The 72,089-nt window shown below is 43.2% G+C and overlaps 1 long non-coding RNA gene and 1 pseudogene across 1 annotated transcript; one reads left to right on the top strand and one right to left on the bottom strand.

Moving 5' to 3' along the window:
- Positions 1-46,381: 46,381 nt before the first annotated feature.
- LOC129159770 (protein cornichon homolog 1 pseudogene) lies at positions 46,382-47,228 on the bottom strand (annotated as a pseudogene).
- An 8,138-nt stretch (positions 47,229-55,366) lies between these two features.
- Positions 55,367-55,921, top strand: LOC129162926 (uncharacterized). Its single transcript, XR_011521273.1, has 2 exons — positions 55,367-55,633; positions 55,694-55,921. It is a non-coding gene; the product is annotated as an uncharacterized lncRNA (long non-coding RNA).
- The last annotated feature ends 16,168 nt before the right edge of the window (positions 55,922-72,089 follow it).

The following is a 72,089-nucleotide window of genomic DNA, read 5'->3' as shown; positions in this document are numbered from 1 at the left end:
GGTTGTGAGTGGGGCCCCTTGAGGATCTTGGCGGCGGCCATGGGTCACTGCCTGGCGGCTGCAATGCCCCTGGGCGGGTCTGGGTGGGGGCCTGGGGGCTCGGGGTTTGGGGGTGGCCGGCCCCGTGTGGGGATCTGGGCGGGGCCTTGGGGGTCGGGTCCTGACATGTATGCTGCCGGGAAGAAGGCAGGGACACCCAGCAGTGCCTGGCTCGGGTTCGGGGGCCTCAGGTAGACCTTGGCTCCTCTGCCGTTCCATCACAGGGGAAGGGGAGGTCCAGGAGGGGGAGGGCCCAGCCTTACCTGGATGTCCCATGTCTTATATATTCTGGAAGTTGTGCAAATGCAGGGGTGGGCATAGATATTCTGCTGGGGTGGGGCTGGGTTGGTGCCCTCGGACTCCGTGAGGCTCTGTAATGCTGCTGCTTGGGCCCTGGCAGGATGGGCTGGGGTCTCCATGCCCTGGGTGGCAGTTTGACAACAGAGGTGCCTATTGGGGCCAGTAGGGGAGCTGGCTCCCTGGAGGGCTAAGCCCAACCAGCCATTCCTCCCCATCCCCGCATATTTCTCTCCTCCTGCTCCCTCACATCATCACACAAACATACACATCGGACCTTGGGGGGTAGGCAAGTCAGGGAGTGCGGGTATGGACCCCTTTTCCGCATTCCTGTGGAAACCTGCCCCCCAATTTTATTTGCACCTTATACACTTCCACCGACAACATTCCACACAAACACACACTTAGGGCCTTGGGAGTGAGCACATTCAACGGCATTTGGCAGGGGGATATTTCAGCCTCCTCCCGAGTGCCGGTGCCCACTTCCAATTTTAAACCGCACTTAGACACTGATGGCTGAGGGTGTAAGTGGGGTGGTGCAGTGGCATCAGCTGGCATATGCTGGATGATGCCCGCACTGCCCACTCACCACAGCCATGGAATACACCTCATGATCACACAACACTATATTGGAGCAGGCGGAGGGAGACTAGGGGTCTTAGCCACCTCTGTTGTTGCTAGGCTTCCTGGGTCTGGAGGCTAGGAGGGAGATCTGGCCGTCTGGTTGGGGTCTGGGGTGGTGGGTTGCTGTGCTCAGCGTTGGGCGGGGGAGCCTGCTCATCAGCACCCCAGCAGAAAGGGTCAAACTCTGGTTACCGGTGATGGTTGTACCCAATGTGCAGCAGTACCGGGACCAGAGTGAATAGGGTGTGTATGGGGAGCATGAGTGGGTGTCCGGCGTGCATTTTTGTAAGTCTTGGGTTGTATTTGCATGTGTGAGAATGAGGGAGGGAGCGTGTGACTGTGTTTGTGTATGACTGTATATGTCAGGTGGGGCCTTTGGGTCCTCCCCTCTCCTGGAACTTCTCCTGATGATATAGATCTCTGTCCCCCCTCCCCCTGCCACACCTGGTGTGGGAGCTTGTGCGTTGGTCTGCCTGAGTGTTCGTGGCAACCGGGTCTGGGGGTTTAAGATTTTGGCATCTGCCTGTTAGATCCCAGTGGCTGCCTGGTGGGGTCTGGGTCCCTGGGCTCTGCTGGGTCCCCGGCGGGGGTGGTCGCCCCTGGGTCCCGGGTCGCTGGGTCCCGGGCTCGGCCGGCTAGGGGGTGGGAGGCTGCGGGCGGGCCTGTGGGCTTGCCGCTGATATCTCCAGGGACTCTGCCGGCTGCTGGTTGTGGCCCCCGGGGCGATCCTCTGTGCCTCTCGAGGGGGGCGGGGGCCTTCCTGGTTGCAGTCTCCTTGGGGTTCCTGTGTTCTGGGGCAGCGCCTTGATCTCTGGGACTTGGAGCTCCCCCTGTCTCCTGCGTATCTTTGGGGGGCGGATCTGTGGTCCCTCACACTCTCTGTTGGGCGCTCCTATAGAAAAACCTTAAATAAACAAGCGCGTGTACACACACAGGTGCTCACATGGTGCTCTCAAAAGTATGGGCTTGGGCACGTTAAACACAGGTCTTAAGACTATGGTGGGCACTTAATGCGTTGTGATTTATTATCGTGATTCTTCAGTTAAGCAATATTGATTATATATATATTTTCTTTTCATCAAGTTGACGCAGTGATAGGTAGATCTTGTTGTATTGTTGTTGTGTCCCTTTTTTTGTGTCCCTTTGTTTTTTTTTTGTCTTTTTTTTCTGCAGGTCTAGAAGCAGACTCTTGTTCATTTTGTTTATTTTTGTGGAACCCCCCCCCCCCCCTTTCTTTTCCTTTCTCTTTCACCTCTGTCTCCGTGTCTGGTCGGAATTACAAAGCATTCAACAACAATAACAATAAAGTTTTAAGCATCAGGCGTGACATTAAAAGCAAACGCTTTGATGCTCCACCTGAGAATAAATCTGTAAGGCTTGTCACCAGCATTCAGACATCAATTCTGCTTGCTTCACAGCCAGACAGGACACGTAAAAAAAAAAAAAAGAACTTGGACGGAGAAACCGCGCCACAACGCGGCCTGGTGGGAATGTGGAAGTGGCGCTCAAGTCGCCAAACAGAGGAAAAGAAGCTAGAAGAACACACCGATGTTTACCAGATAAACCACACTTTAAGAGAAGTGATTCCCTCTCAATTACTTGGAGGCGCCCTGGTTAGAATCATCGTTTGGCTCCGGGCCAGTGCGCCACTCAGATAAACAAACAGGGAGGTATGCCCTCGGTGCATCTTGGGCGATCGTGAACGAACGGAATGACAAAAGAGTCTGGCAATCATAGGAGATGGTAGCAGGGACACTACTGAAGAGGATCGCAGGCAAGAGCAAGGTGGAAAAGTGACCGGTGAATGCAGCTAAGCCAAGCACATGCGCCATCTTGTTACCGACCATTAGCGTCAAGTTTGGAGAAGACTTTAGCATCTGCTAACTGTCTTAGGGTGTGTTCAACCGAAGGCAATGGATGTTTCTCCCTCATGACGGATTTGTTGAGTTCAGTAAGGTCTGTGCAGATTCTCACCCTGCCCATTGTTTTCGGCACCATCACCATGGGAGCACACCACTCTCTGGGTTCCTCTACCTTCATGATTATGCCCTGCTGTTCTATGCGATCCAGTTCCTCCTTTACTTTTGGCAGAAGAGGAAGAGAAATCCGCCTGGGTGTTGAGGGAGAAAAGGGCTTTGCATCTGGCTTTAACACAATACTCTATTCTCCCTCCATTTTCCCAAGGACTGAAAAAAGTCTGGGAAACTCTTTTTTCACATTTTCTTTAGAGTCAAGCTGGAGATTATTCAATCTAGCTACCAGTTGTAGTGCAATGGCTGCAGGTCCACTTAGCAGTGGCGTGCGAAGTCCATCAACCACTTAGACCTCCTCTTTTGTGGTTCTATTGTTTTTACTGAGATTAGCTGTAAACTTGCCTGTCACCTTTAATGGGGTCCCCCTTGGACCAGAGAGAATCTTGGACGCGCTCATCAGTTTGTTGAACTGGCTTTGAACATACATTTTAGCTGCAATTGCTGTAACATCTGCTCCTATATCGATTTTGAACACTGTACTGCAATTGTCCATCAGTAGTTCAGTCGTCCATTGGCTACCCGCTGTGTCCTCTGACACAAAACCAAGGAATGCAATGTCTTCCTCCCTGTCTACAGTCATTATGGCAACACTGGATTTGCTCATTTTTTTCGTTCGGCAGACTCTGGCATAATGTCCTTTTTTTCTGCAATAATTGAAGTCTGCCTCTTTTGCTGGACATTGTTGTGGTGGATGTCCCTTAGTGTTGTTTAGTTTTGGTCCCGCTGTGCTCCCGTACATGCACTCTGTCGAGCTGAGCATTCACAATTTCAGTTTTAAAGTAAAGTTTTAAGCATTTCCTGCTGCTTTTTCACCTGTTCGCTTTGTCGAGCTCTGGTAATAGCTTTCTCCAATGTTAACTCCGAGTCCATCTGTAGTTGTTCAGATAGCCGTTTATCTCTCAAGCCTACAACCAGTCTGTGTCTCACCATCTCATCATGGAGAGCACCATATCCACAGTGCTCTGCCAGGCAGTGGAGTGCCGTGTGAAAACTATCTGCTGACTCGTCAGGTTCCTGATGTCTCAGATTAAACTTAGCTCTCTCAAAAATCACATTTCGGTGAGCCACAAAGTGGTCATCCAGTTTTTTCTTGACAGTTTCGTACTCACACGCTTCCTCTGGGCGAAGATGGAGGGAAACCAAGATGTCCTCCACCTCCTCTCTTCCAGAAACCTGGAACTGGGACGTGCTGCAGCCGTCAGTTAGCTTCCCACGCTAACTCGTTGTCCTCTTGCTGGAGAGCAAAAATATCACGCCCCGACCATGTGACACCGTGTTGCCATGTCTCATGAGCGTACACACACATAACCGCCACCACTTTTGACACCATGTTCAGTTGGCTGATGAGAATATATAACTTTGAGGCAGCTTGACTCCAGGATGAAAGACACCACACTTCTATCTCTGAACGTCCCATACTTTATTTAATGTCCCCCAGTACATTCCATTCACACCAAGGTTCCTACCTACTGTAGGTGTTTCCCCAACACTACAGTTAGCACATTAGCAGTAATAGGACCAGTTAAAGTTGTTACGTAGAAATTAACTTCATTTCCTTCACAGTTCGGCTACCAATCTTCCCCAAAGTTCATGTACATTCCTCCAACTTTCTGACTCACAGAAACTAGAAGTTAATAGCAGGTTCCGCACACAAGTCCCTCTTGTCCGTTCTCTAATTGGAGCAATTTTTTCTCCATTTATATTAGAAAATTTTTGGCGGCCTTATCATAAGAAAGCTACCTTGGTTCTAAATGAAAACAACAACTTTGAAAATGGTGATAAGGAAAACATAAGGAGCCCAATGTTGTGTTTGTGTCAGACAGCACTGGTATCAAAACCTCTTACAAAATACTTGTCCAGTGTGAATCGTCTTTTGCAGATACAGTAAATATATTTTGCAAAGATCCTTTTATTCAGTCATATTATCCATCGCATAGTTTTGTAATCTAACAGGTAAACAAGTTAACTGGAAAAACATACCGGGGATATTTGGAAATGTTTCCAGACTTTTATTGCAGATACCAGAGAAGACAAACATTTCCATGCTTGGTCGTCAGGACAGGCATTCAGTGCTGCAGTCTACTTCTTCTGTTCTATCTCTTTGTGTGTGTGTGTGTGTGTGTGTGTGTGTGTGTGTGTGTGTGTGTGTGTGTGTGTGTGTGTGTGTGTGTGTGTGTGTGAGAGAGAGAGAGAGAGAGAGAGAGAGAGAGAGAGAGAGAGAGAGAGAGATTATTGTGCATAGACAGAGACTGATGAGTCGTTCCAGGGATAAACCAGCTTTGAACCTTGATGGTAAAGGAAGTTTTCAGTGCCTTTTATCTACAGTTAATTGTGTGTATTCATCTCCCCGTGTTCTAGTTAGGGTTTCTGTCACCCCTCTGGATGCACTTCTCCATGTTTATTGTGCTCAGCTGTCGCCATCGGGTGTTGTGTATTTCTGTTCTCAGCAGATTGACACATGCCAGTGAAGGGTATACTTACTGTCGGTCAAATATGTGAGAAACCAAAATAGTGTTGGATGTTTCTAATGCTGAACCTTGACGTTTAATAAGTACTCTGTCAAAGGCTATTACAACACTCACATGTCCTTGTGTGGCTGAAAAGATGTTTGCACTTAGGTAACGCAAAGAATCAGCCAACCAATGAATCAAACAACTACAAGGCAGCTTTATTACATATATTATTTATTTATATACCATATTTCACATTTCATACACAGAGGCAATCCAATGTGCTTTCCAATTAGCAAGAAATTAGAACATTAAAATCAGCTTGACAGTGCAATTAAAATACAATTTATAAATGAAATATAAACAGACAACATTAAAGTTAACCCACCAGCAAACCAAACTTTTCATTTTAACTGATAAGATAAAAACGTTTTATTATTGTAATTTTTTTTTCATATTCAGAATATGAATTCAGGACAGAAAATATTTCTGGATATATTTTAGAAAATTACTGTTTATGTTTTAACCCCCCCCCCCCAAAAAAAACTTTTTTTTCACAGATACTTAAAATTTTATTTTAAAAAGCTGTTGTCTCCTTTCAAAACAATCATTCTAAAATCAAGAGAAATAAAGAAATCAGAAGAAAAAAAACAGTCTTGTTGTAGTTAATTTTTTTTTGCCTTTTGGGACATTTATAGACTGGAATTAAAATCTACAGACATAACTTTTCCAATAAATGCATGCAGTCATACTTTAACATGAGAAGACATAACAACTACTTGGAGCTCAAGTCCCATTAAGATGTTTCCGTGTTTGTGTTAATGAGCGTGTGTGTGCTTGAGGCCTGGTTCTACATCTTTGTTCCAAATTCCGGTCACACAAATACATCCTCTGGTAAAGTGGCTAAGAAACTTTTGCCGAAGTGGTCAGGTCCCTACCAGATAACTGAAAAACTCTCTCCAGTCGTGTATCAGATCAAGATCCCCGAAGGAAACAAGGACCCCATCTATAAGTGGGTCCACAGGAACCAAATCAAACCGCACAAGGGTTCCACTAATCTGGATGATATTGCAGCCCAAGACTCTGATAACCCAACTTGCATCGAACCAAAAAGGGGGTGAATTTTCCGTCGCCTGTCCCATAGTTCTCTGTTTCAGGTTACACAAGTTTGTTTGTATTTGTGTGTGCATGGTTGTATTTCCTGTCTATACATAACATGCAGACTTGGAATGACTTGGGATGGTCAAGCTTTGGGTTCCTGGAGTCCTGCAATGGTTAAGTAACAGTAAAAGGGAGTATTCCACAAACTGTTGTGTTTATCCAAATTCCTTTTTTGTTTTATCTACCAATCTATAATTCCTTATGGGGTACATTCACATATAGGTTTGATTACTAACAACACTGATTTACATTTTTAGTGTTTCTTCTTTTTATGAAAAGTAATTATATTATTATTTCTGTTAGAAAGATATTCACAGATATACATTTCTACATTATTTCATTGCAGCTGATTTCTTTTTTTCATTCCTATTATAATCAATTCATTTTGATTGTTACCAGTTATGGGCTACAGATAATTTTGCCCTTCTGTTTTGATAACATTTTTGCTCAAAAGAGTTGATTTTCCCTCATATATTGTAGGGTTATATTCATTTTGTTCTTTTTGCAACACTTTTTCCAGTAGTTTACTGCATTTCATTTCCTACACCTAAACTCCGTTCACGTAATTTGCTTCACATAGCACATATAGTGCTAGGTTTATTTTTCTTTGTTATTTTGCATCAGATATCTATTCGTTTGTGTCTACATTGAAGTGCCCTGTGTCTGCTCTTCTCCTCTCCTGAGCTTCGTCATTGGTCTTCGCTTCCTGGGAGGACCTCTCTACACCATTGCCTGTGGTTCCTGCCGTGGTTGCGGGCGCTTTCCGGTTGGCCTGGGGCCTGGTCCGGTCCCTACTCTTCTTCTTCCTACCTGTGGACTACGCTGTGTGGGAACACAGAGCCCATTTATCCTTTATGAAATAATCACTTCAAGGAATTACAAATAATCAGTTGCTGTTGAAGTTCTTCCCGTCATGGGGATCCACAGATTGTTGACTTAATCACTTCTTAAAGACATGATCCGTGACTGTTCACCGGCGTGGGGAATGCTTCCTCACTCCTTCTGCCTTCAACTGGGACATGACATCTGCCATTCCTCGACGGAGTCCATTGGGCCTCGGGGATGTTACTATGCCAGGTGGTTTCTTTCTGACCTCTGTGACCTTGTAAAAGGGGGGAGATGTAACGTCACAAATGGCCTGATTTTGAGATCCCACAGGTCAAATGCACAGCCAGGTCAACTTACCCTGGCTATGACACATCCTAAAGTATATTTTCCCCTGACTGGAGTCTGGGAGTCTGCACACAGTCCCTTTAATCAGAGCCTACTTCCTCACACCAGCTGGACTGCAGAGATAATAAAACATAAACAATAACATTTTGTCCTCCAAGGTCCATCACAAAGGAACTCTTTTGAAATAAACTCCCTTATTCCCAGAAAGAAGAAGAAAGAAGATTTATAATTAAAAATAACCATTGAATGAATTTTGTTATTGCTGATTATAAATAATGAAATGTTCATTGATCTGTGCTTAATGAGATATATGCTTAGCAATTTTATTGAATGAGGTCAAAAACATTTGCACTCACACAAGGACAGAGTAAGTTAAGTTAACGCATGACACATAAGTTAACCTTTTGCCTAGATTCAGAGTCTCCATCGAAGAGGGTGTGTCTCTGAGATGCTTGGTAACATCCTCAAACGTGCCAACTTTTGGTTGGCTATTCAAGATAACATCAATCCATTAAAACTAGTTACTCTGGTTTTTCCCTCAGTTCAACGAGTTCAAGTTGAGTTCGAACAGCTCAACAGTTCGAGTGTTTTTAAAGGGAAAGCTTTAGACCGGCCATCTTTTGCATAACCTCTTTAAACAGAAGGATTTTGACACATTGTCAAAACCTTTAACCTTTTTCGCACCTGCGAAGCTGAACCAGCCAGATAGTTTCCTGCAGAACAAAGCTGACGCAAACTCCTTAGGAGTTATTTTTAAGACGCTCGGTTTCATCCATCTGTCGTGACCCGAGAGACATCTCCGGACTGAAAGAATCGGCACCTCGGTCCTCTACAGCCCTCCGGTGCCAGCGGTCATCCGACCTCTCACTTTCAAATCCACCAAGAGGGTCTCTTAATCCGGGTAAAGTAGACACACAGATAGCGTCTGCGTGTGGTTTTGATAATAACAGCTTTATAGCTTATCTGCAAACCAAATTCTTTTATATCCAGAACCCAGTTCTCAGAGAAATAGAAATTCTGACTCCATTACATTATTGTAATGATTTAATTTACATCTATTTAATGAACCATAAGATGTGAGATTCCATAGGAAATATGAAATCAATCTTATGGATCTTTGGATAACTTAAACCAGAAGATTGGAACTTTTTATTGCAGGGATTATGTAACTACTTCATATTAACTGAGAGACAAGAGAAGAGAGTCACCTTTAAACATTTTAAGAAGATCTATTTCTAAACAGCTTTAAACCAGACTAACTCTAAACTCAAGTGATGAATGGATCTTAGAGTGAATGAGACGTGAGATGGATGGTGTATGTGTGAGTGATGTTGTCATCAGAACTCTCGTATCCGGAGAAGCAAGTCTGAGTGGGAAGTGATGTTTTGCTCTTAAGCTATGATCAGAGTTTCATAAACACATGAGACACCATTTTGTCGCTCCACACATACCCTTAGGATGAGACCTCCGTACAGATCCAGAATGCCAGGTCCTCTGACCCCCCTTTCGGTACCGGAGCCGATGAAACAGCATCAGCAGTACGACAGACTAGTCTTTGGATTGTCTCCAGGTAAAAAGCGACAGTTGGTTGACAGCGTCAGATGGACCCTGAGGGTCAGTGAGTTCAGCTTTTATTCTGAAAGGAATCGTTGCTTGGTTGGTAAAATGCAACAGAATTTATCCAGCTTGTCGGTTCTTTGCTTAAAAAGGAAGTCCGGGTGGCCGGTCCGATACTTCTCTTAGAATGCGGTGAACTGGAGTTAAAGATGACGTGGGCATAGTTTTATAAGCTGGATGTTTTGATTTACGGTTGAATCAAAACTGGACAGCTTTACTGAGCACCACCAAAACCACGCCTCCGTCAGATCTGAAAGATGCTGATTGGATCAGTGAAAGCAAATATGTCGTGTGGCTTAACCTTACGTGTGATCAGTCTTTAGTGGAAATATTTAAAGGTATGTTACTTATTATATTCTATAGGATTATAATATCAAGTAATTAATATTTTCATTTCACAAATTGGTTCACATTTTATTATTGGCTAATACTTTTTTTGATTAGCTTTATTAAAAAGAGTTCTTCTGATTTATTAAAAGAGTCCTTTGTCTTCATTCTTCTCTTGAGCTGGAAAGAAAACAGTTTAGAAGCAAATGCATGACCTTGAGGCAGTCTCATGCAGATTAGTTCTGTGTCAGAGACATCTGAGGAGAGAGGGTAAATAACCTTCGGAGGAACAGCTCCTCCATCACATTACATTATATTCACACATAAGTTCCAGACACCATCCTTAGTTCGCATCCACTCACAGTAAATAATAGTTTAAACAATTTGTCAAGTCTTGATTGTTTGTAAAATACATTTTTATTTTGTTTATAAACCTGACTGTTTCTTGAATCCAATGAAGTGTGTACGATCCCTTAATGAATAAAAGAATCCTCGAATCTTCTGACTAAAACAATAAGACCAAGCAGGTGATATTCTAGTTAAATAGAGTATCACCACTTATTGGTCACTAGTAGTGGTAATAATATAAACAACTTTTCAAGCAATTTACTCAACCCAATTTACCCTCTATTATCATTACATCAGTGACGTGCATCTTCACGTGAGGACAGCTCATAATTTGCCAATTTATATCAAAGTCAAAACACTACAGCCACAGAAGGTGTTTTTGGTCCTCTGTGAACATGTGGCAGTTGAAGTCGTCCTGCTCCTCTCCTCTCATATAATAAACACAAGAGTTTGTGGGAAGCTGCTGACAGCTGAGGATGTGCTGCATTTGGTGAGGAGCTGGATTTAAAGTTCAGAAGAGTGCAAATATATTTATTTCAAAACTAGAAAACCAGTCAGGATGGGGAGATCAACTTCTATTTTTAAAATTCCAACCTTTGCTTTTGCTAATGTTGGGAAGAGATTTGTCCTTTAGTCACGTAAATTATGCTTTTTCTTTGAAACAGACAAGACATAATTAACAAAAACGTTTTTTAAACAATAAAACATGTTTCATTGGTGCGTCTTGTTTAAAATTTATCAAATATTAACAGGCAGTTGAACTTATTTCAGCTTTCTCTGTCATTGTTGTGAAGACCATTGTGAATCACCATCAATGGACACAACGTCTGAATAACCAAAGTAAAGTCCACATAAAGATGAGCAGACATTCACAGAAAAGCAGAAAGACAAAGCTGAGGTGGAAATGAGCAAAACAAAGTTGGAGAGTGAAAACAAATAATCAAATAGGTTTGACTGTGATTTATTGTACAAGGTCATTTCAGATATTGTTCACGAGTGAGGGAAAGATGGAGCTCGAGATCGATAGGCGTATTGGTGCTGCATCTCGGGTGAGGACATCATGACAATAACACACGTCAGAGAACATCAAGAGATGATAAATCAAATGAATGATGCACACAGGAAAAGTCAACGCCTCTTTGCAGGGATGTTGTTGGACAAAAAGCTTGTCAACTTTCAGACTGACTGTGGTGCTACTTGTAATGTTATCCCCATGCAAAGGTTGAGCCCAAACACAGAACTGGATAACACGGAGAAGATACTTGTCATGTATAACAAAAGCAAAATACGCCCACTAGGGAAATGCTAAACCAAACTGCGGAACCCGAGAACTAATAAACTGTACAGGCTTGAGTTTCAGGTGGTGGATCAGGAAGACGCGGTCCCCATCTTGGGCAGAAGGGCAAGCGAAACCATGAAACTAATCATGGTGCAGTATGAAAATATATTGGCAATGGACAGTATAGTGACTACACATAACGCAGACAAAGTCCCAGAAAAAGAGCAACTAACAAACATGGACAAAATAAAGAAGGAGTTCCATGATGTTTTCAAAGGCGTTGGCTGCCTGGAAGGAGAGTACCGCATAGAAATAGATGAAACTGTAACACCTGTAAAACTGCCCAAACGTAGGGTTCCAGTTGCTATAATGGCCCCACTCAAAAAGGAGTTGAAAAGTCTGGAAGACGGAGAAATCATAGCACCCGTGGAGTGCAGTACAGACTGGTGTCAGTGACAAAACCCAATGGAAAGACAAGGATCTGCATAGACCCCAAACCACTGAACAGAGCCCTCAAATGGAGCCATTTTCCTCTCCCAACCATTGAAGATATTCTGCCAACACTCTCCAAAGCAAAGGTCTTAACTGTGTGTGATGTGAAGCAGGGATTTTGGCATGTTAAACTGGATGAGGAGTCTAGTTATCTCACCACATTTGCTACCCCTTTTGGATGTTATCGGTGGCTCAGGATGCCATTGGGTATTAGTCCAGCTCCAGAAGTATTCCAAAGAAAACAGATGAAAGCACTAGAGGGCTTAGAAGGGGCGTACATTATTGCGGATGACATACTGATTACAGGTGAGGGAGACACACAACAGGAAGCAGAGTTGAACCACGATGAAAACCTTAGATGTTTTCTACTCAGGTGCAGACAAAGAGACATAAAACTCAATGCTGAAAAGGTTAAGCTGAGAAAAGATTCAGTACCTTATATTGGTCACTTACAGACAGCAGACGGCCTACGCATTGACCCAGAGAAGGTGTGCGCAGTGTGTGAGTTGCCAAGACCTACAGATGTAAAAAGGGTGCAGAGACTGGTGGGCATGTTAAACTACCTTTCAAAGTTTTGTGATCACCTCTCAGATGACTGACGTTTTGAGACAGCTCACACATAAGGACAACGTATGGAAATGGACAGAGATTAACTTCGTCCCTGACCTGGAGATGGCATTCTACCCTTTTCTGATTTCTGATTTAAGACCATGGTCTCGGATTTAGAGGAGCTGATTCTCATCCCAGCTGCTTCACACTCAGGAGCGATTAGATTAATTTTTTTTACCATAAGCATTAATTATGTTTTCATACCAAATTATTCTCGTGATTCCTTGGGTCAAATGTCCCTTTATGTACTTTTTTTGCTTTTAAAATGAGTGTTCTTAAAACAAGTCAAAGAAATCTCCTTAATTGTTGTGGAATTCCTCCTCTGACTGTACAGATGTTAGAGACTTCATAATTTTCTGTTTACATCAAAATGTTTAAATCAGTGTGTGAATCTGAGCTGTCTGTGTATGCTGCCCTACTTCTTAGCAGATCAATGTTGGAAATATAACTTGAGGGCTTTCCGATTTCACTTTAGTGATTCAATTCAGAGTCAATATGCATCTTTCCACATACATACAAATGCAGTTTTTGTTCATATTGTAGATGATGCCTCATATACATACTCAAAAAATGAAAGGGCTCACAAAAATAAGACCCTAGATCTGACTGAATGAAATATTCTTATTAAATACTTTGTTCTTTAATTGAATGTGCTGATAACTAAATAATACAAAATTACACTCAGATTGAATTGGAAAAAGCACAGTACAGACTGATCCAACTTTGATGTAACGTCTTAAAACAAGTGAGGCTAAGAAGTGTGTGTGGCCTCCATATGCAACACATGGCCATGCTCCTGATGAGATGATGGATGGTCTCCTGAGGGATCTCCTTCCAGACCTGGAATAAAGCATCCACCAACTCCTCTACAGTCGGTGGATGGAGTGAGACATGATGTCCCAGATGGGCTCAGTTGGATTCAAGTCTGGGGAACAGGCGGGCCAGTCCACATCATCAATGGCTTTGGCTTGCAGGAACTGCTGACGCACTCCAGCCACATGAGGTCTAGCATTGTCTTGCATTAGGAAGAACGCAGGGCCAACTGTACCAGCATACTGTATGGTCTCACAAGGGGTCTGAGGATCTCATCTTGGTACATAATGGCAGTCTGGCTACCTCTGGTGAGCACATGGAGGGCTATGTGGCCCTCCAAAGAACCTCCATTACACACCATTACTGACCCACTTCCAAAGTGGTCATGCTGGAGGATGTTGCAGGTAGCAGAACATTCTCCATGGTGTCTCCAGACTCTGTCACATCTGTCATTTGTGTTCAGTGTGAACGTGCTTTCATCTGTGAAGAGCACAGGGTGCCAGTGGTGAATTTCCCAATCTTGGTGTTCTCTGGCAAATGCCAAACATCCTGCACAGTGTTGGGTTGCAAGCACAACTCCCACCTGTAGACGTCAGGCCATCATACCACCCTCATGGAGTCTGTTTCTGATCGTTTTAGCAGACACATTCAAGATTAAGATTAAAGTCCCATAGTTGTCACCCACCACTGGTGTGTGTAGAGGGGTAATATTCTATGTATTTGGGTGCTTTTAAAGCTTAATGTACTACCCTACACTTTGACCAATGTGATGAGAATTTCCATATAAATATGGAAATCCAGTCTGATTGGTCTTTAATGTTTAACCAGAAGACTTGGCATTATTTGTTTATTCAGGGATTGTAGAACACTTCGTATGGATTCAAGAAGAGAGTCAGGTTTATATAAAGTAAGAATTTATTTTCCAAACAATTAAAAACATGACAAGTTAACTAATATTACTGTGATGGATGGATCCAGGTGGATGGAATGTGATGTATGGTGACTATATGTGAATGTGAGGTTATCGGAAACTTCGTATCTAAAAGGACTGAGTTCTGGGTGTGAAAATGAAAGAATTTGGTTTGCATTAACTAGGAAGTTGATTCTTATCAAACCCACATCAGACGCGATTCATGCTGTGTCTACCTCACCATTTCGGAGACCCCCTTCGTGGATCCAGAGGTCAGGAAGGTCGGAGGACCTCGAGGCACCGAGGTTTGTAGAATAACCGCAGCACCGACTCTCCAGTCCGGAGATGTTTCCGGGTCACAACAGATGGATGGAATCATTTGCGTCTAGAAGGACTCTTAGGGAGTCGGAACAGTATCAGCTTGTTCTGCAGGAACTATTTGCTGTGTTAGCGGTAGGCAGCATTTAGCAGGGTTTTGACAGCTTGCCAAACATGCTCTGGGCTAAAGAGGTTTCGCTTCGGATGGCAGTTCCGTAGCTTTCTCTAGAACTAACTCACCATGAAGTGAGCTCTGTTTTAATATTCTCATATTATGAATTCTTGTCCAATCGGAACGTGCCACGTTAAGGGATATTACCAAGAACCTCAGAACATCACATATTCTTTCAGATACAGGATGCTCTCATTTGGGGTAAGGAAATATCTATGTGTCATGAGTTTAACTTTAATTTATCTCTAATGAACCTTGTGTCTGAGTGTAGATGATGATTGCCTTGTCATATCAAACATTACTGATCAGTGGCGGCTGGCCAGTAGAGGGCGATAGGGTGCCGCCCTCCCAGTTTTCCCCAGTGTTTTTAATTTTTATTTAAAAAAATAAATAAATAAAATTAACAAAAATCACATATTCTAAGTTAATTGTGTGTTTTGTAACGAAAACAAATCATATATATGTATATATATATATATATTGGTCTCTGCTGAGCGGTGGAGGCGACAGAAAGGCTGTGGGCTGTGTTTCAATCGCCCAAACAGTACGGCACCAGCCGGCCAATTGCTGACAAGAAAATCAAACGGTAGGAATGGGAATGTATCCAATCAGCGTCAACGTTGTTTCAGAAGCATGATGGGACATAGAGCTACCGCCAAAGGTTTCGTTGGTGTTCGGTAGAACTCGGCAGAGTCTCGACTACTCCAGCACGTTTTTGGTCGTGACGCAGATGTAATAGACCAGTGAGCCTACAACCAGCATGGATACCGGATCTCAGCAGCCACTGAATTCAGTTCGGTCTCTTCTCCAGTATCCGTTCGAGAGGAGAACTATGGTGGAAAAACTTAATGTCAAAGAGCTTGGACCAGCTCAGCCAGACGTAAAGATAAGCCAGCAGGACAAGGAGAAGGGTAAACTGTACACACGAGGCTTCTCCCGAAATTGGTACACCAGGAAGGCTTGGCTAGCTGGATGCAATCACACTAATGCGTTATTTTGCTTTCCGTGTTGTTATTCAAAACGGCTGGGACAGATAAGGCATGGATGAGTCAGGAGTTACAGACATGAAACATTTTTCTGAGAAGGTGAAGAAACACGAGTCATCCCGGGCACACATGGACAACAACACGGTGAAGCTAGCCATGCTAGGCAGAGCTAACGTTGCCATGCAGCTCGACGAGGGAAACGGAAGAAACGGAGGACGTTTGGCCAGGGAGAACAACAGCAGCTGGGTGCAGAGGTAAGCTGTACATTACATTTCTGTGAACAAGACAATCAGAATCAGAAATCCTTGGTTGTCCCACAAACCGGGACATTTGTTTAATAACATGTTTAATGTGCAAAACTAATTTCAACACACATACTTATTATACATATTTAATCACGTAAATGTGTATTTCATGTAAATTTGTACATACATCAGTCTGATTCCATTTTACTTGTTACACTTCTGCTGCAGCAAACAAATTTCCCAGCTTTTGGGACAATAAAACATTTCTGATTCTCTATTAGATGTTTTTACCTCAAATGTAAAAACATCTGATTGAGAATCAGAAATGTTTTATTGTCCCAAAAACTGGGAAATATGACATTTGTAAAAGGGTACTGATGACATTATTTCCTATGAAAGTGTTTCCTATGTACTTATCTTTTGTTTTTTTTATTTGTCTACTTTAAAGAGGATTAAGACTTTCCTGAGGAACACCATGCTACAGGATGGGCTGAATGCTCTTGCCATGCTCTCCATGGGAAAAAAGCTTGTCACAAACATTCCTGACTTCAATAAAAAGGTCATCGAGAGCTTTGCCACTCAGAAGGACAGAAGGGCAAAATTTCTGTACAAATGAGGTATCACACACACACAAATGCATCCACTTGATCTTTGTATAAAGTTGACCGTAGCACAACACTCCATAAATATTTAACAGTGTAAATTTCTGGCATTTTGTCTAAGTAGTGTTTACTACCATTACTGTAACAGTGACCTGCTCGTAATTTTTGGTGTTCACTCAAATGTTGAAATTAAACAAAATGTTTTTGTTACTTGCCTCTTGCATTGCCTATTTACCATTTATGGTCATGTTATTTTATGTGCAATTTAATGCAGTATTTTTCAACCTTGGTCTGCAAGGCAGCGTGCCAATAGTCAGACACACCTGGATTAATCAGTTTGTCCAATGATGTAAGACAGGAAATAAAAGAGCTGTGCTTAATTCAGGAAATAGTGAAGTTGTGCACAAAGCTCAGAAAGCACAAGTTTGTTTAAAAATAAAAAATAGCACAGCCCCACCAAAAATATTTTTCACCAGCCGCCACTGTTACTGATTATCATATATACGTCCCAATCCTCACCTATGGTCTCCTCCTTGAACCGTCACCTTATCGTGGTGGAGGAGTTTGAGTGCCCTAATGATCCTAGGAGCTATGTTGCCTGGGGCACTTAGTGCCCCTGGTAGGGTCTCCCATGACAAATTGGTCTAAGGTGAAGGGTGAGACAAAGAACGGTTCGAAGGATCTTTCATGGCGGTGAAAACGAAGAGTCGGAGTACCCGGCCCGGAGGGTTACCGGGGTCCCACCCTGGAGCCAGGCCTGGGGTTGGGGCCCGTGAGCGAGCGCCTGGTGGCCGGGCTTTCGCCCATGGGGCCCGGCCGGGCCCAGCCCGAACCGGATACATGGGCTCGTCCAACTGTGGACCCACCACCCGCAGGAGGAACATGAAGGGTCCGGTGCAATGTGAATCGGGTGGCAGACCAAGGCGGGAGCCTTGGCGGTCCAATCCCCGGACAAGGAAACTAGTTTTTGGGACATGGAACGTCACCTCGCTGGCGGGGAAGGAGCCGGAGCTTGTGGCAGAGGTTGAGCGGTACCGGCTAGATATAGTCGGACTCACCTCGACACATTGCATTGGCTCTGGAACCCGAGACCTGGAGAGGGGTTGGACACTCTACTTTGCTGGAGTTGCTCCGGGTGAGAGGCGGAGGGCTGGGGTTGGCTTTTTGTTAGCCCCGAGACTCTCTGCCTGTGTGTTGGGGTTTACCCCGGGGGACAAGAGGGTAGCTTCCTTGCGCCTTCGGGTCGGGGAACGGGTCCTGACTGTTGTTTGTGCGTATGGGCCAAATATCAGTTCAGAGTACCCACCCTTTTTGGAGTCCCTGGGACGAGTACTAGATAGTGCTCCATCAGGGGACTCCATTGTCCTGCTGGGGGACTTCAATGCTCACGTGGGCAATGACAGCTTGACCTGGAGGGGTGTGATTGGGAGGAACGGCCCACCTGATCAGAACTCGAGCGGTGTTTTGTTATTGGACTTCTGTGCAAGCCGCAGTTTGGCCATAACGAACACCATGTTCGAACATAAGGATGCCCACCGGTACACTTGGTACCAGGGCAGCCTAGGTCACAGGTCGATGATAGATTTTGTAGTCGTATCATCTGACCTGCGACCGTATGTTTTGGACACCCGAGTGAAGAGAGGGGCGGAGCTGTCAACTGATCACCACCTGGTGGTGAGTTGGATCAGATGGCAAGGGAACATGCCGCGTAGACCTGGCAGACCCAAACGCATAGTGAGGGTCTGCTGGGAACGCCTGGCAAAAGAACCTGTCAAGACGGTCTTCAACTCCCACCTCCGGCAGAGCTTTGACCACGTCCCGAGAGCAGTGGGGGACATTGAGTCCGAGTGGGCCTTGTTCCACTCTGCGATTGTCGAGGCGGCTGTTGCTAGCTGTGGTCGTAAGGTGGCCGGTGCCAGTCGTGGTGGCAACCCCCGTACCCGCTGGTGGACACCAGAGGTTCGGGGAGCCGTCAGGCTGAAGAAGGAGGCCTACAGGGCGTGGCTGGTCTGTGGGTCTCCGGAGGCAGCAGACAGGTACCGGATAGCCAAGCGGGGTGCAGCAGTGGCAGTTGCCGAGGCAAAATCTCGGGCGTGGGAGGAGTTTGGTGAGGCCATGGAGAAAGACTATCGATCGGCTCCAAAGAGGTTCTGGCAAACTGTCCGGCGCCTCAGGAGAGGAAGGCAGCAACTCGCTCACACTGTTTACAGTGGGGATGGGGAGCTGCTCACGTCAACTGAGGCTATAGTCGGACGGTGGAAGGAATACTTTGAGGAGCTCCTCAATCCCACCAATGCGCATTCCGAGGAGGAACCAGAGCTGGGAGGCCTGGGGATGGACTGTCCGATCTCGGGGGCGGAAGTTGCTGAGGTAGTTAAACAACTACACAGCGGCGGAGCCCCGGGGGCGGATGAGGTTCGTCCTGGGTATCTCAAGGCTATGGATGTTGTAGGGCTGTCATGGTTGACACGTCTCTACAACATTGCGTGGTCATCGGGGGCAGTTCCTAGGGAGTGGCAGACCGGGGTGGTGGTCCCCATCTTTAAGAAGGGTGACCTGAGGGTGTGTTCCAACTATAGGGGGATCACACTCCTCAGCCTCCCTGGAAAGGTCTACTCCAAGGTACTGGAGAGGAGGGTCCGATCGATAGTTGAATCTCAGATAGAGGAGGAGCAATGTGGTTTTCGTCCTGGCCGTGGAACTGTGGACCAGCTCTATACCCTTGCAAGGGTGATGGAGGGGGCATGGGAGTTTGCCCAACCAATCCACATGTGCTTTGTGGATTTGGAGAAGGCTTATGACCGTGTCCCCAGGGGCACCCTGTGGGGGACGCTCCAGGAGTATGGGGTGGGTGGCTTTCTGTTAAGGGCCATTCAGTCCCTTTACCAGAGGAGCGTGAGTTTGGTCCGCATAGCCGGTAGTAAGTCGGACCTGTTCCCAGTGAGGGTTGGACTCCGGCAGGGCTGCCCTTTGTCACCGGTTCTGTTCATCACATTTATGGACAGAATTTCTAGACGCAGCCGTGGTGTGGAGTGTGTCGAGTTTGGTGGCAGGAGAATCTCGTCTCTGCTTTTTGCGGATGATGTGGTCCTCCTAGCTTCATCCAGCTCTGACCTTCAGCTCTTGCTGGGTAGGTTCGCGGCCGAATGTGAAGCGGCTGGGATGAGGATCAGCACCTCCAAATCTGAGACCATGGTTCTCGACCGGAAAAGGGTGGCTTGCCACCTCCGGGTCGGGGGAGAGGTCCTACCTCAAGTGGAGGAGTTTAAGTATCTCGGGGTCTTGTTCACGAGTGAGGGTAGGAGGGATCGGGAGATCGACAGGCGGATTGGTTCGGCGTCTGCAGTGATGCGGACGCTGAGCCGATCTGTCGTGGGGAAGAGGGAGCTGAGCCAGAAAGCCAGGCTCTCGATTTACCGGTCGATCTACGTCCCAATCCTCACCTATGGTCATGAGCTTTGGGTAATGACCGAAAGAACGAGATCGCGGATACAAGCGGCCGAAATGAGTTTCCTCCGTAGGGTGGCCGGGCTCAGCCTTAGAGATAGGGTGAGGAGCTCGGACATTCGGGAGGGACTCGGAGTAGAACCGCTGCTCCTCCGGATCGAAAGGAGCCAGTTGAGGTGGTTTGGGCATCTGGTCAGGATGCCTCCTGGACGCCTCCCTGGGGAGGTGTTTCGGGCATGTCCTGCCGGCAGAAGGCCCCCGGGTCGACCCAGGACACGTTGGAGAAGTTACATCTCCAATCTGGTCCGGGAACGCCTTGGGGTCCTGCCGGAGGAGCTGGTGGACAAGGCCGGGGAGAGGACGGCCTGGAGCTCCCTAGTTGGGATGCTGCCCCCGCGACCCGGACCCGGATAAGCGGAGGAAGACGAGACGAGACGATATATATAAATCATTCAATGTAATAATTTGTTTCAAACGTCAGTAATTCAAACACAGATCAATCAACCTCACTGATTTAAGCACAGATTAATAAAGACATTATTATTATTCCATTTCACAAATGATTAACTCATATGAGCTGAAAATAGTCACTTTATTCAGAGGCATGAGGAATCCTGTAGAAGTGATAAGGGAAGCTTAGGCCTTGAAACAGGAAGTTTGTTGACAATATGTTATCATGTTTTCCGAGCTACAGAGAGGCCCGGACTTCAGTTGATGGAATGGCAGGATCCGGCAGATTAAAGGCAACACATGTAGACTCCTGTCTCCATATGACCAGATACTGAAGGGGTCAAACTGTACATGAAAAACTGACCATTTGAAAATTGTCCTCCGCATTTGACCCATCCCCATGGGGAGTGGTGAGCTGCACACACGGCCGCGCTCGAGAACTATTTGATGGTTTAAGCCCCCCAATCCAACCCCTTAAAGCTGAGTGTCAAGCAGGCATAGCCTGGCCTGGCTGACTCCTCTGTTTAATTCTACACAGAGAAAGTGTCTGGGAACTCTCCTATTTAACTAACCCCACCCCTTTTGAATTCTAACCAAGCCAACTCAGTGTTGAGTAGCGTACGTCATACACCACATTGCCGAGTTTGCCATAAACATGGCGACTGAAGCAGTTTGCTGCAGCTCTTTCCTCTGTTCTAAATTACTTGGGCATGTCTTTAAAACAAGTAGAAGCGCTAAAAGCCTTTCTTTTAAAGAAAGATGTTTGTGCTGTTGCCAAACTCCATTTTTTACTACAGCTAAAAAACTACAGCGTCGCGGACGTCACACACAGCGACGCCCAGTTTCTCATAAACAATGAAGACAGCGACGGAGTTCGCTGTGGCTCTTTCCTCTGTTCTAAATGCCTTGAATGTCTTTAAAATCACAACAAGTAGCAGGGCTAAAAGCCTTTCTTCTAAAAAAAATATATTTTTGTTTGCGCCGTTGCCAGACGCCATTTTTTACTAGGCGTCGCGCAGCATTTCCGTCTTTTTTCTGATTGGCTATTTTTGAGCTGCCCTCAAGTGTCTCTCTGTCTGTGAGTTACCAGACTCTTTCTCTGTGCAGATTTATATAGAGGACAAGTCTGGCAGGCCAGGCTAAAGCAGGGAGGCATTGGGTCCCATTTTTATAAAGTCTTTGGTATGACTCGACTGGGATTTGAGCTTTGATCTCCCAGTCCCAGGGTGGACAATCTACCACTAGGCCACATGCACATAGTGCATCTGTGCTCTGGATATTACACTGACAGACACAGCAAACCTTTATACACAGCTAACATTGATGTGCCATCCTGGATGAGCTGCACCACCTGAGCCACTCGTGTGGGTTGTAGACTCTGTCTCATGCTACCACTAGAGTAAAAGCACCAACAACATTCCAAAGTGACCAAAGCATCAACATGAGGGCACAGGAACTGAGGAGTGGTCTGTTTTCACAACTTGCAGAATCACTTCTTTACTGGGGATGTCTTGCTAATTTCCTGTAATGTCCACCTGTTGTCTATTCTGTTTACACGACAGCAGGTGAAACTGATTGTCAATCAGTGCTGCTTCCAAGTGGACAGTTTGATTTCACAGAAGTGTGATTGGCTTAGAGTTACATTGTGCTGTTTAAGTGTTCCCTTTATTTTGAGCACATATAAACATTAGCATTAAAAGTTTTCTAATAGAAAGTTTGAAATGTTTCCTCACACTCTCAAAGTTCTCTGGTGTTAGATTTTACGTCTCATGTCAAATTGATTTGGAAACATGAGACATCAGTCTGTCAGCATAATTATACCTGTAATTTGATTTTAATGCAGCTTGTGACATGAACAGCAATATGAATAAATTAACACAGAGATGAGTGTGATGTGTGAATCTTGTCATTTGCAATTTAGTCTGTCTGCTGTTTTTAGTTTTCCTTCATCTGTTAATGCAAAGTCACACGTGAGAAGCTAGTGATCCATTTGTTTTACTTCAAAACCGGTTCATTTAAATCCAAGACTCAAGTTGTGACTTGAATTTCCAGTTTTACACAAAAACTGCAAAATAATAAACTTATTTCATTAGATGCAATTTAAAATAACAAAGTTATGTAATTTCATTGAAAACGCCAACATTTTTGAGACAATTAAAACCACCCAGCAAATTCTAATGAAACCTATTCAAACCTGTTCCATTTCAAACCTAGATGCAATTTTCATAAATATTCCAAAAATGATGAAAATACCCTGAAGGATCTTGTTTTAGAACAGACAAAGTAAAAGGCGGATGTAGCTCTGAACAGGCTGTGACTGAGGTACGGAAATGAACTCAGATAAAAGGAGAAAAAAGTGCGAAACTTGTGTCTTGTTTAGTTTGTTGGCAGCAAGTCTACAGAACTGATGATGGCTGACACATTGGAGGTCAAAGGTGACAGTGACTGACAGCTAAGGACTGGAGTCTGGGCAGCCTCCAGCCTCACAGCCTTAACAGACAGGCTCAGAGAAAGACCAGTGGGCTTGGCTAGGCACAGAACCATTCATGTTCACTGAAAAAAATGCTAAACTTTATATTCTCAGACCACATGGAAAAATGATAAGACTAAAAGAAAACCAGAGTAATAAACAGGGCTAATCAGGGCAACGACCAAATGAAGATAGCATAATCAGGATTTTACTCATTCCACCAATAGAGCCTCAAACGGATCCTGCAGTCATGTGTGGCATAATGCCTAATGTTTTTAAGATCAGACTAAAACAGCTGCATCTTCATTATTTCCTAACATAAAAGGATTGAAACTCTGCTGTGAAAAGGGACAAGGCAGTAAGGATTATTTTTCTAGGGGCTTGTGATGATTTTTTATTTTTTACAAATATTACACTGATAAAAAGTAACCTGAGTACTTCACTGTGTATTTTATTAATTTTAATATATTTTTACGCTCACAGCACTAGCAATGACTCAGTTGTTAAAGCAAGTTTTTTATAATTTAGGCTAAAGATCAGACCCTTCATTGACTGTTGTGACCTAGACACATGCTTTCATCAGTGTGAAGCTAGAATGCTGTAATGCGTTATGTGTTGGTCTATCACTAGCTACGTTTAAAATGTGCCAAATGTCGGGTGATCGGAAATCCCAAATCTGTTTGCATGGACACTAACTGAAATGACCTGATCATGTTGTGAGTATGCATGCACCAAGCATTCAGGCAGAGTTGTCTTTCCCAGGAAAAAAAATTGTGAACAAACACAAACATGTCCGCATGTCTTTCCCCTCACATTTTATTTTCTAGCTTTGTTTGTTGACCTACATTCCCCCCCCCCCCCCCCCCCCCCCCCCACACACATAAGTTGTACATGTGCAGTGGTTATAATTTTACTCCAACAATCCGAATGGGTGTGTACATGGACATCAATTGGAATGCTAATCGGACAAAACTACCTCTCTCAATCGGAAATAAATTTCATTCCGATCGGGCCGAATCGGATCCGAATATTCTGATTGACATGTTTACATGAATAAAACAATACAATTGAAAATCTTAATGTTCAATCTTCAAGGAGTAGCGTCCAGCAATGTTCAGTTTAGGTACAGCTGACCTTCCACCATCTATTCAACATCTGGTCAGAAAGGAGACACAGTGTTTCTTTTGTTCCTTTAAACAACGTCTACCTTCTCACCAGCTGGCAGACTTCACTTGTCTGATCCAAAACAGTAACTAACTTTTGCCCCCAAGGTCTTATCTGCGCCTCCAGAAGAAAGAAGACCAGCTCAAATAAGTTGCTAAACTCAAGAATATTATAATAAATCATTAACAACTCATTTTATGATTTCAATCTATTAAATAATTAAATAAACATTTGCTTATTACTACTTGTGGTAAAAATATAATGAAATGAAATGCTTCATTAATCTAAATCACTGAGTGGATGTTATGTTTATCTAATAGACTGTGTTCACCATGTTTTGATGACAAGGTCTTCACACCTGCTCAAAAACCATAACAAGTACAGCTAAGTTAAATTCATTTCACATACCTTCCACCCAGATCAGAGTCTCCATATGAAGAAGGCGTGTTTCTGTTGCCTTGGTAACTTCTATGTTCCTGTCAGCTTCTAATTGGCTGGCCAAACCATAACAAAGAACTTATAAAACTAAAGCTTGGTTTATGCTTGACGCATTCACTTTCCGCTTGGTGATGCGGCTCGCGGATGGAACGCGCTTCACAACTCGCAGCGTTTATGGTTTGTGCGGTTCGTCTCTGCGGTGAGTCAATATTCTCCCAAACTGTAGGGGGCAGCACAGAGCTCTACGGCATGCATCCAACACTACACAATAGTAGAAGTAAAAATGACTGTTTGCAACATGGCATTTCAGCATTTTTAACAGCGTCCTCGTCTTTTCCGACAGTGCGAGCTATTTCTCTCCAAGAATTATTAACAACATGTTGATCACGATGATCTCTGAGAGCTGAATCATACAAATGTCTGTATTTACGAACCTCTGCCATACTAGTTCTTGCCAGTCCGCCATATTTTTCCGTGTCCGATAGTCCGCGTGGTTAGAAATTTTCCTAGGTGCACGTTGCGGAAATTTTGGGCCGTGCGGAGACGTGAAGGGGCGTGGTTGTTAAAATGATGCAATTTCACCGCGCGGAGCCGTGCAGACCTCGCAGACGCGTCAAGCATAAATCAACCTTAAAGCAGACTGAGAGATCTTCAGTGCGGAACAGTCCTGGAGAATACTGGAAAGTTCTGGAGATAGCTCAGGTTGGCCACCTGTTGCAAATACTCCATAAACATCTCAGATTTTTACACGTCGAGAAAGAACCTTTTTGCATCCGCATAGTTGATGAGAAAAACTTCCTGCAGAACAAAGCTGAACTGTTCACTCCTTAAGAGTTATTCCTGATGCAAGCTGATTCCATCCTGTACTGCCTGATCGACATCTTTTGGACCGGGGAAAGTCGCTACCTTGTGTTCTGGACCTGGGTGCTCGAGGTCATCAGACCTCCTTTGACCTCCGGATCCTGACAAGGGTCATCAAAAGGGCAAGTAGAACACAGAGAGATTGCATCTGGATGTATTTTAATGATATTGACTTCATAAGCTTAATGCACTCCAAATTAATTTCACCAGAACTCAGCTTAATTTATAAGGAAGCTCTGATCCATATCAAATCTACACCTTCAGCATCTCAGTTCCACTCATTCACCTTAAATGTTTAATTCAATAGTCATGTTTTAAATGCATTGTAAAATAAATTCTTACTTTTACAAAACTTGGCTCTTTCTTGAAGTAACACGAAGCTTGGTTGATCACTGAAAAAAGCAAAGAACCTAGATCTTCTGAATTAAATCCTAGAATCTTCTGAATAATTACAATAAAGACCTCACAGGTTAATATTTTATATTTATATGGAATATTACATCTTCGTGGTCATAACAGATTAAAATCCTCAATTTGTAAACGTTACATTTTAATGACATGCTCCCTGCTGGCCTCAAAGCCTACGTCTGCTCCCTCTGATGTTTTCTTTCACATTGAACAGGTCGTGGGCCGAGCCGATGCTCTTACCACTGACGTTGACTGAGACAAATTACGGAAACTTCTGTTAAAATACAAAGACTTTCTTTCGGTCGACTCCTTGGACTGTGGACTGACCACTATACATGAGGCCAGAATTCCGACGTCGCCACATGCGACTCCGTCCTTTGTGCGGCAGTACAAGATTCCCCATGGTCCGGTCCAGGACATCATTGATAGCCTCTTGGACAAGGGCATCATTCGACCATGCAACAGCATCTACTCGGCTCCAGTGGCTGGTGAAGAAACCTAATGGTAAGTGGTGGCAGTGGTTAGCACTGTTGCCTCGCAGCACGAAGGTCGCAGGTTCGAAACTCGGCTGCGGCCTATCTGCGTGGACTTGCGTGTTCTCCCCATGCATGCGTGGGTTTCCTCCGGGTACTCCGGTTTCCCCCACAGATCACAACATGTCCTATAGATTATAAATTGTAAGTCGCTTTGGATAAAAGCGTCTGCTAGATAAATAAACACAAATATAAACATAAGTGGCCACTGACTGTCGACTACAGACAGCTCAACAAACAGGTTCCTTTGTCTAGGTGGCCAATGGCGTGCCTGGAACAAGAACTTCCCAAGGTGAGGGACACTAAATATTTCTCCACTCTTGACATTGCGTCTGGCTTCTGGACGATCCCTGTCAACAAGTCCGACCAATATAAATTAGCCTTCACCTTCGCCAACCGCCAGTACACTTTCACTCGGTGTCCTTTTGGCCACTCCAACTCACCGGCTGAGCTCAACATCTTCTTGGACAAGGCCTGCCCTAATGCTCGAGAGCAAGGCACCATCATCTATGTCGATGACATTCTCGTACGTCGGCATACCTTGGATGACCACCTGTCTGAGCTGGACCATGTAATGGGTCAGCTCACAGCAGCTGGCGCGAAGATTTCTCTCGCCAAAAGTCAGTGGTGCAGGCCAAAAGTTCAGTTTGTTGGCCTCCTTGTGGGACCACAGGGAGTGCAGCCACAATTTGGCAGAATTCAAGGCGTGGCCACCATCAAATCTCCTATGACTATCTCTGAACTTCGGAGTCTTCTGGGATGTAATATATGGAATATTACATCTTCGTGGTCATAACAGATTAAAATCAGCAATTTGTAAATGCTTCAAAGGTAAGCACGGTGTTGTCCCCTCTTGGGGCAGCAGTAGCTCAGGAGGTAGAGGAGCAGGTTGTCCAGTAGTTGGAAGGTTGCCGATCCCAGCTCCAACCAGAGAATGCTGCTGTTGTGTCCTTGGGCAAGACACTTAAGACGCCTCGCCTGCTGGTGGTGGTCAGAGGGACCAATGGCACAAGTGTTTGACAGGCCTCGCCTGTGTCAGTGCGCCCCACGGCAGCTGTGGCTACTATGAAGCTCATCATCCCCAGTGTGTGAAGCACCGTGGGGGGTTGTAGAACCCTAAGAAGGCCCTACACAAATACTGGCCCTTTACCATCATGTTTTCTGTTGACTCTCTATAGATTTCAGTCATTGAAGCTTTTAGAACCTCTCCATTGATGAAGACGAAGATAAACCTTTAATAGGGTAACACATGCCCCCCATCCCGTCACTACAAGAATCAATATTCTGGCTTCAGATAGCAACATTTTCATAAGTGATTAGAATGCATTTTCCTGCATTTTTCCTCCACAGCTCTTTACAAGGGGTGCTAAAATAAGTAAAATATTCAAACCTGACCTGTAGGTGAACTGTCTGATGTCAGAAAACTGTTAACACAAGATTATTTGGAGCTTGTAATGACTGACAAATGGAAGATGTTAAAGGATGTATGAAACTATATCAAGTTCTGAAAAACATCCACATTAACGGCACATCAAATAGATACATGGAACCGATATGGTCTGTTGAGCATAAAATATTAGATCCCTCTCAGGACACATGAAGGACACACTAATCTAGAAAATAACCCATCTGCCTCATGTTTTAATGATGTGGGCAGGAAAACCACTCTGAGCTGAAACTGAAGCAGCACCAATACAGAAAACGTGAGATGAGAGTGAGTAGCCTGCAGTCAAAAGGAACGAGTCAAGGTGATTATTAAACCAATATTCTGTGACAGAAAACCATTCCTCAAGCAAAGTGGGTGCAATTCATACGTGATGCCCACAAGTATCATGAAACGTATGCCTACTGGAGGTAAGGCTGTGGCTGCCTTTCCGACATGCTCTGGAATTGTGGCACTATGAACTGTATATGTCTGTTTTAACCTGCCAAGATTAATGTAGCAGGAATTAAGGAATGTAGCAAACCTGTAGCAAACCTTAAACATATGTGTGTGTGTGTATATATATATATATATATATATATATATATATATATATATATATATATATATATATGTATATATATATATATATATATATATATACATATATATATATTTATATATATGTATATGTATGTATATATATTCTTAAAATAAAATTAAAAAAATATATATATATATATGTATATAGTACTAAACACTGGTCACGTGCAGTCAGACTACAGGGTTGAAGGACATGCATTTACTGGTTTGTTTCTCTAAATGATTTGCACTAAGCTGCAGTGGCATGATATCATAAATCAATGTCAGGTAGGAACATATTTTATTACAACAAATGTGTAAACATCTGTTTTTGTGCATCAATTTAGCTAAAGAAGCCTACAATCCTAACTTATTGCATGATCCAAAACTTAATCATGTGTACATGTTAAAGCACAAATGTAGCTTAGATGTTAACGTGAATTATTAATTAACGTTTCATTAATAGGTAACTTAACCGAGAAAAATTTCTCATTTTCAATGATAACCTGGCCAAGTGGCCATTGCAGCTAGTTGATATCGCTGCCCACTTTTATTTTAGATCTGTTTCTTAGTTGGATTTATTCATATTTTAATGTTTTTGATCACAATTTTTTATTGTTGTTAGCTCTTCTTTTAGTTTTTAAATGTTTTTATCTCTGTATTTTATTATAGAGCTGTTTTATTGTGCTGCTTCTTTGCACCATGTTCAGCACCTTGGGCCCCCTTGATTGGGGGTGGGAAGGGGCTTTATAAATAATACGATTGATTGATTGATTGATATAATTACATATATATATATATATATATATATATATATATATATATATATATATATATATATATATATATATATATATATATATACATTTTATATATATATATATATATATATATATATATATATATATAATGTATATATTAAAGACATGCAACAAAAAATATACTGCAGCATTTTTGCCACATGAAACACTAATTCCAATCCAAACAATAGCAAGCAATGTAACACAGGTGGGTTAAAGCAGATGCAGCGATCCTGTACCGCTGATTGTGTTAATAAAAAAGAGTGGATTGAAAGAGTCAAAGCTTTAATCATCTGCAACGGAGGACCAAAACGAGGAAACAAGCTAAGGATGTTGAAGCTTCAGTCACAATGCTGACAGCAGCATAATAAAGAGCATGCAGGTTTAGAAGGAGCTTTTATAATGTTGTGTAGAATGTTTCTGAAATGCTGCACTGCTGTGGGGAGTGAGTCTATGATTAAAAAACAAGGTGAAAAATAAATGCTCACAGTGTCTATCCAAAGACACAAAGGTTTCTATGTGAACATAGGAACCAAAGAAAGAACAAAGTTTGCAGTGATTCTGTATTGAGAGGACCAGAAAACAAACTCAGTTTTATAAATGTCAAAAACCCATGTTCTTTGTTCTTCCCCTATCTGTTTTCTTTTGCCTTCATGGCAAAGAGCAGCAGTAGCTCAGGGGGCACAGCAGGTTGTCCAGTAATAGGAGGGCTGTAGGATCAATCCCAGCTTTTGGAAGAGAATGCTGCTGTTGTGTCCTTGAGCAAGACTCTTAACCCACATTGCCTGCTGGTGGTGGTCGGAGGGACTGGTAGCGCCTTTACTCGGCAGCCTCGCCTCTGTCAGTGCGCCCCAGGGCAGCTGTGGCTACATTGTAGTGCATCACCCCCAGTGTGTGGACGAAGAAGAAGAAACAATTTTTTTAAATCATAAAAATGGGAAAAGTAAAGATTGTGGTTAAAATTTAGATTTTGTGCTGCAAATCCACATTATATTCCACATCCTTCCACTTTTGAAACTTTTAAAAACAAGTTTTTTTTTCGGCTTCGTACTATTTACACCTTCCAGGGCAGCAGCAGACACAGTGCATGTTTAAAATATTACTAATGGCACTATTAACATGTCAGTCTTTTATGAAAAATAAGTTATTCTCAGGGGCCATTCCTTCAACTCAGAAACAAAACACTTGGATTTGATGAAACCTTGCCTCCCCATGTGCAAATTACACCAGCTGCAGTCCCCGAGACCGCAGATTCACGCCAACATGTCCCACTTGGAGAGCTTTCCATTGGAGGGTCTAGCCGCTTCCACAAGCTACTTGAACTGAAAAAAGACAGCTGAGATGGTAGCAGATTCCAGCCTGAATCATTGGAATGGTGCTGGTTTGAAGAAGTAATCCTTCTGAAAACCAACTCTGCTACTGGTGGTGATTTAACAGGCAGTCTGTGAAATTGCGGTTACATTCTAGTTTTTGAGAGCTCCTGAATATAAAATCTAACTATGTCTGTCATTTTTCAAGACTGGACAGGGGTCCTTTACTTCTCGCAGAAAAAAAATCTAATTTAGGGCATTATTTAAAGTGCAGACTAGAAAAGAAAGAAATCACTTTTTCACAACCGTAGAGATTAAACTACCAGCTAGCTACACAGAGAGACTTGGTGTTAGTGTTTACAGTCCAGGTGTCTCATTTATCAAGCTTGCTTACGCACAAAACAGGGTCGGAGAACTGCGTAAGCAACTTTCCATGCAAACTTTGGGGTTTATAAAAAAAACATGATGGAAAAATGTGCGCAACTTTAAGTTGACTAAGGACCTGGCTCACGCACATTTTGGACATGGTGAGCACCTGCAGTGCTGCTGCTGAGAAGGATACAATTAAGAATTCCAGCAGCATTATCACTTGTACTGTTTCGTGCACACACAGAACAAGCAAACCCCCCCCCCCCCCAAAAAAAAACACACACACACACATAAACAACCTTAAGTGCAGCCCCCACCTCAACATGCAGAATATCAGCATGGGGCCAGATTGAGACAGAATGCCATGCGTCATTTATTCGACCAACACAGAAGTCATGATTTTCATCTTTTATTTTCTTGCCAATTTTTTAAGTGTTCCTGAAATTTCAGTCAGGACATCACATATTTTGTGCAGTTCTCCTCACACTTCATTCACTGCACTAAACACATCTTTCTGTGCCTGCAGGACAGCATCAGGTAGCACCCGGCTACTTCCAGATGTGCCATGCACCCAAGGCGCACTGGTGGGACAGGCCGACCCTGCAGCCACATCTTTGGTTGCAGCCCGGGATGCCTCGTTGGGCGCTTTGTCCAGAGTCACTGGGGGGAACAATGAGATATGGGTTTCTTTTATGTTTTAATGACGGACACATTTGATCTGTATTAAAAAAAGGCTCAAACATTACCAGTCTCCTTTGCATGGTCAGTGTCTCCCTCCTTCTCCGGCATGTGCGCTTGCCGGTCCAAGTACTGCTGAGATTCTAATGGCGAGCGGTGGGGGATCAGAGGTGCAGGGGCCTTCGCCAGTGGCAGACACACTCTGGCGGTGGCAAGCTATCATTGTTTTTATTTTTTTGCCTCCACATTCAAATTTTTAAAATATTTGCCACAGATCTCTCTGAAGAACTCACAGCAGTGGCAGCTTCAGCAGCGCTGTGCCACTCCGTGGGTTTTCTCTTATTTGTTTTGCAAAAGCACTTCCTTTAATTTTTCCATCTCACCCACAAGTACCTCAATTTCGGCTTCGGTGAAATTGCGCTTCCTTGATCTGCGGTCGCCATCATTAATGGTGGAGCACTGCAACAAGCCAGCTTATGTATGTGCATGAGATCCACAAGGCACTTTGCATTGTCCATTTATTGTTGAGGACTGGATGTGATCCAGAAACACCTGAGAACATTTCTAGGTAGAGTATGATTTACAAAGCAGAGATTGCGTGAAGCTGTGCGTACTCCATGTTTCATAGGTCACAAACATACTTGGCGCAAGTACATTTTTTTTCTGAGCTTAAGTACGGTTTTAGTAAGGATTCTACGCAATGTTTTATGAATGACATCCCAGGGGAGGAAGGATCCATACTAGCTAGACAGGGGGAAACCAGGACATGATGACACTTCAGACTTCTGCAGCAGAGGATTTGCAGCTGAGACAGGGAAAGCATGTGGGAAGCCAAAGACCTCTCTGGGGGTGTTTTCATGAGGAAATAACAATATAATGTGGTCAAAGGCTCCAAGTGGATTTTGCATGATATAGGACCTTTAACTGCATGACCGAGCAGAGGCAGCTGGTTTGAATCCTTGCTGATAACAGGCAGTAAGCATTAACATTTTTGTTAATGGGAATGGTTGTAGTACCAGTAATAAAGAGAGTGGTGATGTAGGGACTGGTTGTAAATTTAGCAGAAGCACAAAATGCAAGCTAAGCAGTCAGTTAATCTGCAGTTATCAGATGTTGAACTTTCTGCCCTTTATAGCCGGATGATGATGGTGCAATCTCTTCTCTCTCTCTCTCTCTCTCTCTCTCTCTCTCTCTCTCTCTCTCTCTCTCTCTCTCTCTCTCTCTCTCTCTCTCTCTCTCTCTCTCTCTCTCTCTCTCTCTCTCTCTCTCTCTCTCTCTCTCTCTCTCTCTCTCTCTCTCTCTCTCTCTCTCTCTCTCTCTCTCTCTCTCTCTCTCTCTCTCTCTCTCTCTCTCTCTCTCTCTCTCTCTCTCTCTCTCTCTCTCTCTCTCTCTCTCTCTCTCTCTCTCTCTCTCTCACACACACACACACTCACTCACACACACACTTATAAATGCATTTGTTAGGACTCTGCAAACTCAATACACCACACTTCACTCCAAAACAAAAATGTTACTCCAAATGTGTAATTTTGAACTTTAACCAATAAACAGTTTTTTAGTGACCAAAATGTGACCTCACTAGAATATCTTCTCTCCCATAGAGATGAGAAAAACTGGACCTTACTATTATAGACATGCATGCTTAGACCAATGCACAGAGTAGTCGTACCTGATTTTATAAATCCCTTTGACCTTTGACTTGTTGTCATTAAATTCAGCTTTACATGCCAGTGGTGTATTTTTTTCATCTGCATTTATCTGTTTTATTTAAAGAACAGCTCTCAATCAGAAGAGACAAACTTTCACAAACCAACATTTATCTTTCACTCACGAGCATCCCAGTGTAGATCAAAGATGGATGACCTGAATTATAATTCATCCTTCTCCATAGATTACTAACTACAATCACCAACTAATCAACAGCTAGAAAGCTCCAATTCCACCAAGTGGAAATTAAATATGATATGTTCTTGTATCATTTACAAAAGAACTAAAATGCAGCAACAAATCTGTTCCCAGGAACAGAGAATGGAGCACATGAAGATAAAGATGAAAATATCTAGAAATGGTCAGATGGCAGTCAAGTGACACTGAATGAAATTAATGCCAGAAATATACAAATGAAAGGATTGTGTTTTAATTAGTGAAATGTTGATCAATAAGAAATTTGTTTAAGGTCTCTTCAAACTTGCTCAATATTGATGTTCATTGTGTTTCTGTTTTGCTCACTGATATCTCATACAGGTGAAGTCCTAAATATGGAGCAAAATGCATTTATGTCAGTAATCCATCTTAGACTGAGAGACCATCTAAAGGCACAGGAACCTTTTGCAAAGGGTTTAGGATTCATCAGGTGATTAGAGTGTGACACTTTGAGTCTAGAATATTGAACCTTTTTACAATATTCTAGTTGTCTGAAATTTTGACTGTGGGGTTTTGATCGATTGTAAGCCATAGTCATCACAATTATAACAAAGAAAGGCTGAAATATCCGGAGGCAGCAGACAGGTGCCAGATAGCCAAGCGGAGTGCAGCAGTGGCAGTTGCCGAGGCAAAATCTCGGGCGTGGGAGGAGTTTGGTGAGGCCATGGAGAAAGACTATCGATCGGCGCCAAAGAGGTTCTGGCAAACTGTCCGGCGCCTCAGGAGAGGGAGGCAGCAACTCGCTCACACTGTTTACAGTGGGGATGGGGAGCTGCTGACGTCAACTGGGGCTTTAGTCGGGCGGTGGAAGGAATACTTTGAGGAGCTCCTCAATCCCACCTACGTGCATTCCGAGGAGGAGCCAGAGCAGGGAGGCCTGGGGATGGACTGTCCAATCTCTGGGGCAGAAGTTGCTGAGGTAGTCAAACAACTACACAGCTACTGGCTTCATCCAGCTCTGACCTTCAGCTCTTGCTGGGTAGGTTTGCGGCCGAGTGTGAAGCAGCTAGGATGAGGATCAGCACCTCCAAATCTGAGACCATGATTCTCGACTGGAAAAGGGTGGCTTGCCAACTCCGGGTCAGGAGAGAGGTCGTACATCAAGTGGAGGAGTTTAAGTATCTTGGGGTCTTGTTCACAAGTGAGGGTAGGAGGGATCGGGAGATCGACAGGCGGATTGGTTTGGTGTCTGCAGTGATGCGGACACTGAGCCGATCTATCGTGGTGAAGAGGGAGCTGAGCCAGAAAACCAGGCTCTCGATTTACTGGTCGATCTACATCCCAATCAGGGGCGGCGTTAGGCCCGGCTACTTGGGCTGAAGCCCCGGATGTTTCATGGAAAGCCCCGGATCTAAATCGTGGAAGTAACATGCAGTACCAAAGTCCAACGGAGAGGGAGCAGCTGGCAGTAGTTTGTATACAGCCTGCCTGAGCCTCCACCACTGCAGAAGAAGCCCTTCAGCAGCCGGCTTCTTCTACACTCTCTGCCTGAAACGCATGAGTGAAGATGGACATAAGGACGTTTTTTAGACCAAAAGTACAATGACAGAACCCCAGCTTTGATGAGACTGGTGTTGACTCAGGTTTGTGAGTCTTATTTGAAAATATTTGTTGTGCTGCTGGTTTGCCTAAAGTTGGCTTATCAGGTAAAGTTGTTGGAGAAAGAAAGGGAATATTTACTATCATCTCACACTAAACACTAACAGGAACAATACTCTGCCCTGAATATGCTTAATATGTAGCTTCAGATTAAAAATTATGTGGTACAAGACATATATGATGTTGACTAGCGCGTGCCACGCGCACGTGTGCGTGCGTGTGTGTGCGCGCGCATGTGTGCATGTGTTAAGCCACGGATGTTCTTCAGTCCTTAATCTGCCCCTGCTCCCAATCCTCACCTATGGTCATTAGCTTTGGGTAATGACCGAAAGAACGTGATCGCGGATACAGGTGGCCGAAATGAGTTTCCTCCGTATGGTGGCCGGACTCAGCCTTAGAGATAGGGTGAGGAGCTCGGACATCTGGGAGGGACTCGAAGTAGAACCGCTGCTCCTCCAGATCGAAAGGAGTCAATTGAGGTGGTTTTTGCATCTGGTCAGGATGCCTCCTGGACGCCTCCCTGGGGAGGTGTTTCGGGCATGTCTTGCCGGCAGGAAGCCCCCGGGTCGACCCAGGACACGTTGGAGAGGTTACATCTCCAATCTGGTCCGGGAACGCCTTGGGGTCCTGCCGGAGGAGCTGGTGGAGAAGGCCGGGGAGAGGACGGTCTGGAGCTCCCTAGTTGGGATGCTGCCCCCGCGACCCGGACCTGGATAAGCGGAGGAAGACGATGACGATATCTGGATTTGCTTGGAATGTGTCTCTCTCATTTATTAGCTTCAGCTTTTAAGTTGAATTACTGACACAAATGAACTTTTGAACCATATTCTAATTTGTTTGAGTTTTACTTGCATGGGGCAAACAGGCTCACAAAGAGGATACATATTTTAGAACCAGGAAGAGCGTCTCATCTCCATGGAGATGGTGCCAGGGGTTCCCTCACAATGAACTTGCTGCTGTGACGTCATCCAGGAACTCCGGTCGAAGCGCTGAGAGCACAGCTGCAGGAGATAAAGACTGATTACTTCAGCTGTGCTGGGAAGGATAAAGATGGCGTGGGATTCACAGTTTGAGGAGCAACTCCTCCCCATGGGTTGTCTCCCTGCTCCTCTCTCCTGTTGAGACTTGTGCCCGATAGAACTTAAGTAAGAGTGTGCATGTCTTCCTAGGTAGATTCAACTGTTCTAGTCTAACGGTGGTTATAGTTTTGTTTGTTAGTTCTCGTTATAGTTTGACACGATCCAGACCTTTAGCAAACTTGTATAGTATTAAGAGAACATTTTGTATGAACACCAGCCTTAATTTTGTTAACCCTTGGAGGTTCCAGCTAAACCAGAAAGCTTTGTATATTTTTGTTGTGCTTTGTTCCTGGGACTTTTCCCCAGTTCCCCTTCTTTTTGTGTGTCTGGTACGAACCTGTGAGGCGGTTATATCCCCTCCTTTTACTTTATTAAAAAGAGATCGTTATTTTACAACCCGACGACTCCTCCCACTCCTTTCTCCCGGTCATCCTTGTACCTTGTTCTATTTTACTTTGCCCGGATCCTAGGTGCAGTAGTAACACCACCCTGACAACTCTCCTGTTCACCTTTTGCACACTTGCTGTTGTCTCTTCTCCTTCCTCAGAACTGTTACTAGTATGCCAGCTGTATGGCACAGCAGCATCCCAATAACCAGGCAACATCTTGTTAAATGCGCACAAAAGAAACAACTTTGTTAAAAGATCAAGAGGTTTATGATAAGCTGTGTTGGTTTGAAGCCTCCTTAGAGCAAGGATCAAAGTCACAGAAACAGCTAAAGCAGGCTTGACTGCATGGGTAAACTAAATCCATGTTCAGTTTGCATATTTTATTTTTTCCCCACAAGTCTCGAATGCATCAATAATACATTTATTTGGCTGCATTGAATTCATATTGTAAAGGCTTTTAATAAAGTTAAAATGCCTGACCAAGCAGGAAGTTTCCAAAGCAAAACAAAATAGAAAAAATATATTTTGTTTGCAAACATTTGTTAAGTTTCCGTTGTTTAGGTCATTTTCTACCACCTTTTAACAAAAGTGTTTCAGGATGGGTTTTGTATTTTTTTTTCCATACAAGCCAAGATCCCTCATGGAAAACCTGACTCACTATGGATGTGTTTCACATTTGAACTCAAGTTGAGAGAGAAACAAAAAGTTTCCTATAGTTTTCCTAAATGTAAACACAAAGTCCAGATAATTTCCAAGCTCACATGCTTTAGTTTGTTTTTGGTTCACAGCATAATCAGCTCAAGTTCTCTAATAACAAGCTGAGGCTTGATTCCACAGTAGATCAGGGCTTGATAGCTCTGGATTTCCATCATGACATGTAAGTCCGTGAGTCTGAGTATATGTGTATCATATGAGGTGGTCCCGTGGGTTCCAGCAGTTATTGATGCTGGTGACCTTGAGGCCATGAAATAACAGCCATCCACTCAATAATAGATTACACTACTCTTATGGGAATAACTGGGTGTGAATGAACAGGTTTGCAGATGTCGTCTCAAGGCGTCTCAAGGCACTTCACAAAGTAAGCATTCCAGTACGGTTCAGTTCATTAAGCCAATCAGTAAAAAATTTCCCATATAAGGAACCCAGCAAATTGAATCGAGTCACTGACTAGTGTCAGTAACTTTACAGCAATCCTCATTCTAAGCAAGCATTTAGCAACAGTGGAGAGGAAATTCCCTTTTAACAGAAAGAATCCTCCAGGGCATTCTGGCTCAGTATGAGCAGCCATCCGCCATGACTCACTGGGGATCGAGAAGACAGAGCAGACACAAACACCAACCCCAACACACAAGGGGTTGTATCAACTAGTCGACTTAACTGCTCTGTAGTGACTTTATATGCCTTTCATGGACTAGTCGCTGTCACGTGATAATGACCGACAAGATGCAGTCCTCGGAAAAGACAGCAGGTGACGAGCCCCTGCACGTTGGGAGGCGACATGCTGTGCCAGAGCGTCGGTATCTGATGCCCGCCGTAAAATGGACATTTGACTGAATTGTGACCTTTACCCTCTTGCAATTTAATCTTCCCCTCACCCCCATCCTAACCTTAATCAGCTTGCGCATGCAAAGCTCTGATCGTTGACGCGCTCCAGACATCTGTGTCCTGATCTGTCACCTTTGGTCTTTAGCCTGGTGCGCTGCACAACCAGTAGGCTTTGATCACTGGACCTCACGGACCTGCTGGGGGTGTAGGGACTAAGAAGATCACCAGTGTAAGATGGTGCTTGTCCATGTAAGGCCCTATAGACCAGAAACAGGATGTGGAAATGAACCCTGACATTGACTGGCAGCCAGTGAAGCTGGAGGAGAAGCGGGGTGATGTGGGTGTGTTTGGAGGACTTGGTCAGAAGCCGAGCACAGGCATTCTGAACCACCTGTAAATGGTTCAGGGAGGTTTTGCTCAGACACGTGAAAAGAGAGTTACAGCAGTCTAAGCGTGAGGAGATGAAGGTGTGGATAACTGTCTGAAGTTCAGAGTGGGACAGAATGGGACTCAGCTTAGCAATGGAGGAGTTTGGTGAGGCCTTGGAGAAAGACTATCGATCAGCTCCAAAGAGGTTCTGGCAAACTGTCCGGCGCCTCAGGAAAGGAAGGCAGCAACTCGCTCAAACTGTTTACATTGGGGATGGGGAGCTGCTGACATCAACTGGGGCTATAGTCGGACAGTGGAAGGACTACATTGAGGAGCTCCTCAATCCCACCTACGCATATTGCGAGGAGGAGCCAGAGCCGGGAGACCTGGGGATGGACTGTCCAATCTCGGGGGCAGAAGTTGCTGAGGTAGTCAAACAACTACACAGAGGCGGAGCCCCGGGGGCGGATGAGATTTGTCCTGGGTATCTCAAGGCTATAGATGTTGGAGGGCTGTCGTGGTTGACACGTCTCTGCAACATTGCGTAGTCATCGGGGGCAGTTCCTGTGGATAAGCAAACCGGGGTGGTGGTCCCCATCTTTAAGAAGGGTGACCTGAGGGTGTGTTCCATCACACTTCTCAGCCTCCCTGGAAAGTTCTACTCCAAGGTACTGGAGAGGAGGGTCCGATCGAATCTCAGATTGAGGAGGAGCAATGTGGTTTTCGTCCTGGCCGTGGAACTGTGGACCAGCTCTATACTCTTGCAAGGGTGATGGAGGGGTGCATGGGAGTTTGCCCAACCAATCCACATGTGTTTTGTGGAGTTGGAGAAGGCTTATGGCCGTGTCCCCAGGGGCACCCTGTGGGCGATGCTCCAGGAGTATGGGCCATTCAGTCCCTTTACCAGATGAGCGTGAGTTTGGTCCGCATAGCCGGTGGTAAGTCGGACTTGTTCCCGGTGAGGGTTGGACTCAGCCAGGGCTGCCCTTTGTCACCGGTTCTGTTCATTACCTTTATGGACAGAATTTCTAGGCGCAGCCGTGGTGTGGAGTGTGTCAAGTTTGGTGGCAGGAAAATCTCGTCTCTGCTTTTTGCGGAAGATTTGGTCCTCCTAGCTTCAACCAGCTCTGACCTTCAGCTCTTGCTGGGTAGGTTCGCGGCCGAGTGTGAAGCGGCTGGGATGAGGATCAGCACCTCAAAATCTGAGACCATGGTTCTTGACCAGAAAAGGGTGGCTTGCCAACTCCAGGTCGGGGGAGAGGTCCTACCTCAAGTGGAGGAGTTTAAGTATCTTGGGGTCTTGTTCACGAGTGAGGGTAGGAGGGATCGGGAGATCGACAGGCGGATTGGTTCAGCGTCTGCAGTGATGCGGACGCTGAGCCAATCTGTCGTGGTGAAGAGGGAGCTGAGCCAGAAAGCCAGGCTCTCGATTTACCTGTCGATCTTTCTCCCAATCCTCACCTATGGTCATGAGCTTTGGGTAATGACCGAAAGAACGAGATTGCGGATACAAGCGGCCAAAATTAGTTTCCTCCGTAGGGTGGCCGGGCTCAGCCTTAGAGATAGGGTGAGGAGCTCGGACATTCGGGAGGGACTCGGAGTAGAACCGCTGCTCCTCTGGATCAAAAGGAGTCAGTTGAGGTGGTTTGGGCATCTGGTCAGGAGGCGTCCTGGACACCTCCCTGAGGAGGTGTTTCGGGCATGTCCTGCCGGCAGGAGACCCCCGGGTTGACCCAGGACACGTTGGAGAGGTTACATCTCCAATCTGGTCCGGGAACGCCTTGGGGTCCTGCCGGAGGAGCTAGTGGAGGTGGCCGGGGAGAAGACGGCCTGGAGCTCCCTAGTTGGGACGCTGCCCCCGCAACCCGGACCTGGATAAGCGGAGGAAGACGACAACGACGATTTTTACATTTGTTGTTTTTGTGAAGCGCCTCTTGATTTTTATCTTGAGAGGCGCTATAGAAAAGATCTTTTCTACAAGCCTTTCATCTCAGCAACATAACCCCCCTATAGAGCAGAGAGGGTGCATAGCAGCAGTGTGTGTGTGTGTGTTTCTGTGTGTGTGCATGCAGCATACTGCAACAGATCATGAGTCCCAGTGTAAGACAAGTTCCACAGACCTCATTAGTGATGCAGGGTTTTAACTCAATCTCAAGGATTTTCCAGAATTCCAAAATCATCATCATTAAAAATTAAATATATTTTTTGCAGCAGTAAAAACTGCATGAATAATTAAAGATTGATGATTCTGATGATGTGATTAAGGTGTTGATGTCAACTTAATTTAAAAAAATTCCCTCGACTATTCCCAAATTTGCACATGACAGATTTTATCTGTAACTAGAATTTGTTGCAAGTCTAAAGCAGATACATAATGAATAAAGCACACAAGTGACTAACTCATACTGAAATGAAATGCCTACAGGTGTCAAAGTGCAGACGTGGAATCTGACGCTCAGTTTGCACATGGAGCCAGATGCATGGCAGGAAGTGCAGCTCAGCTCCTCTGTTATCTGAGAACCACTGACAGGTGGGTTTGTTAGCAGCAGCCAGTCAAAGCCAAGGTCAGGTGACGAATAAAAGAGTGTGATGTGGGAGGTAGAACATAGCTTGCTTGTTAGGTGGGAGGAGTGTGTGTGTGGTGTGAAACACTAAAATGTCACAAACATGTTTCAGCTTTGTTTGATGACAACCGGTATCTTTGTCATTGATTAGTCTACCACCACATGCTCTAAAACAACCCCACAGGCAACTCCAGAATTTTGGAGAGCCTTGTTTTCTTTTTAAATTTCTGAAAACCACAATTAGTCTGGGAAGGAATGTCAGACATGTTTGATAGGGCTCAATCAAATTCTAAAATGTGGTTCATGGGATAAGCAATAAGGTCAGATTAAATCTGATGCTTGCATGACTTCCTGTTTGGAACAGATTAGCTGCAGTTTTAGGTAACCAGTAAAGCCAGTTTTCCAGGGCAGTAAAGGTAACTGGAATGTTTGGAAGGTAAATGGCCAGGAGTTATATCACCTCACAAACAGTAAAAATCTGGTCATGTTGGAGTTCTTTGACCTTTTTCTGGGTCCCAACAGCTAAACATGTTCAGCTGGACATAGTAGGGGGAGGTGCTCATGGTGATGAGCTCTCTGAGATCAGTTGTGTCTGTAAGAGTGAGTCTGATTATTCAACTCAGCGCAGGTGCGGCAGAGGGTAAAAAAAACAATTTACCTTTTGATGTTTTATTCAATTTTTTCAATTCAATTCAATTTTATTTATATAGCGCCAAATCACGACAAGAGTCGTCTCAAGGCACTTCACATAATAAACATTCCAATTCAGGTCAGTTCATTAAGCCAATCAGAAAAAATGTTTCCTATATAAGGAATCCAGCAAATTGCATCAAGTCACTGACTTCATCAGGGTTAATGGATAAATATAACTGAGTATCGTCAGCATAACAGTGACAGTTTATCCCATGCTGTCTAATTATTTTACCAATTGGGAACATATATACCGTAAATCCTCTAATATTGGCCTGTATACAATTAACTGCCAGCTATCATATTTTGGCCGGTGTCAGAGTCGGCAGAGGTGAATAATGGCCGGTTTTTTATTGTGGCCGGGTGGAATGTGGTAACAAGCAAGTACCACAGGGGAGCGGTTGCGTCATCCGTCTTACTTTTGATTTGCCAGTGATAGACCGCGAGGGTAACTTTAACTATGGCAGGTGCGGAGACGAAGAGGAGGCGAAAATTTGATATGTTCAAAGAGAACGTGCTGATTATGATGCAGAACACTCTGGGCAGTAGGGGTTGTATGAACTAGTCACTAGTCGACTTCACTGCTCTATAGTGACTTTTTATGCCTGTCATCAACTACTCGCTGTCACGTGATAATGACCGGCAAGATGCAGTCCTCGGAAAAGGCAGCAGCCTGCTGTCAGCAGGTGACAAGCTCCTGCGCGTCGGGAGGTAACGCGCTGTGCCAGAGCGTTGGTACTGACACGGACATTTAACCAAATTGTGACGTTTACCCTCTTGCAATTTAACCTTCCCGTCACCCCCATCCTAATCTTAACCAGCGTGCGCATGCAAAGCTCTGATTGTTGACGCGCTCCAGACATCTGCGTCCTGAGCACGGCCACAGTAACATCATCAAATCAGGTGTCGCCACCTCAAAAACAAATTTAACACGCGTTCGTTCATGTCGGCTCATTTCCTTTAATGTTTTCTGTCTTTTATTCTTTTATTTGTGCCTGATGCTTTTCGCTGCTGCGGAGCGGGGCACATCACCTGTTTTGTCCTCCGGTGACGCATCTCACTGATGCGGCCGGCGAGCATCGTTCACTCCGCTGTTTTTGCGGTCGGTAGATCTTTTAGAACTGCAATTCAAAGATAACTCATAAGGTGAATATATATGAAGGCAGGTAGCAGTTTTTCTTTAGGATTGAGAGGAGATGCAGGAAGATAATAAACAGATAAAGGACAGAAAAATAGTCAAATAAAAACAAGTTAGTTTTTGTACCTGGTGGTTGCAACAAACAAGACACCATTGAAGGTAATCACAAGTGAGGAACAGAAAATGAAATAATTATTTTAATGTTTAGAGCAGCAGGAACTCTGAGAGGCTGCAGGCGCATCCGTGAGTTTGCGGCCGCTGCACAGGGGGAGGGGGGGAGAGGACTGAAGCAGAAACTACCGTTGTTAAAAGAAATGTGTTTAACTTTGAAAATGTGGGCGCAATTTTAATTGTCAAAAACTCCAGTGAACAATTAGTTAATTTTGCTCAAATAGAAATTGAGGCCTGTCTCTAATTCTGGCCCTCCTTCCAATAAAGGCATGGAGCTTGATGAGCTTGAGTAAAATACAGGCCCGGGCCTGTATTAGAGGATTTACGGTATAGTAAAAATAATTGGTCCAAGCACTGAACCCTGTGGTACTCCACAAGTAACCCTGGAGTATGAAGATTTGTCATGTACATTTACAAAATGAAATGTATCAGACAGGTAGGATTTAAACCAGCCTAGCGCTGTTCCTTTGATCCCTACAACATGTTCAAGCCTTTCTACAAGAACATTGTGATCTACTGTGTCAAAAGCAGCACTGAGATCTAACAAGACTAGAACAGACACAAGAGGCCATAAGAATATTTGTAACTCTCACTAATGCAGTTTCAGTGCTGTGATACTCTCTATAACCAGACTGAAATTCCTCAAACAGATCATTAGTGTTTAAATGCTCACATACTTGGATGGCCAATATTTTCTCCAGGACTTTGGATAAAAATGGAAGGTTAATTCATTGGGTCATCTGTATCCAGAGAAGGCTTCTTAAGTGAAGGTTTGATTACAGCGACCTTAAAATCCTGCGGTACATATCATTTACTAACGATAGATTGATTATATCTAGGATGGGGCAGTAACCAAAGGAAATGCATCTTTAAATAATTTGGTTGGGGTTGGATCTAAAATGCAAGTGGAAGGTTTGGATGAAACTAATATTTTTGATAACTCTGAAAGCTCAACTGGATCAAAACAGTTCAAGCACAGATGCGGTTCTACAGTTACCTCTGATGCTTCCTCACTAGATTTTGTTTCTAATAGAATTAATTTTACTTGTGAAAAATCCCATAAAGTCATTACTGCTGAGGGCTAAGGGAATATATGGTTCAGAGCTATGATTCTGTGTAAGTTTGGCAACTGTACTGAAAATAAATTTAGGATTATTCTTATTCTCTTCAATTAACGCTGAGAAATAAGCAGTTCTAGTTTGTCGAAGCTTATTTTTATAAAGCACAAGACTATTTTTCCAGGATAGGTAGGCCTCCTCATGGTAATCTGATCATGTGATCTGTGACGTATGCGGATGAAGATCAGCTTCAGGGCTGAGATGTTTGTTCTCTCAGCGCGGGGGCTCGTTCCGATGCTCAAACAGTAAAGAAATGCAAATGACAACTTTAGTTGTCATTGGCAGTGAACGGTTGGATCTAAAATGACGACTTTAGTCGTCAATGGCAGTGAATGAGTTCATGAAACCATAATAGCTTTTAGGATCTCTGAAATTTTTCACATGGATTTGGGGATGACCGATGGGATAACATTGTGTGGCATTCATGTAAGGGTGCAGACTTGTAAAGTCCACACATTTGACCTTTTCATCACTCTGAGCCAAATATCTGAGTCGCACAGGCCATGTCCTCCCTCTGAACAGCACCTCCCGAGGTGATAGAGGTGCTGGTGGGAATTCAATACCCTGCAGAAACTCTTTTACCTCAGGATTTGATTTCATCATCTTGTGCCAATCATGCTCCCAAATCACAGTCACTTTTAAACAATCCACAGATTCCAGCGTCTGCAGTTTTTCAACGATTTTGCCATAAATTTCACCAAAAGTGATTTTACTCAGAGGACACGTTGCAGATGGCAAGAAACATTTTTGACAGCCGTGAAAAAAAAAAACCCTAAAAACTCAAATGCGTGTTCAACGCCTGAAATCACAGCATATCCATCGTGACAAAACTCTTATTTTTCTCTCCTCTGAAGGTTTCGAAGCATGTTGAATCTCTACATTTTGACAATGTGAAAGCCATTCTAACCACACGACACACTGTTGAAAATGGTTTTTGTTGAGTGCGATAATTGAGCGGGCAAGGGATTGCCAACGTGTCTGGTTTTAGAAAATTTGCTCTAAACACATGCATGCAAGCCGATGCTATGGTGACTGAATTAATAGGATCGATCCCTGTTTCATTAAAAAACTCCTCTCTGAAAATTCTACAGGCCTTACGTAGAATTTCCACATCATTCCTACAGTAAAACACTGCTTCCTTCTTAAAATAAAAGCTGATGATTAGTCACTTCCGTGTACATTCTAAGAATGTATTTTTCTGCTCTGGAGACATTTGATCAAAGCCGAAATTGTTGACAGCTGGATAAGGCCCTGTGTAATGCAGATGCTCAAGCGATGAAAAGCGGTGAGGAAAATAGCTTTATCTGCAAAACCTAATGCCTCAGGGAGGTTGGCTAGCTTCATCATGAGAAAATTTAACGAATCTATAAACCTTAAACCAAAATCTGTATCAGAAAAACTCAGGATCTTACAGCCTTGCATAAGAATATTTTTTGGGTACAATTTTTAATCGTATCATGGCTCTCAGGATTAAACAGACGTCGAACCCTCTGGCGTTGTCAGCAATAAATGTATAATTGCTGAATTTAGGCCGCCTCATCCACATAATAAAATCTTGAATGCATTCTACACCATATTTTTCCCAAATCTCGCCTGAATCAGATTTTGCACAGATCAAAAATGGTTTATGCACACCATTCTGATCCAAAAATGTTTCAGTGTCATAATAAATGACTTTTTCCGTTAATCTTTCATCCTTTGTTTCAAGCTGAATAAAACACTGATGACCTTGAACCGCCGGTTGTTTGCATATGCCACATTTTAATGTAGGACAAACATGGTCTGAACTGTCTTTACCCAAAGCCACATAATGAACATGTTTACAACTCAAACATTTTTAAGCAATTCGCAAGGGGAAACATTCCTGTCTGTTTGAGGTTTGTGTGCAGGTGTTTTGTGTTTTTGAAAACAAATTAAATATTTACATGTCCGATTATAATCACGGCATTTAATGAGCGATGTCTCAGTTCGTTTGCATAAATCGTTGCAAAACCATGCACAATGATGCCCACACATTCACTGATAGGTGTTAAAACACCAAGATGTCATGTTCTGCGGGTGGAGGTGGCAGACCATGTGTGGTGGTGGGTTCCAGGAGGCAGAAAATCAGGCAGACGGATGTAAAAAATAAAAAGATGTTTATTGAAGGACGGGAGCAACAGGACGAATGAACATGCACAACGTCAATGAACTGACAAAGACAACAACCAGGAGGGAGGTATAAATACACAAGGGAATCAGGAACACATGGGCAGAGTAATCAGGGACAGGTGAGAACAATTAGGCTAATCAGGGCAGGAGCGACACATTCAGGGAGGCTGGAGCGGATCATGACAGTACCCCCCCCCCCCCCCCCTTAAGGGGTGGAGATTAATGCTTCAGAAATGACTCTGCTCTGTGTTTAGCGTGGTGGTGGTCTCCAGCAGGTCCAGCACCTGGATCAGTGCCAGGTCTCGGAGTGGAGGTTCATGTTTAGGAGCTCACCAGAACGTAGATCATCCCATAAAGATAGTACAATAATGACAGGAGGTAGAAAGCCAGTTTGCACCAGCCTTCCTTCTGACAGTAGGCTAGGATGTCAGCATTCATGATGGTGGTTGGGTCATAGAGTCCAGGACCGCTCATCACTGGTCTGCTCGTATACCTCCAGACATGATAAGCCAGCAGCGGCAAGTTGAGTGTGAGCGTGAGCCACTCAGTCGCACAAAGGAACATCACACAGAAGAAGAAATGGATGAGATACTCTGGAAGCACCAGCGGGTTTAATGTGTTACACTGATCTATAGGATTCTTGTAGTCAGTCTTCAGCTCATCAAATGCTATTATGTGACAGATAGCGAATAAGATAAGAGCTGCTGTGAGCAGCAATGCAAGCATGTAGCAAAAGGCCGCGAATGTGAACGCCATTTTTCTCCTCCGGTCTATCAGGTCAATCTCGTCTTGGTCAACCACTTCCTGGTCCACGCAGCAGTTCCTGCTGGGTCCCACGTCTGCTGCTGCAGTTCGTCTCTTGTGTTCCTGGTGTCCTGTGTTCCTGGAGTCAAGTGTTTGTGTCCAGTCAAGTCAAGTCAAGTCATCGTGTCCAGTCAAGTCAAGTCATCGTGTCCAGTCCAGTCAAGTCAAGTCCAGTCAAGTCATCGTGTCAAGTCAAGTCATCGTGTCCAGTCAAGTCATTGTGCCCATGTGTACGAGTCCGAGTTTCCCTGGTCTAAGTTCTTGGACACGTCTGATTGGTCGTAAGACGGAGTGCCGCCTGGACCAAGAGGCCCCTGCTCCGCAGCCCTGGATGGTGTTCCTTGTCCCCTGGTCTCGTCTTCTGTGTTCCCTTGTCATGTGTGCCCTGGTCTGGTCTTCGTTTGTGCCCGTGTCTCCTGTGTTTTGTGGCTTGTGGGCGTCTGGTATCCGCCCCTTGAGGGGGGGGGGGGGGGGGGGGTACTGTCATGATCCGCCCCAGCCTCCCTGAATGTGTCTCTCCTGCCCTGATTAGCCTAATTGTTCTCACCTGTCCCTGATTACTCTGCCCATGTGTTCCTGATTCCCTTGTGTATTTATACCTCCCTCCTGGTTGTTGTCTTTGTCGGTTCATTGTCGTTGTCCATGTTCGTTCGTCCTGTTGCTCCTGTCCTATAATAAACAGCTTTTTATTTTTTATATCCGTCTGCCTGCTCATCTGCCTCCGGAACCCACCACCACACATGGTCTGCCACCTCCACCCGCAGAACATGACACAAGAGCAGAAATATTTAGCGCCTAAAAAACCTTTAATATTTTTTATGCCAAAATAGTGATGATTCAAAAGCAAAAGAAACAACGGATTCAAACGGTCGTTAAAATCTGATTCAAATTAAGAAATGACATTGTCGGTTCTGTAGAAAAATCACAATTTTTCTTTGAACAATATTTTCAAATTGACTCACATTGCTGAATGAAACGGGGGTTTGAGCGGAAAGCCCAGCTTGATGATGAATATTTTTTTGCCACATCCATTAACTCCATATCTCTCGCTGCGGGGTTTAACAGCCCGGCTAAGCTGAGCACAAAACACATGGCCTGATCGGACTCCGGAGATGAAATGAGACAAATTCACTTTTTATTGACCAATTCCTGATCAAGAATACTATCGATTTTTCGTTTCCCAGCACCGGGTGGATTATTAACCACCTGCAATCTGAAATTAAAATCATTTTAAGCCACTACAGCTTCATTCGATTGTACTAATTGGTCAAATAATTGCTGAAAATTCTGTATCATATTTGATCCGTCATAATTAAAGTTAATGTGGTGCTTTGAATGCTGAGTGTTGATTTCAAACTGAATCCTATCATTTGCGAGAGCCATCTGACCTCCCCTTTCAGCAAATCTATTTAATATGTCCATAACGTTGATATAGAAATCTGCAGGGTCTGTAGTTCTGTAGTTCATTGAAAAAGAGACGCTTTCTCTAATCGTTGGTTAAAAGCTTCGTGGGATGAGGACGCATGATTAACGCTCCCTCCCCCTGTTGGTTAACACCGTATGAATGTATCTGCCTCAAAATTTCATCTAAAGCTTGTGGAGATGGAGGGTCTAAATTTAATAGAATTTCATTGACCTCGTTTGAAGTGGTTTGGCAGGCTGGAATTTGATCTAGAATCCCATCATTTCCAGCTTCTTCACTCATTTCTGAGAGTCCACTTAAATCAAACCAATCCGGCAGCACCAAATTATCAGAATTTAATAGAATTTCATCGGACAGAGGAGAAGGAGGAGTTTGGTCAGCTAGAATTCTATCTAAAATATCATCATTTGCATCTAGTTCACCCTCTACTGCATTCATTTCTGAAAGTCTGCTTAAATCAAACCAGTCCGGTGCCAAATCAGCATTTTCAGTCATATGACTCATGATACAAAGAAAGAAAGAAAGAAAGAAAGAAAACCTGCTATAAACTTGATGAATGAATGAAGAAAAAAAATCCTCTGTCATTTTTTAAATCCAAACAGATTAATGTTGCGACCTCACTGAGACAGGACATCTCCCACTATATTGACAAGTCCATAGCTGATTTGAAGGAGCAGATACGCCATTATCATCTGGTTTGTTCTTTGAAGCCGAGTGAGCCGGCGATTCCTCCTCCGACGTAATTCTGGATGGAAAAAAAAGAGAGAGTATGAAATAAACATCATCTTTTAATAAAAACTTTATTTTTGATGACTTACGGGGTCTGCGCGGCAGCGGCGGTACGGTACGGCGCAGTGTGTTGACTGCTGGTCACTGGAAGCTGGTCTGGCTGCGAGGCTGCCCCCTCGTCACAGCTGCGTGGAGTGTGGGCGGGAAAAAGTCTTGACTTCCGCCGTATCGTTGCGAGCGGCATTCCTGCTCGTATGTGTGCCCTTCTTCTCCTTCTGGGTAATAAGATATTTCTCAGCTGAAAATGGATGTTATTCAGTTACGTATAAAAAAAATCACTTACTGAGTTTATTTAGAGCTCTGTCCAACTGACTGAATGGATCTTGGGGCTTGGTGGGGGTGGTGGCGGTGGCGTGCGTGGTAATTGAGAAAGAGGTATTTCCTCCCAGTCACTTTCAACGGACAAAACAATTGCAGCTAAAAAACAGAAAGATTAGATGTCAGTAGATTGATAAACCATTGGAAAGTGGTGTCTGAGTAAAACTCACCTGACATCACGATGTGTTTCTGAGAGTGATTGCTGAAAAAATTCCTTTACAATTTATACCGTCTTTTAAAAAAAAAATCTTGTATGGGAATGACGTGACTGAACGAAGGGTTATGTTTAAACACATCACAAAGAATTATTTTACCATTGTATCTGTCTGTCATTTGATGTGTGTGTGTGTGTGTGTGTGTGTGTGTGTCTGTTTTATGTTGTGTCCATTGGTTCTTCTTTTTCTTCAAAACGTTGTTCTACCACAGATGTAAAATTGCCTTTACTATCCAAAATATAACTGATGATTGGGTTTGTACCTGAAACTTGTTCCTTAAACCGCTTATGAAAAATCTCTTGCGAAGTTAAACCTATCTCGTCATTACGCAATTCAAACGTGGTTCTCAGCAGGCTAACTTTGGGTTTTTTCAAATCAAAACTCATTTTGCTTCTTCCCTTAATATCAGCTAAAATGCATCTAGATGCAGCTAAGATGAGACAGAAAGAATCTCTAAGGAGTGGATGGTTAATGAATTAAAAAGGTGGCCTGGATGAGGGGAGTCTGGTTGGTCGGCACCCCGTGGCTATCTGCTGGTGTGGTAAAGGAGGGGGAGGGGATGAATGGAGTCGTGTGTGTGTGTGTGTGTGTGTGTGTTTGTGTGTGTGTGTGTGTGTGTGTGTGTGTGTGTGTGTGTGTGAACCGACACTGTCTGCTGAAATGGATCGAGCTTTTAAAAAGGCACGCAGGACTATGGGAACTGTGGGGTTATCAGGCATAACTAAAATAGTTCAGACAAAAGGAGACTTAATGCGTCATTACACAACATTCATTTCTTGACATATAGAGCTCCGGACCCCACGTGACTCTCAGTTAGTAGACGCCATATTGGCAGGTAAAAGTAGCTAAACAAACACGGATGTAAACATGAACGTGAACGGGATCGGCTTGGATTTTACTTCGTTGGAGTTTACTTCACTCTTTAAAACCAAAGAAATCGTTTTATATAGTCAGAAATTAAATAGACTAAACATCTCCGACCCTTACCGTGTCCCTGGGATACTTTTTAAAAATGCCACAAGCTGTCGGAGCGGACTTCTTACCGGACCTGGCCGGGGAACCCCTTGGGATTTCCCCGGAGGATGCTTGCCCAAGTGGCTGGGGAGAGGGAAGTCTGGGCCTCTCAACGCTACTGCCCCCGCAACCCAACTCCGGATACGCAGATGAAAATGGATGGATGGACAAATAACAGATCTACACGTAAGTAGTTTAAATAGAGTGCTGTGCTGTTTGAATGTATAAACTGAACGCCAAGAGAAATCACTAGTCTGATTTTTTTCCGTGAATAAAATAAATATGTCAGGCAGGAGCGTCTCAGGATCTGTCTGGGATCTGTCTCGGTGAGACAGATGACAGCAATCCAAAGTGCTTTTTATGTGTGATCTGACAATTGATCAACCATTGCTTAAAAATTAAATACTGCTTAGCCGGTTAATTGCTGTGATCATAAAACACGTAAACGGCAGCACGCAGAAATCACGAGACAACGTTTTACGTGACGTTTACTTGTTGCTATGAGTAATAAGACAGAAAAAGCCACGCCAAAATAAGTTTAGGAAGCCCACTAAGAATCGTAATAAAAGCATTTAAAATAAATACCATACACAGTTAAGGAAACATTGGTTTAAGTACCTGATATGAAGTGGTCGCTGCATAAGCGAAAACCTTTACTCTCGGGGTCCCACAGCTTCATTTAAGCCTGGTCACTAGCGCGTTTTATTGCAATGATCCAACGCTTGCGGCGCTCCGGATCTTGGGGAATCCTGTAGATGGCTCATTCCTTATGTCGTCCGTGTCTGTTCTGCATCCTGGGGCACAACAGGAATCTACCATAGTTCCTGTCTGTTTGAGTTTTCTGACAATAACAAATAGTCCAGCTGACGGCTTCTATCTGCCAAGATGGCGCCGTTTCGATTTGAACTGTTGCATGCCGGGAGAAGTCACGTCAACTCACGGAGCTCTATAGGGTGCACATCAATGCAGATCACCATTATGCATCTTCACAAAAGGGGACTTCATGCACCATTACACAACTATCATCTTGACATATAGGGTCGTTAAAGATCATATAACAAAAGGGACTACAGACTAGGGATGAGCAAGTACACCATTATCTGTATCTGTACTCGGAGTGGGCGTGGCCTAACCCAGAAGTGGGTGTAGTTTAACTGGAAGTGGGTGTGGTTTACAAGAATACGTTATTTTAAGTCTGATCAGAAGTTGATATGTGTATTGTTTATTTGAAAACTATTTACAGAGCAGCCTCAGAGTTGAGATTAAATAGTTTTGATCACAATAGTAAAGGAACTATTACAGAACAAGTTTTTCAATAAAATCAGAACATTAGTATTTTAGTGCATGAATGAAGTGAGAGAGAGAAGAAAAGATCTTTTCTATAGCGCCTCTCAAGATAAAAATCACGGGGCGCTTCACAAAAACAAAACATGTAAAATAGAAAAAAGAATTTAGAAAATGATTAAAATATATTTAAAATGAGCAAAAAATAAACAGTTTTGATTACAAAATGTAAAGAAACAGAGAGAGTGAATAGGAAAGAGGGAGTGGATCCTGAGGAAGAGGAGAGAGAGAGAGGGGAAAAAAAACCCGACCGGAGCGGAGACAGTGAGTGACTGACGCAGCACAAGCTGTTTTCAGCTCTGTCTTCTCAAATGCACCACGTACGTTATGAAAAAAGTAACTTTAAATAACTTTAAAGTAACTTTAAAAAGAAGCAAACTGAAGAAAACATAGGGAGAACTGAAGAAACGTGAACAGTGAAGCAAGCACAGAGAGATCCGTTACTGTCTGTGTGTGTGCGTGGATGGACTGGACGCGGACTGAGCTGTGAGCTCCCGCTGCAGAGTTTTGTGTGTAGGGAGGGGTGGGCGCTTTATTTGACTGGCCAATCACAGAGCGTGAAGACAGTCAGTTACCCAATGAGGATTTTCCTTCAGCACGATTACAGATATTTATGAGTTTTACTCGTTTCATGCTCGTACTCGTCAAAAATGCTTTATCTGTACCGGATACTCGTCTGAAATGAGTGTCCGGCTCATCCCTACTACAGACAATACACTTGTCAAGTTTGATGAAAGGTGGGTTGGGGGAAAGGGCATAAAGGTCATAAAACAATACACCTGTCATTTTGATTTATGGTGGAAAGGTCATAAAGGTCAAAGAACAATAGACCTGTCAAAAAGTTTGACGAAAGGTTATATCTCTCGTAATGCAAAGCGGATTAGAAAACAGTGTATTTAGCCCCGTTGACTTGCATTCATTTTTTCATTCTTCCGGGGACCCATGAGCCGACCGAAAAGGTAGGAGACTTAGGCTCCCTATACTCTGTCAAAGAAGATGCAGACACATCATTTTTCTAAAAAAACAAACAAACAAAAAAAAAAAAAGTAAGTGTCTCTATCTGCCCTTGACTCAAAGAAAAGCCCAAGTCAAACTAGTTCAACATTGATACCAAAGCCGTTTCAAACGGGCCATCCTCATCATTTTTTCAGTAATATCCTGCTCACCAACAGAGTGCTGTGATTGGCCCACCAAACCAATAGAGTGCTGCGATTTTGATTGACCAATTCAGAGCCGTGGCCATATTTGTTTCGCTCTGTTGCATTCTGCCCATCGGGCTGATAGAGTGCTGGGATAGGGCCACCAAACCATTGGAGCACTGGAGTGCTAGATGTCGGTCGACAAGGCAGTCTGCCATTATATTGTTGAAGAACTCCATATAAAAAAATACATAAAACAATATATCGTTTTTCTAATTAAAGAGCAAGTAACGTCTAAATTAACTTTTTTTTTGCTGATGAACTGTATAAATGAGTGTCTAATAGTGTTTTAAATGTGTGCATTCTTTATTTTAGCATTTTGGTGCATTTTCTTTAAAAATTAAAAATTCTGTCTAAAAACCACAGTAATGCGCCACCTTCAGCTGAAAACATAGAATTTGAGTCATTTTGAATAAATTTTAGCCAATGGCTACAGAGTAAAATACTACGTAAACCAGTAGAGTACTACGTAGCAGCTCCGTGCCAAAGTTATAAAAGCAACGAGCGTCTCGGCCACGCCCTGTGGCGAGTGGGAGTTGGATTTGCAAGCGAGCGTAGGAGGTCAGCGGTAGTTCAGCATTAGCATATAGCATTAGCATATCCTAGTCTTTAGCATATCTTTTAGTGTTATAAATACTTATTTAGTGTTAGATTTGGCTGTTGGATATTGTAGTTTAGTTAGTGTTTGGCTGTTAGTGTAATTGGGAAAGTAGTTAGGGTTTAGTGTTCCATATCGTCTTAGTATTGGTCAGTAGGTGTAGAGTAGTATGCTTGCGGTGACTCTGTGGGCATTTTACCCGCGATTCTGCACGTCTCCGTTTGAAGAGGGAGGCTGCCCACCGTGGCTCTTCCGCGATTTAGATGCAGCCCACCGACTCTGCTCCCCCACCACGGTGGGCTCCAGTCTGAGGTGAGTAAGCTAAATAAACATTTTAACATCTTCTAAAGACAATTCCCTACCTAAATGCAAAGTCTGAGAGACGTGGTTCACTTCCTTTAGCTAGTCAGTCAGCAATTCTGCAACAGTGGCTCTAACTGACGTGAAATCCAGCTTGTGACCCGGTTCTGTAAGGAATTTTGTTCAGGAGGTCACATTTCAGGCTCTCCACATCATGTGTGACTGACTTTTACGTTATAACAACGATCACACACTAGGAATGTTATAAAGTGCCTATATAGGAGATTCTTTTGTATATTATCTGACTTTATAAACTCCCAACAACAATGTGCTTCTATTTTTTTTTCAGGCTAAATCTACCCAAGACACTGGCTGTCAGATAGCCTAGTGAACTAGACCAAATTCTTGCTTTGCAAAGTTTGGTCTAGGCATGCTCCATTGGAACCTCAGCAGCTCCTACCAGGACTCTGGCTGGCCAATCACAGCTCTCTAGAGGGGTTTCAAACACATAAAGAGCTGTGATTGGTCCATAATCGTGGGCCAATCATAGTGCTCTATCTGCTTAGTGAACAAATAACAGAGCTTTATCTGCTTTGTGGGCCAATCAGGGCACTATATGCCTGGTGGGTGGGATGATGCAACAGAGTGAAACAAGAGGATGTCACATTCATTGTCCAGTGGAATGTGGAGATCATTTGAAAGACAACGGTAGAACCCGCCCCACAACCGAGAGCCGTCAATGGAGCATGGCCAGACTAAATAATACATTTATTTAGTCTGGCTTGCCAGGCTAGCTGTCAGACTGATTTAGCTGCAAGAATGCACTTGTCCAGGCTGACGTGAAACCTTTCCTGTAGCAAAGGTGAATTATTTTTAATAATCTTCTATGTAAACATTTTATTATTAACTTCTAGTTTTAATTTGTTTTACAGATTATTGTTACACGTGATTTTATGCTCTTTTTAACATTTATAAATGTGCTGCTTCTTTGTTTTTACATAGCCAGCCAGAATGGAGTTCACAGCCGCAGTGTGTCTTGTGACCCACGGGGACCATGATGAAAATTCATCTTCCAGAAGGTCCCAGAGCAGCTGCCACACCCCCTGAAAAGACCAAGGTGTGAGGTGTCTGCTGTTGATTCCAGCTTCCACCTCAGTGACAGTGCAAGCTCAGTGAACTGTTCAAGGTAAAAAAAAAAATTTAAACATTTCAGAATTTTTAAGATATTAACAATTAAATAAGTATGTGATTACATCATGACGGAGGCTACTGATTCTGCCCCCGTGACACTTGGTGGTGACGTGTGAGCTGATTCACCTGGAAAACAACTTTTACATTAAATATTTTGTTTTTGCTATCAAAAGTAAATTAACTAATAACCTGCATTATTGCAGGACACTCAGCAAAATATGGACTCTACACCATGAGGCAGGCACACGTTAATAACTCTGTAAGAGCACATAAGGTGAGCAACACCACATATTGTACACTGTCCTGAATTTGTTTTCTTTCTGCATCTCATTAGCCTGGCTGATCACCTGATAACTCCTGTCATCTGGTTATGACAGCATGAGGATGTCCTCACACACCTGTAACCTATCAGCTCATCTGGCAGAATAGAGAGAGAAGAGACAACACCACATCTCCTGTTCCTGGAAAGCCTTCAGCCATCCTTCGATGACTGAGAACCTCCATCAGCTCTGTCTCCTGTCTGCCCACAATTATTATAATAAATATTGTGTTTGACAAGTTTTTTTGTGCTGCCAAATATCTCATATAGATTCCAGTTTTGATATTTTAATGGATACTTATAAATTACATTAATTGAATTACGGTATCACATTGCATGTTTAACTAGCTCTATTGTGATGAATTAAACTAGCACCTCACTGTTAAAAGCTCATTTTAATTTCAAGCATGTTTAAGTATTTATGGACATGAACAAAAACAGGAAATATATAAATTGAGATTTATTTAATTAATATAACAAATAAGGGGGAAAGAGTCATTGAAAGGCACATTCTTCTGGAAGCTCCTGATCCTGACGACACCAGCAGAGGAGACCACCTGCAGACACCAGAGACCAGCTGCAGACACCAGAGGACCTAGAACCAAGAGAGCAGCTGTTATTAGTAAATAAATAAATCAGGGCAGTTTTAGTGGGCTGAACACATTACAGAATAATTTTCTCATGGGGTATTTTCATAACTTTATGCAGCAGACTGTAACTTGAGCCCAGGGCTACCAAAGAGCTGCTATCCAGCACGTTTCAGTGGATTTTCCTGCTTTAACAGGTTAGATTAACTGTTAAGCAGCTCAGCTATTTGTTGCTGATTAAAACCAGGTGTGCTGAAGCAGATAAACCTCTAAAACATGCTGAATACTAGCTCTAGGGCCGTGGAGACAAACCCTGCAGCTAATCCAATGCTATGGCTAACGGCTACTTACCGTTCAGAGGTGGTTCTGTTGGGTCGGTTCTGGGAGTTACAGGCAACTCACAAGCTCACAACAATAAGGCTCAGGTCCGCTTGTCTCCTCCAAATAGACTTGGTCCCTTTCTTCTCGAGTGTCTGGGTAAGGAGGGGGAGAAACATCCTCCACTTCTAATAACTGCATAGAGTGAAGGGAGCTAGCATCATCTAGTTAGCCGTCATCTTCGTCACTGCCGCGGCTCCGCCCTCTCGGTCCTCCAGGCAACGCCTACTAATGTTGCATTTTTTAAAATTGATACGTGGGTGGAGAAGGACTCTGAGGCTCAATTGACCCGCTCTTTAAACATGCTGCAATTGGCCAGCCACAATACTGGCCGGAGCTGAGAGGTTCCAATGGAGCATTGCTAGACCGTCAAATTTGCTTTGGCAAATAATTCTAGGCTACCTAGTTGTTGGTTTTCTATTGTTTCATGTGGGTTGTAAAATCCATTATTGTAGTTTCTAGTTTTTTATTTACATTCACAAGATTTAAAAGTACAACTCCATTTTTACTTCCTATTTATTGTTTCTTCAGTTCTCTGTCAGATTAGTAGTTTTTAGAGAATAGAACTCCTAATAAAATTGATAAACACACGCAGGTATCTCCAGTTGTTTGTTTGATACTTAAAATAAACATTGTCATGTTTATTCAGACTTTGATCATCCAGTTGAAGAAACAACAACAAACAAGAGTCGTTTGTTTGAACTTTAAAATAAGATCAAGACTATCCAACATGTTAGAAAGCCATAATCGGAATGGTCCTGACCTCGCCCCGCAAAAAAAACAGAGCACTTTTAACACACCACAAAAGGTAGGATTATCTGATAAGATTATTGTTAGAGCCGGGCACATTCTTAAGAATGTCGAAAGAGGACGATCAGGTTACAACATTTCCAGATTATGGCTTAAGTCTTTCTAAAATGTACCTTCGTTGCTTTTTCCTCTTTGGCATTCACAAAAACTAAACAAGAGGGGAAAATGAGGTGTTGTCTTCAGTGTATCTGCTTCATGTTCTCTTGCCTCCCTGAAGCCTGTTTCTTCTTTTAAAGATAATTAACACTTTCACACACAGAACGGTAGAAAGGCCACACATTATCCTGCAAGCATGTTTCTGTAAGATGATGTTTCTTGTGAATCTTTGCAAAAATAAAAATGAATTGGGATGATAAAACTAATCAGTATGTGTTTTGAAGGCCTGTTGAAATCCTTTATCATACAATTTGATCAGCAAACTATTATATCTTTGAACGTATAAATAAACATAGATATTTATCAGCTCCTATAGAAACAGTAAGCAGGTCAGTGTGTTGAACCCTCCCTCAACAGTGACTCATCCAAGATACATCAGTGTGAAAATACGCATACATTAAACATCACAGATTGGATTACAGCACAAATAATAGACGCCACTCATATCTCAGTGCTGTTTGGAGACACACTGTGTCTAACGCTGCTGGTGGAAGATTGAAATTCCTGTTTACAGCAACTGCTTGGGATGCTGCTGGCAGAGTTAGAAGCTAATATACTGTAGGAGATAATTGATTCAGGCAGTACTTCTATTCTCGTCTTTCATCTTGTTTTGGTCAGAATAAACACAAAATATTCGTTTTTATTATTTTATCCAGTGAGTTTTTATTCTCTTGTTTTTTCAGTTTCTATTTTTATCTCGATGAAATTTCCTCCAACATCACTTTCTTCCATAGTTCTCCTTTTCTTTTCTCTGAAAGATCTATTATCACTCTCACCTGTGGGAACTGTCTCTCTCCCTTTGTGTGTGTGTGTGTGTGTGTGTGTGTGCGCGCGTGTGTGTGTGTGTGTGTGTGTGTGTGTGTGTGTGCGTGTGTGTGTGCGCGCGCGTGTGTGTGTGTGTGTGTGTGCGTGCGTGTGCGCGTGTGTGTTGTATTTCTATCATGCCACAGGGAACAGCCGCTGGTGTCCGCTCTCTTGTGGCCCACTGTTATTTGCAGACTGCATCACATGAGCACAATGACAAACACACACGTAAATATGTAAATGTGACCTTCACACTCACACACACACACACACACACACACACACACACACACACACACACACACACACACACACACACACACACACACACACGCACACGCCACATGCACGCATACACAAGCACCATTAATTTTTAACTCACACTGATCTTGACTGAAAATTTGCACACACCTATGCAGTTAAAACACTACGCACAGGACATCAGGAGATACTTGCAACACACACTCACACACAAGGTCTTTAGAATTTGCACAAAAGCAATACGGGGCACATACCAGCAAATCACTGGGGCATGTAAAAGGTTGGTGCTGGGGTATGTTTAGGGTAAGTACAGGGTACTTGGTTATTTCCCTGGTACACACCCCAGAATCACCAGATGCTATTATGCATTGCTACTGAAGCACATACTGAGTGATGCTTTAAAACAACAACAAATTTGGTGGTTTTGGTTCTGGTTGAGCATTGCATTCTCTGCAGGTTCACAGTAAACCTATGCTGGGAACTGGTCTGCAGAGCAGAAAACCACGAGGCAAATCTCTCCACCCATCTGTTCTCCTGACCTCCACTGAAGTGATTCAATGTCAGACTTCTCACTGTTTTTCATCATGTCCACTCTAGTTATGAAAAATGAATTCATCAGTCCGTTATCGATCAGTCAGATAATGGTGCGGACACTTCTGGTCATGTTGCAGTGTGGAGCACTCAAAACATTGGTTTGGAAAATGTAAATTATGAGATATTAATTGTATTTGTGAATTTCTTTGGGTGTGTGTTTGTGCGTGTGTGAGTACTTGTCTTTATATGCTTAAGTGGATAAATTTGAACTTTTATGTATATTTTTATGTAACCATTTATATATTCAGGTGAAACTTGAAAAATTAGAATATGGTGCTAAAGTTCATTTATTTCAGTAATTCAACCTAAAAGGTTGAAATAGGTACAGTGCTAAGCATTGAGTGCACCCTACTACATTTGTCAGAAAACCTTTAGTTTCCTTTCAGAACTGACATTTTCTATGAGATACCAAAGTACAAAATACTCCCACAAATGTGGACAATTGATTGCAAACAAGAATTGTTAATTTTCACACACAAAAAAGTGATTTTCCTAACAAATCCATTCAGACCCATGTTGCAAAATTGAATATAGTCTTAGGAGAAAAGTCACACTTAAGAATACACAATTCAACCACAGGTGAGTCTATGATTCATTTAAGAAGTGTTCAGCAGACAGGTGACTATAAAAGGGCGTTACTAAACAAAGAAAAGCCCTTCCCATTTCATGCTGTCAGCAATGGCTCCACATGGAAGAGAAATGCCACAAAAGCTGAGAAAGGAAATAATTTATTTTCACAAAAAAGGTGAGGGCTACAAGAAGATCAGCAAAGCTTTACATTTCTGTCAGAATACTGTAGCAAACGTGATCCAGAAATTTAAGAAAGCTGGAAGTGCAACCATCTTAAAGAGACACCCTGGCCACCCACAGAAGTTAACATCTCAACATGAGCATCTTCTGATGAGAAGGGTTGAAGAAAATCTCCAAGCAAGTTCACTGCAGTTAGCTAAAGCAGTAGAAAAACAAACTGGAGTGACCGTTTCCCGTGACATCGTACGGAGCACACTGCAGAGGAATGGCATGCGTCGGTATCGTCCATGAAGAAAAGCTTTCCTAAAGCGTAGAAGACTTGGTGCTGCTCTTGAAAAGCACAGTGGACATACAAAATACTAGATGTAGTAATTTTTGTTGTGGGGCGTTTTCATTTTTGCTTCAACCAATTTTAGTAAAACTGAAGATTTTGTGATCAAAATTATATTATTAACCTTAATGTCATGTTATGGAGTTAAACTCATGTTCACTAAAACCCAGCCTTGTGAAAAATCTGGAAACTGTTCTTTTGTTCATTGAGCTACTGTTTACATTCATACATTTTAAAAGGGGTGCACTCATTTATGCTGAGTAGTACTGTATAAGATAGACTCATTACATGCAACGCCTGATATATTAGCATTTATTTGTTATAATTGTGATGATTATGGCTTACAGCTGATGAAAACCCCACATTCAAAATCTCAGACAATTAGAATATTGTGAAAAGGTTCAATAGTATTCTAGATTCAAAGTGTCACACTCTAATCAGCTAATTACTCCAGAACATCTGCAAAGGGTTCCTGAGCCTTGGTCTCCCAGTCCAACTGAGCAACCAGCTGGCCAAGTGGTAAAGTGTCTGCCCTGAGACTGGGAGATCAGGGTTTGATTCCTGGTTGGTTCATACCAAAGACTTTGAATAAATGGGACCCAATGCCTCCCTGCTTGACATTCAACATTAAAGCAGCTTTCCGGAGTTTTCCTCTTTCAGAAATTATGTATGATTTGTCAGAAATCCGTAAAAGTGATTGTCTTATCATGTACTGTGATATAATATGAGCAAAACATCTTTTTTTTGTGGTAAGCACGCCCCTTGCCCGGCAGAGCTCCGTGCAATAGGAAACTGAGCGCCGACCAGAACTAACCAATAGCGTTATACTACTGCTTAGACCACATATGTCAGACACAAGGCCCGCGGGCCAAATGCGGCCCGCGTAGCATTTTTATGTGGCCCATGAGATAAATATCAAAAATATATTAAAACTGGCCCGCTGGCTCCGTTGTCTCGGACAAACTAAACACTCCTCTCACTCAGCGCTGAGTTCACTCAGCTATTTTCTGACGTTGAAGCCCAGAAACGGAGATTCTAGCCGCTCAGTAATGTGTTTACGACTGAAAGAGAAAGTTTTCCAACTAACGTCCAGACAGAGCTGATATAACTCCAGCGAACAGCGACACACTCAAACCAGCACGGCTCTGTGGCTGCTGTTGTTGTTATTCGTCCCCGACACACAACGGCGTGGTCAAGCTGCTCAGACATGTTCATCAGCACAAACCTATGTGAGCACCTGTTGTCATCTAATGTTGTCAAAACAACAGGAGTCTTCTCCTCAGCTCAGATCAACCCCATGATGCAGGTATCTGGCTGGAACAGGTGAGCATCACAGTAAATCAGTGGAGCAAACTGAGCTTTAAATATGTTGGTTTTATGCTCTTTTTCTGCTCCAAAACATGAAAGTTAACAGGTGAGATGTTGCATTTTCATTTAAGATAAAATGATATTTTTATTTTGTTGTTGGCCCGTGAGAAAAGATTTAACCTACAGTAAACAGGAAGTGGAAAGGCTGCAGATAGATGACTAGAATAGAAAATCCCTTTATTGTTCCTCAGTGGGGAAAGCTAGATGTCACAGCAGCGATGACACGTATTACAGGAGAAAAAAAGGAGAATAGAAAATAAGAAAAATGAATAAACAAGAAAACATAAATCCTGAATAGATTTTTAAAATGCTGATTATACCACAAGTAATGAATACCACTGATGCCTTTTATTTAAAACTGACTTGCTCGTGTGTAATTTGGTTATTCCACATTCAGTGTTAATGCAGAAATAAGTTTGTTTCCAAATTTAAAGGTTCAAAATTACATATATGTTGATAAAGAAAATGTGCAAATTTGCCATCACTTTTTCAAAAAATATTAAGTTTGGCCCTCGACTCCGTCCCAGAGTTTCATTTCGGCCCCGTGTGAGTTTGAGTTTGACACCCCTGGCTTAGACACTTCAAATTTAAGGAATACCTCGGCTGATGCAGAGTTGATGAACCTTTCACGGACAAGAAAGTCTCTAAAATATAAATATATGAAAACACAGCATGACATGAGAATAATACTCGTAAAACAGTGTGTTTTAGCTCTTTTTGTCTGCTGCAGAAGCACATTTATAAACAGAAACGTGAAGTTGCCATCTTAAAAAACAGAGGAACAGCATTTTTGTGTGATATACTTGTCAGCCACTAGATGGTGGCACTGGATAAGATAAATACTCTGGAAGGAAGCTTTAAAGAGTTGGATTGAGGGGTTAAATGACCAAATGATTTCTGAGCGTGGCCAATATGTGCAGCTCACCGCTCCCCCAGGGGACGGGTCAAATGCATAGAACAAATGTCGCACACACATCAGCGTGTGTGTGACAGCTGATGGGACTTTAACTTTAACTGATATTAAAGGGACTTTTGCACCATATTCTAGTTTTCCTAGTTTTATATTATATACGGCAGTTGTATTATTGGGGATTTTTCCATAATAAAACTGTTATGGCACAGATATCTGAACTTGAAACAAAACTAAAATTAACTTCAGTCCAATAAGTTGAAAACAAATTTGACAGATTTCCTTAGATCCTTGCAAGCAAAATGACCCCTTTGGCTTTCAAGAGGTAAATTTTGACCCTTGCTTCAGGGTTTCCACCTTGCTTGAAGCCCATCAGCCACATGAGTCTACCCACAACCCCCCTCTACACCTGCCAAGAGGTAAAGGAGGCATTAGGACATTTTTTTTTGTTTTGTTTTTCTCCACTCCAGCAGCACCCATGAGTGTGTGTGCATGTTAAACAAGCATAATCAGACTTAACCTTCACACCCTGTTATGAAAACACAAGTGGTGGGGGTTGCAGCATGCTTGTGTTCGTTATTTTGCACATCTATGCAACAATCACATGTCCGAGTGTGTGTGTGTGTGTGTGTGTGTGTGTGTGTGTGTGTGTGTGTGTGTGTGTGTGTGTGTGTGTGTGTGTGTGTGTGTGTGTGTGTGTGTGTGTGTGTGCATAAGGGCTTATGCAGGCACATATCTGAGTGTGTGTGTTATGAAGGTTGGCTGCCCATGGGGAAGACTGGAGGCGCTCTTGTTTTGAATTCCTTCGAGCCAACTGTCATAATAGAGTTTTATAGAAGAAATACTCGGAATAAAGAGGGAGGACGGGAAACTCCAACCACAAAGTAACTATCTGTTACTGATGAATCTTAGGAGAGTGTGACAAACATGGGATAAGGTGGAAAACAAACACAAACGGCTAAGAGTGTCATTCTTACACTTTGTTAATGGAAAGTAAAGACTCCTTGTGTCTTTACCTTTATTTAATTAGTGTGATTTTTTTAACCTTTTTGCGTTTCTCACATCTGGGTAGATCTGTGAAATTTTTAGGACGTAATCATTGGATGGACATCGAAAACTGATTAACTTTACAGATTAAGCAGACTGAAGATGGCTACGACAGCTCATCTGCTTTATCCAACACAAAAATATCTAGAACTTAGTCCATTTAGAAACTGAGTTAAAATTTGATGTGGTAGATGCAGAGTCATTTCAAACATATTGTAAGTGCTCATTGATCATGTAAGACTTTTTCTTCAACCTAATTCAAGTTGGGCCCCCTTAACCAATACATTTTAGAAAAAAAAGCTATAGGAAGCCTAGGTCACGCCCATCTACTTCTGGACCATGGGTCCCATACTGCTAAACAAATGAATGGGAGTCTATGAGTCACTCATATCTTAAAGCAGGGGTGGGGAACCCTGGTCCATCAAGGGCCACTATGCAGCATATTTTAGTTTCAACCCTGCATCATCACACCTGATTTCATTCAGCAGGTGATTACCAAGCTTCTGCAGAGCTTGATGAGCTGCAGAACAGGTGAACCAACCACTGAATCAGAATTGTTGGAGCAAAGACATGCAGGATACCGGCCCTCGAGGACCAGGGTTCCCCACTCCTGTCTTAAAGGCAGGAGCTTTAGTATGAGGATGGGTGAGGCATCATCACCCTGGGTTGACCTCCAATTGGGTGTGTCACAGGATTCTGTCCTGGCCCCCCTGCTGTTTGTGTTAAATCTCCTACCTTGGGTGCCCCAACGCGTTGGGACGCTTTCCGACACCCACAGTAAAAGGCATATTTCACCGAACTGTGACCGTTACCCTCACCCTTCCCCTCACCCCCATCCTAACCTTAACCCACTTGCACATGCAAAACTTTGTTTCTAGTTGTATTGGCCCTCAAAATCACAGTTAACGAGATGGTTAGAATGAGAAACTGGGTTAAGATTAGGATGGGGGTGAGCGTAAGGTTAAATAGCAAGAGGTAAGAGGTTTATTGTTTGTGAAATGTACATTTTTCTACGAGCTTTGGAAACTGACACTCCGGCACCGCATGGCGTTGAGGCTCCCAATGCATCGGAAACAAACACTTGGGTGACCAAGGGTGTGAGAATGTGTTGGGTTTAGATAATGTCACTTCCTGGATGATAGCTTCCTGTACCTGCAAAAACCGAGGTAATAGAACCGAGGTGCTCAGCCCAGGTACACTGGTGGGTTAATTCAGGGGCGCAGATAGGATTTTCAAACTGGGGGGGAAAAGTTCCAATGTACCCTCCCCCAAACACATACACATACATGCACGCACACACACACACACACAAACTATTGCAAGAGCCTTAACTAGAGCTCAGTCAGTTTGCATAATTTCATCCAAAGGTTTACGAAAAACCTAACACTTTTATATACATGTTGAAGCCATTATGCAATGGAACGCTGGCAACAAAACTCTGCCTTATCAACACTATCCAAGTCAGTCATTTGTTATTCTCCTAATCAATTACTAACCAAAACCTCATGCTTTATGCAAAACATTAAATGATTTTCAGCATACCAATCTTTACAGAAAACATAAAAGCCCTAAAGAACTGCACATATATTTAAAAAACAGTATTCACTTATAGAGTTGGGCATCATTTGATTTTGAACGATTCCGATTCCAATTCCTTGTTCCGATTCCAGTTCCCATCGATTCCCGATCCCGATTCTTTTAAGACATGACATGTGAGCCAGCTAACCACACGTCCTACTTGATGAAATAATCTTAACTTCAACATGAATTTTATTTCTATGAACAAAAACATCACCTTCATTTAGACAAAAACATGTTTTGGAGAAAAAAAGAAAAAGACTTGCAGCACAACCAGTGTGTTTGTTTCTGACCACAACCAAAGTCTGGAAGAAGCCTCTGGGATGAGAGACTTAATGTCTCCAACATATCCAGAAACATCCAGCTGTTTTCAGCTACAACTCTCAGGATGATCATGTCCAGGATGGCTGAGAACTACACCTCCATGCTGCAGCAGCGTTCAGTCAGAACAGGAAGTGACACTTAAATGGAGCTGCTGTCAGTAACAATCTAACAGATTTTAAATATTAAAACTCTCAACAGAAATAGTTCAGAAAGGAAATTAAAATGTTCACAACGTTGTGTGATTTATTATTATTATTATTATTTATTGTGGCAGAAGCTGTGTGGTCCACCACAGAGAAAGCTGCTCTAGCATGATGACTTTAAGTATTCTACAGGTTATTGTTCAGCCTTCTGACACTCACGCTCACACACACAAGAGTGTTGGTGAGCGGCTGTGTCTGACTGCTGATGCTCAGTGTGTGTTTTTATTTCTGTAGTGAGACAAACTCGCCTCACACCGTCCAGAGTTTGTTCTTTAAAACTTCTATTAAATCCACCGTGTTGACGTATTTTAATAAGTTTCCTCTACGCTGCAGGAGTTAAAGTTTACATTACGGAGTAAAAGTTCAGCAGAAGCATTTGTTTATATCTGGGTGAGGGAGGGGGGACTCGGTGCTGCACACAGACAGCTGGTGTGATCAGATCTGAAAAGCGTTGATCACAATTTGCGGATCGCATTTATTTTTCATGGAGATCGGCCGCGGATTCCTCTTCCGGTCGACATTCTAGGAATCGAAATAAAAAAAAAACTTTGAACGATTCCGGGAAAAACCAACAGTTAGAATCGGTTCCAGTCGATGCTCGATGCCCAACCCTAGTCACTTATCACTTAGAGCAGTAGTTCCCAAACTTTTCAGCCTGACCAACAGATGTTTCTTCATATTGTTACATTATTTAGAAATGTTCATTCTATTTGGAAAGTTGTAATTTATATGTAAATATATATAGCTCTTTTGAAAATTATATTTTACTTTTTTATGATTATGTGGCGCACTTTGACTTCCACATTTAACGCATCGGCATCTGCCTCTTTTTTAACAGCTTTTTTTTACATTGTCGCTACGTCTATCACGTTAGCGGTGTTTTTACCATCATTTCCACATCCATCATGTCCCAAAGAAGGTTAAACAAACATCAAACCCAACGTTTGGAGCTTGTAAGCTCCACACACCTCTGCTGCAGCACCAGCTGTCTGATGCTGCAGCAGCGTCAATCTTCCCGGCTGAATGAGTGAATTTCTTCATCAGAGTCAATATTCTGCTTCATAATCAGAGTCAGTCATGACCAGACAAAGTGATCAGTCAACAAAGACCAGACCTGCTGGCAATTATAGGTTTTATCTAATATTTGCGCTCTTCATGCTGCACACATCTCCTCCTCTCCCCAACTGGGAGCCTCTCAGCGGGAGGCGATTTTCTAACTCTAAAAACTCCCAAACTTTGCTCAGCCTGAAGGTTACACATCTCTACTATCTTCTGGTGTAAAGTAGTAACTTCATGAGGGATCATATTTGTAGATGAGACTTGTTAAAGTCAGCAATGAGGCTTTGGCGCTTTTAACGAGTAAGTCCCAACACTGACAACAATGTACTGAAACTAGAACCAACATGCATAAACAGACAGATCGGTCCCGCTTACTTACACTGTTGGTCTTTTTTAAAATACGCTGTAATTGTTGTTCGCCTTTTTCGCTTCATCCTGCGTCCTAGCAGCAACCATTTTGGCGCCTCTGGAGTCGTGTTTGTTTATATCATGCTGCATTCAATGTAATTGGAAAAAGGAGCTTCAAGCGCTTAACCTCCGATTTTGTTTTCTTTCTGGCCTTCTGACCTTAGTGCGGGGGATGGATCGGGGTCGATCTGAATCTCGGGGGTACAGATCCCCCCCGTTCCCCACCCTAACTGCGCGCCTGGATTCAGTGGACCTTGGCCCTCTAGCACACTATGAACGAAGAAATGTTGTCACCAATATAGGTGTAAAAATGGATTAAGCACTGAAATTTGATGCACAAATTGATACGGTAGAATGCTCCAGTTTATTTTTTTTCCATCTGAGATGCCTGGCTAAGATCAAGCCCCTGTTGTCTAGGGAGCACCTACAGTCTGCCATTCACGCCTTTGTCCGGTCCAGCCTTGTCTATTTTATGCTTTCTTGACTATCTGTATGCCAGTCTGAGTCAGGGCGCGATTGCTCACTTACAGCTGGTTCAGAACTCAGCTGCTACATTTTTATGACTAGCACAAGACACTCAAAGCTTACCAGTGTTGGCAAGACTTCTCTGACTTCCCATGCAGTACAGAGCAAAGTTTAAAGTGCTGCATGTAGGGTTCTCCTTCTTGGTACTGCTCCTGCTTATCTATCAGTTTTGGCTCCAACTCTGTGGAACGGTTTCCCTTTGCCGGTTAGGCAGGCGTCTTCTCTTCAGATTTGTAAGTCCCGTCTGAAGGCCCATTATTATGTTCAGGTGCTTTCACAATTGGTGTCTGCAACTTTGCCTTGATTTTAATTTTCTCTTTTATCTGTTTTTAAATTGTTTTAACCATGTGTTTTTATTTGATGTTTTATTGTATTAGTGTGACTGATTTTTATTGTTGTGTTCAGCACCTTGGGTTTCTGCTAAGGGTTGTGGAAGGTGCCCAATAAATGAATAAATGAAAATGAAACGAAAAGTAGTCTTCTAATCTCATTTGGTGTCATGGATTAAATGCATGATGTCCATGATTTTTAAAAACACATTTTAATGCTAAGAAAAGTTCTTATTTTCAACAGGTGTCAAAAGCTACTTTAGATATTGTGTAAAAACACACAGAGGACTCAAACTGCTCATCTAAAAAATAACGTCATCAAACAAGACACGGAGAAGAATAAGAAAAATTATGAACAGATTCTGTAATCTGAGACTGCAAGTTGCATATTTTTTATTTATTTGTATAAATAGTTGACCAAATTGTCAGCATAAGATCATTTTAATTCATGGCATGTGACATGAATTTTTTTATCTGTAACTTATTGTGCTACATCCAGCCTTTACTACAGAAAAAAGTATGACTAAGTATGCTTACAGAGTATGCATGTGTCCCTCTAAAACCTGAGTCAATGCAGCACTCACCAAAGTGGAAATGAACATTGCCAAGGGTGCTGAAACAAGCCTGTATCACAGCAAATTAACTGTATTTGCTGTGTGAAATAAACATTTGAAAATAGATTCACTAAGTATGAAAAAGAGCTGAACTCTCTGTATTTTTTTCTTTTTGCAAATTTCTACAGCCATAGACCAAGCTGAGATAATCAGCGCCGTCCTCTGTGACTGTGACCACAGCTCCTCCCATGACACACACACACACGCACGCGCTCACACACACACACACACGCACGCACACACACACACACACACACACACACACACACACACACGCACGCACGCACGCACGCACGCACGCACGCACACACACACACACACACACACACACACACACACACACACACACACACACACACCTAAGAGCATCGATCCAGAGCAAAACACTCCAGAGGAAGCTGATGTGCCTTTGAGATGACCTTGATCCTCACAGAATAAGATGGAGGCTTATTATCCTAACCCTTTACACACGCACACACACACACACACACACACACACACACACACACACACACACACACACACACACACACACACACACACACACACACATGCACTGTCCAGCATGCATACCAATGGACATGAAACCTGTACTTAGCCACAATCAGCTTCATCTCACTTCTTATAAGCACACACACACACACACACACACACACACACACACACACACACACACACACACACACACACACACACACACACACACACACACCTTCTGTATTGGTGTAACTTTGGAGTGTGAAGGAGTTGTTTCATCTAAAGTCATGCTCCTGCTGTGTTAAAATGTAAATGTTGCCTGCAGGTCAGTTGGTTCTGACTCACATACACAGATTAACCCAGCAAAGTCACACACACACACACACACACACACACACACACACACACACACACACACACACACACACACAGCTAGCTGAGTGCAGCACTCTGGTGGAACGTCGGCCGGTCACTCATGTGCAACCAGCTGACCTTCGACCACAGGTTCTTGTCCTTGAGTCCCATGAGAGTCAGCTCAAGGCAGGGCAAATGGACAGGGTGTGCATGTGTGAATACAAAACCACTTATTAATCTCATTCCTGTGCATATTTGCATGAGACCAAATCACCTGCTGAAATTTCTATGCATTCACCTTTTCGTTTTTCAAAGTTTCATCCTTGTAATTTTGAGTCTCATATGTCAGGAAAAGTTTAAGCTAAACAGTCAATCTTCCTAAAGTTAACTGAAAAACAAGTGATCACAAAGGGAGGTGGTGGTATTGTAGTATTAAGCTTTACCTGTAAGTACAAACAATTTCATGAAAATCTGAACCAGATATAAAGCCATTCATTGCAAACGTTTAAAATAAAATTCATGGTTTGGTTGCTACTACCACAGGAAACTTTAGCTCTGTATATAAAATAAAATAAAACAAATTGACACTGTAGAGATCTCTTTGCATGTTGTGGGGCAGCAGTAGCTCAGGTGGTAGAGCAGGTTGCCTCATGATCGGAGGGTCATGGGATCGATTCCAGCTCCCGCCAGGGGTATCCTGCTGTTGTGTCCTTGGGCAAGACACTTCACCCAACTTGCCTGTGTTAGTGGTGGTCAGAGGGGCAGACGGCGCCAAATGGCAGCCTCGCCTCTGTCAGACCTCCCCAGGGCGGCTGTGGCTACAAGTAGCTTACCATCACTAGCAGCATGTGAATGTGAGAGTGTGTGAAGCGTCTTTGGGTGTCTAGAAAAGTCTCTCTCTAGTATACTAGGGTATACTAGGATAGTCTGGCAAGCCAGACTATATAAACTTTTAGTCAGACTAAAAGTCAAACTTTTATATTTAGTCAGACTATATATTCACATATATAGTCTGACTTGCCAGGCTAGAGCGTGTGTGGAGCGCACCCAAACCACCAAAACAATCATGAGTGAGCACGGAGGAGAAAATGCTGTAAACTCGTGTATTAAGCGTGTTCAGGGATACTCGGCAGAGTCTTTGTTGTTTCTGAGTCATTTTTTCATGTCTCGGTGCGAAGTCTGATATGAAGAGGTCAAAAGCAGGTTTTCCAGTAATTAGACAGGTCCATGATAAAATGCAATGGAGGTTCTAACACATACAAGGTGCTGCGGTTTCAGATACCTACTTACATGCTGAGCTCCTTAAAGCACAGTGAAGAAATAACGAGAGGATAAATGGAAGCTTTGATCACTTATTCTCAGACTTTTGAGGCAAAAAGTAACTCTATGAAACTAATATTAGATTAGATCTGAATATTGTAGAGATTAGAATCTGATGTTTAGTCTCTCACCTAAAATCTAGAAGAGATTTGTTGTCATGTTTAAAAAAATTGTTTTGTTTCTGAATTATAAAAAAATTGTAAAAAAGTATGGATATTTTTTCAATGAGATGCTGATTTTAGTGGAAAATTAATTAAAAATAAGCATAAATATATCTAAAAACTATTACTGGTACTTTTACTGTCATTCTGTTGTGGAAAACATTCAATGAAAACTCTGGAAAGCTGCTTAAACCTGCATGTTTTTATTATTGTGGGCCTATCTGTATTATTAAAATGATCAGAGCCACTACAGAAGGCCCAAAGAGCCTGGGTTATGTTGTTGTAACTGGAGAGGAACTATGAAGTAGTAAAGCTTTTGCTGTGTGCTTGTTCATGTTGATTTCAATAAAATATATACAAGAAATATATGATGATAATAAGAATAATAGTTGTATATATATTTAACAGTGATGTTAGAGCTAAAAGGCAGAATATACGTTTTGTTTGTTTGTTTTTTTTTCCATTGGAACGTCACGTTGTCCCTCACTGAGTAGTTTCTGTCCCACATTTGGCAAGTTGAGATGTGGCCATCCTAATCCCTAGTAGGCAGTGCACTGCCACTGATACGGCAATGCCTTGGTGTATCTTGCCCTTGGGTACCCCAACACAGGGTCTGTTAGGGCTGCTCACCTTCTGATCATTAGACAACCACCCTTCCCCACTGAGCTCCACTGAGCTCCGATCAGTGGAGCTCAGTGGAGCAAGTCAGCACATTGAATTGCCCTTGTGTTTGAAATGTGCTATATAAATAAAGCTGCCTTGCCTTGCTTATCACCCTTAAATTGACTGAGCCAGTTTCGTGTTTGCAAGGGTAGCTGTGGCACCCAATTTGAATTAGTGCTTGTTATTTTTTAAACATGATTGGTCACTCAGAGATTCACACGCAGGTTAAACGTGGAATTATGAGGCATTTACGCTATTGTTTATTACCTTGTAGCGCTTAGGAATTACACCATGGAGTTCTCTGCGCCACTTTAGCTGAAACCGCCTATGTCCTGCCCACATCAGTGTTCCTGAGAACGCTGTGCAAACACAGTCCGGCCAAGTGGGGCTGGGCTGTTCC

This window comes from Nothobranchius furzeri, chromosome 1 (assembly GCF_043380555.1).
Source record: "Nothobranchius furzeri strain GRZ-AD chromosome 1, NfurGRZ-RIMD1, whole genome shotgun sequence".
NCBI lineage: Eukaryota > Metazoa > Chordata > Actinopteri > Cyprinodontiformes > Nothobranchiidae > Nothobranchius > Nothobranchius furzeri.
This window is presented reverse-complemented; position numbering and strand designations above follow the sequence as displayed.